The sequence below is a fragment of the Rutilus rutilus genome (assembly GCF_951802725.1).
Source record: "Rutilus rutilus genome assembly, chromosome: 21".
NCBI classification, from domain to species: domain Eukaryota; kingdom Metazoa; phylum Chordata; class Actinopteri; order Cypriniformes; family Leuciscidae; genus Rutilus; species Rutilus rutilus.
Window position 1 is genome coordinate 7,700,989 of NC_140226.1, and position 72,089 is coordinate 7,773,077.

Consider the following 72,089-nt stretch of genomic DNA (forward strand, 5'->3'; position numbering starts at 1 on the left):
CTAAAACAGCAAAGCACACTAACATCAAAATCTGTAAAGTATGGTGGAGGGATAGAAATGTGTTGAATGTCAAGAAAAATGACAGCTGGGGAAGATATGGGTAGAGAGATGACAGCTGGGGGGAAAAAACTGTTCCTGAGTTTGCTTATTGCTTGATCAGGCCTACTTGGGGCCATCATGAAAGGCTCAACACCACTGCTAATTTCCCATGTTATCATATCAGGCTACCAGCTAACATGACAATTTAAGACATATAAATAAATGTTCCGCTCAAAGATAACTTCTAATTGTGATCCGATTGGGATTCTGATCACTCAGGCAGATGCTTTATGCAATACTAAAAGCTACTTATGCAAACCATTGCCATAATAAATGCACATATGATTATGGAAAATACCAGAGACTACTTGGATAAATCATGTATGATTATAATCATGTATTTATTTGGTTTCATGTTTTATATGTCTCTTGTTGATAGTGGTCTTCTGCATCCACATGTCATAAATTTCATAATACTCCGGTTAACTCATAAAACTCATAACGTTGTTGTTTTCTTGTTTTCTGTCAGTTGCTCTGTTGATTTGGCTGAAAGGATAACAGTATGGTTTGCTCAAACCTCCTTAGATTGCATAATTTCTTGGGAAAATAAATAGAAATGCTCAATTTTTCCTAAGGAAACGTGTCATAAACATTATATTTTGTCAATATTTTTCTAAATGTGTAAGTGTGGTAGATTTTTCCCTAAAACCTGACAATCTAGCGTCTGCAAAACGACACTTAATAAATAAATCTGGCGTCTTCAAATTGACACCCATAGCGTCTTCCAATCAACACTTAATAACCTTTATACTCTAGCTCTCTGCGTCTTCGGTCGACAACTGGCCGAGTCTCTTATTCTAACTTACTTGCTTCCCTAAACTGACCTGCTGTGCAGCAGTAATAACAGACAGACTTTCAGCAAATGTCCTTTAAATGCTTTAATCACGGCCGGGAGAGTGTTCGAGCAGTTCTCAGAGAAACTCTCCCAAGAAGAATCAAGGCCGGAGGATCTCAGACAAATTCCATTGAGAAAATCCCACAGTGCACAAGAATACAACAGTTTTTATAGTATAGAGGTATGGCATAAATGTCAGGCTGCATTACATAATTTCCCCACTATTTGATTGGTTCTTCATATGCAAACCCCTCTGTTACTAGGTACAGCAAACTTTGTTTTAATGATGACTTCATTTGTTAATCACAAGATTCTAACAGACTGTCTAGTTTCATTTCCCAAACTATGTTATTTATACACACACACACTCAAAGTCACAAGTTTTCCATTGGTTTCGTACAGTACATCCTGTTCAAATGTTAGATGTTAAATAAGGTTAGATGTTAGAAACATGTTTAGTTTAATATACAGTTTAAAATTTCCACGACAGTAAGCACTGGGACTAAAAGCCTTAATGGAGTTGTTTTGTGCATTCCTGTGATCACAAATAAATAGAAGCCTGGCTGAAAGGATAACAGAAAGATAACAGAAAGAAATAACAATTTCAGAAAGGAGGTTAAGTGAAAACTCTTGAGTTAAGAATACCCGTTTATACTTAGATTTAAACTTAGTTTCTATAGGCTACTCCACATAAAAATGTGAAAAAATCTGAATGTGTAGATTGTTTGATGTGTAGACACATAATAATAACATTACTTCTGTAGGCCTCTCTGTGGCAGCAGAAACTCTTTAGCTGTGTCCCAATGTGAAGGCTGCATCCTCCGAAGGCCGTATTTGAAGGCCGATTGCGTCACAGCGGTGTGACGAAGGACGTCCCAATTCAAAGGCTGCATCCTTGGAAGGTCGCATTTGAAGGCCGATTGCGTCACCGCGGCGCGATGAAGGCTGTCCCAATTAGCCTTTCGCCGAGCCCTGCCCCCCTTAGTTACTGTTGCTACGTCCGACAAACAAATGGTCAAACACGACCAGCACGACAGATTGCCATGACGGGAAGAGGTATAGGCCTACTCGTGCGTGTCAGTGACCTTTTTTGGAGCAATACCTCCGCGATATCCTCCAGATCGAGGCAAAAGGGGTTACAGTATGCAGTGGAGGGATATATTCAAAATATAAAAATACGCAATGAAGGAGACACGACTACTATCGAGGCTAATGCTTACCGGTCTCAAGCGAAATCTGAGAAACCCCATGAACTGTACCTCAAATGCAGCCTTGTGGACCAGTCATGCTCTTGCACTGCCGGGTAAGTTTTCTTTCATATGTTATGGTCTATTATTGTCTATTGCGAGTAGCTATTTTGTTAAAATACAAGGGTATGTTAGCTAGCTAAACCTACATGTGCGTCAAAGCCATTCAAAGCTAACTTAACATTTCTCTGTTGTTTTGAGAATAGCCGTTTTCATAACTTTGGTCCAATTTGTGTTCTTGCCTCTAGTTAGTAGATCTAGACAACACGGTAACTAGTTAGCTGTTAGCCTTACCTTTGAGCAGACGTATTTATGCTTCGTAATGTTCGACACATTTAACTGGGAGTGGGGCCGTCCACACTGTTTTATCCATTGTAGGCACCGCTCACGTTGTGTTTTCGGCTTTGGGAATGGAAAGAACACAACTCCTCCAGACAGTCTCTTGGGGTATCTAGTGTCTGATTTACAAACGCCGTGGGCATCCACGGGCATCTTCCTTGGAGTCAATGTTTGTCGGAGCGTCGACAGGCCCGGGACCCGAGACCGCGCTCTCGCTCTGCTGGCCGCCGCCCCCCCACGCGTGGGCCCCGGCCGAAGATTGAGATAAAGCCCGAGGCCTCAAAGTCTTCCTAGCCCTCCTAGGAAAACGACGGTGTTCAAGTCCCGCTGCGGCCGGACTTCCACCAAAACTTTTCGCTCGTTCAGTTCCTTTACATGCGACTGTTCCAGTGTATTCTGCAGTAAACAAGTCGGCTACACTGCCCGCTTGCCTGCACACAAACGCCGTTTTTACGGCGACCCAGAGAAATCCCATAAAGAGCATATTTTCTGGTGTTCCGGCCATGGCCGATGGTGTTATGAGTGTAGTAAAAATGCCCACTGCCCAGTGCCCATTCCTACACACAGACACAGCCCGCTCCACAGGGCTCGCGCACATAAAATCGACTCACGTCGATTGCGCACTAAATGTAGTGAACGTGCCCACATCCCAGTGCTCACAAACACTACACACTGCATGTCTTTCGGTTTCTGTAAAAACGAAACCAACACATGTTCAGTCGGCTCAAACCGACGGTGTTCTCAGTGTAAATGTGCCCGCTGTTTCGCGCCCACATTCACCCACAGACATGACGAATCCTACGGGACTGCCCGCTGTTATCAGCGCACCCCCCTCCTCAAACGCTGCAAATGCGGTGTCTATATTACAGCATACCGAAGCTCTCCGACCGCCACAATGTCACGGTCAGAGCCCAGATTTCATTCAACCCCTAGCTATCCATGCAAATGCGTGGGCGAAGCTTCCCGGGGTATCAGAATGGGTGCTGAACATTATAGAAAGAGGCTATTCGCTACAGTTCGCTCGACGCCCCTGCCGTTGCGCGGCGCGAATCGAAACCACGGTAGACAAAGTAGCACATCTACTTCGTGCCGAAATTGCGAAACTGTTGAGCAAAGGGGCTAAAGAGCCTTTATCTCAAGCTCAGAGCGAAGGGGGGATGTACAGCAGATATTTTCTGGTTCCGAAAAAAAACGGGGGTCTCAGACCCATTCTAGATCTAAGACAGCTGAACAAAGTGCTTTCAAAACGCCGGTTCAGAATGCTTATGACCAAGAAAATCCTCTCGCATGTTCGCCAAGGGGACTGGTTTGTGTCAATAGATCTGAAAGACGCTTATTTCCAAATTCAAATAGTATCACGTCACAGGCGATTTTTGAGATTCGCTTTCGAGGGCCGGGCATATCAATACACAGTCCTACCATTTGGCCTTTCCCTAGCACCCCGTACATTCACGATGTGCATGGACGCAGCCCTCGCTCACCTGAAACTTCGGGGAATGCGAGTTTTGAACTACTTGGACGATTGGCTGGTTCTAGCTCAGTCACACTCAGAGCTCATAGAACACAGAACCATGTTACTCGAGCATCTCGAGAATCTGGGTCTCAAAGTCAATTGGGCGAAGAGTTCACTGTCTCCCAGTCAGAGAATATCTTTTCTGGGCTTGGAACTGGACTCGCTGTCCATGACAGCGCAGCTGTCGCCTCAGCGCAGACTGGTTATTCAGCGCATGACGGAAACCTTCCGCCGCGGCGCTATAGTCCCGCTCAAGAAGTTTCAAAGGATGCTGGGTCTTATGGCCGCAGCATCAGCAGTTCTTCAGCTGGGTCTGCTTCGCATGCGCCCGCTGCAGTTCTGGCTACAAGCGCGAGTTCCGCGCCGAATGTGGGCTTCCGGTCTTTTTCGCCTCGAGGTCGATCGAAAATGCATCTCAGCACTGATACCTTGGAAAGCGACCGACTGGTACCAGTCAGGTGTAAGCCTGGGGACTTCCTCGAGGGTGAAGGTGGTGTCTACGGATGCCTCCACCTCGGGATGGGGAGTGCTGCTCGAGGGCAGACTGTTCTGCGGCCAGTGGTCAGAACGAGAAAAGCTCCTGCACATAAACTGCCTGGAAATGATGGCAGTCGACAACGCGCTGAGGCGCTTTCATCCCCGAATAGCAGGACACCAAGTTTTGGTCCTCTCGGACAACATGTCGGTGGTAGCCTACATAAATCGCCAGGGAGGCATCACATCCCGAAACCTTTACAGGTTAACGGAACGCCTCCTGGTATGGGCTCAGCACAATCTGCGCTCGCTCAGAGCAGCGCATGTGCCTGGCCACCTGAATGTGGGACCAGACATACTGTCCAGGAACAATGTTCCAGCAGGGGAATGGTCTCTACATCCGCAGACAGTTCGGCTGCTGTGGGAGACATTTGGCAAAGCGAAAGTAGACCTGTTTGCGTCTCAAGAAAACGCTCACTGTCCGGAGTTTTTCTCCAAGAGCAAGGATGCGCTGGCCCACGTCTGGCCCCGCTGCCCGCTCTATGCTTTTCCCCCCGTCGCGCTCTTACCCCAGGTGTTAGAGCGGATCAGGGAAAACGGATGCTCAGTGCTATTAGTCGCTCCGCTCTGGAAGAACCAGGCTTGGTTCCCAGTTCTGATGCAGCTGACGAGCGCTGCCCCATGGCCAATACCAGTGAGGAGGGACCTCCTCTCTCAGGCCAAGGGCTCGATCTGGCATCCTCGCCCAGAGCTTTGGTCCCTACATGCGTGGGCCATCAACGGGTACCCACTGATCTCCCCTCTACAAGGCGGCTCTATTCCTCGAAATGGTCTGTGTTCTCTAGCTGGTGCACAGCACGCGGCTTTTCACCCCAAGACTGTGGAGTTTCGGAGGTTCTCTCCTTCCTACAAGAGCTACTGGATAAGGGCAGAGCCCCATCCACGCTCAAAATCTACATGGCGGCTATAGCAGCGTTTTCTAAACCAACACTTGGTCAGTCACTCGGAAGGAACGATCTGGTCATTCGCTTCCTTAGAGGAGCTAGGAGGTTACATCCTCCCAGACCTCCCTCAGTTCCCATTTGGGACCTTTCCACGGTCTTGGAGACCATGAAAAGTGCCCCATTTGAGCCTGTCCAATCAATAGATATCAAACACTTGTCTTTCAAAACAGTGTTTCTTCTGGCTCGAAAGTCATACTCAAACCAAGGCACGGGTACGTTCCTAAATCCCTCAACACACCGTTTAGGGCTCAGGTGATTTCCCTGTCTGCTCTGCCGGTCTCTAACAAGGAAAAGGACGCCAGCTTCCTTTGCCCCGTTAGGGCATTAAGGGCTTACGTGTCTCGCACGTCTGTCTTCAGATAGACGGAGCAGCTCTTTGTTTCACTCTACAGACGTTCCAAGGGACTTGCCGTGTCGAAACAGAGTCTATCCAGATGGATAGTCGATGCTATTGCGCTGGCTTACGCCTCTAAGGGCTTGCAGTGCCCATTAGGTGTCAGAGCGCACTCCACGAGAGGTGTGGCCTCGTCGTGGGCTTGGTCTAGTGGGATTGCCTTGCAAGATATCTGTATGGCGGCAGGCTGGGCCTCCCCGTCTACATTTATAAGGTTTTATAACCTAGAGGTTCCCGCCTTGCAGGCTAAGCTGCTTTCGGTCTGAAATCGGTACTATCTGCACCGATGTGTTCGGCCCAGAATACTGAAACTGTTCGAGCGAATGCTCGCTGTCTGATCGCGCAGCTCTGTGGGCAGTGTGTAAGACCCACTATATTTGTCAGCTCAGGCCGTGGGCCGCCCTGGCTGTACGATTCATCATCAGTATAATTGCTCCTTATAGGATGTTTATCATTACAGGAATGATGCTATTCTAGCCTCTCTTTCCTGGACTCTCTGTGAGTCCCTTATGATCATGTGCTATATGAACCCGGGCACATGCCCTTGGGTCTTTGGTGCTGGATCTTAGCATGCACGGCGTTTTACACTGTGTTCCCCTAGCGTAAGATTTACGCAGTACGAGAGAACCTCTCGTAAGAGAACGTACTCGGTTACTTACGTAACCTCGGTTCTCTCTAGAGAGGGAAGAGATTTTCCCCTAGCGTAAGATTTACGCAGTACTCTTTCCCTCTCTAGAGAGAACCGAGGTTACGTAAGTAACCGAGTACGTTTTTACCTCTTGTACACAACCACGTCCAAGTGATCTGAGCTTCCTGGTGTGTGACGTGTGCGTGCGTTCTGGCTTCAGATTTAATTTTGAAATGAAAAATTTCTTGCAGTGTCCATCATATTAAATTATCTATATTTATAAATCTAAAATGCTTCAGACATTTTTTATTTATTTTTAAATGTAAGATATATTTATTTTGTCTGCAAAAATGGTCAACTGTTATTGATTGTACATAACCCTGAAACTTTTTTTTTTTTCACACCATTCGACCAGCATGTAGATTATTGTAGATTGGTTATCTACAATAACCTATCATCAAGGAGTATATTGATTAGGTATGTTGTATTATTTATATATTTATATATATATTATTATATATATTTATATATATATTCAAATTTGTGGTTAACTGATCAAGAAAACCAGATGGTTGGCCATTCAATACCTTCCGTTGAAACATCAAAATGGTTAAATTGTCAACTATGTTACCCTGCTGAGCCAACTCTTGGATGACATAGTTGTCATGGCCATATACTGTGTAACTGTGTCCTCTGAGGATAATTAATTATTTGCAATAGATTTGTTTTTATTTTAACCTTCTGAGACTGTGTACTGTGTGTGGTTCAGTTATACCCTACGTTATGGGGACAAAATGTCCCCACAAAGATTGCAGTATGATAAATAAGATTGTGATAAGCTTATAAATCATACAAAATTGTGTTTTTTGAAATGTAAAAATGCAGATAGTTTTCTGTGATGGTAAGGTTTAGGGGAAAGAATGTACAGTTTGTACAGTATAACAGTCATGTCTATGGAATGTCCCCATAACCCAAAGTGTGTGTGTGTGTGTGTGTGTGTGTGTGTGTGTGTGTGTGTGTGTGTGTGTGTGTGTGTGTGTGTGTGTGCACCTACTTAACTATGTTTTAGGGACAAATTTGTACCCAGAAGTAACCAAAATCTCCCAAAACCTCCCTTCAGGGACGTCCTCATTTGTAAATATGGTAGAAAAATAAAGTCATTAAAGGTTTTTTAAAAATGTAAAAATGCATAGAGTTTTCTGTGATGGGCAGATTTAGGGGTAGGGTTAGTGTAAGGGGATAAAATATACAGTTTGTACAGTATAAAAACCATTACGTCTATAGAATGTCCATTTAGATAGCTGTGTGTGTGTGTGTGTATGTGTGTGCGCGTGCGCGTGCGCGTGCGCATATGAGTGTGAATCAAGATTAATCCAGTGGTTCCACTGCACATTTTAGATGTTGCCCTAATAATCAAACACGCCTGATACTATGGAAGCTTGTTATCGCCATGGATAAAGCCAAGATGAAACATAGTGCTCTTCACATGTAAGTAACTTAGCTGTCATTGTAATAATTTTTTTTTTTAAATCACATTCTTCAGTCAAGCTCACCAGGAAAACATCCTTACCCTTGTGATATCACAGTTGACAATTAGATATGTTACACTGATGAAATATGTACAAATCTATGTGCCAAAAATTATTCAATTGTTGCAATCAGTGCCAAAATATATTCTTTAAATAATTGAAATAGACTAATGCCATTCTTGAACACATTATTCATATGTCAGAAGAAGACATTATTGTAAATTGTGAAAATAATAATAATAAAATAATAAATAAATAAAATACTGATAAAATAAATTCATGAAGCATGTATCTATCTTTATTCAGATCACTCCTGAAACACCTAAGTATTTCAGTGTGATGCAATCTTGCAGAAATGATTAGATAGATCTGTTGCTTTGTAAATCAAATGTATTGTGAAGCCACCTTTAGCTGACAGTGTAGTTAATATTAAACAAGAACTTTGATCTTGTTGAAGCATTTCCATTTCTTCATTTCATCATCTTCAGAATCAGAGATCTGGAACACGACAGTTTTCTTTTTACGTTTCAGCACAATGAAAACTGTAGAAAACGAAAAGCTGACTCTAAGACGGGAGTTGGGGCTCACCAGTGCTGTATCTTTGGTTGCAGGCATCATGATAGGTTCAGGAATTTTTATGTCTCCACAGTTTGTACTGGTGTACGTTGGGAGTTCAGGGGCAAGCTTGATCGTCTGGGCAGTGTGTGGTATAGTATGTGTGTGTACTGCTTTGTCATATGCTGAGATGGGCACCATTATCAGAGAATCAGGGGGCGACTATATCTACATACTGCGAATTTATGGACCTTGTCCTGCATTTTTTGTGACCTTTGCAACCATGTTTCTGATTAAGCCATTTGGGATTATAGCTGGTTCTCTGAGCTTCGCTAAGTATGCTGTGGCACCATTTTACACAGGCTGTACACCACCCATGCTGGTGGTAAAGTGTATTGCAGCAGCATGTGTCTTGGTGGTTGCAACTATCAACATGCTAAATGTACGTTTTACTATGGCTACTCAGGTGGTCTTTATGGTGGCCAAATTTGTAGGTCTATTGATAATAGTTATTGGAGGAATAGCATCACTTGTACAGGGAAACTATGGAAGTCTCTGCAATCTAGAAAGTGCCTTTGCAGACACAAAGCTTGGCATTAGTACCGTTGGAATGGCACTATATCAGTGCCTGTGGTCATATTCCGGGTGGTACAACATAAACAATGTTACAGAGGAGGTGAAAAGACCGGAGGTGAGATTAACTGAGTGATTATTGATGTGATGTAACTGAGTGACTATAATTGAGTGATTTAGTCTTCTGCAATGTCATGATTTTGACAGTATTGACATACCAGAAGAAATGAAGTAATAAAGTCAAGTAAGATAATTTCATGATGTACATGATTACGGTGATAAATGCAGATTTGTCACATAAAACTGGATTTTATGATTTATCACTATAATAACCTCATTTATAAAGTGATTTTGTCTTTCAGGTGAACTTGCCAAGGGCACTGATGATTGCTGTTCCCATGGTAACGATTCTATACCTACTAGTCAATGTCAGTTATCTGGTTGTTATGACAACCACGGAGATGATATCATCCAGCGCAGTAGCTGTCACATGGGGGTAAGGTTCTGAGTGCTATACAATATATCTGTTATTATAACTGAGTGATTTAGTGTGATGTAGTCAGTCCTATAAAATGCTATAGTGTATTATTATTTTACATGATCTTGATATTCATGTTGGGACAAGTATTTTTGTTTTATGATGTGTACGCATTTATTTGTTTTTTGTGAAAGGAATAAAGTATTAGGAGGGTGGGGCTGGGTGATGTCCGTTGCTGCAGCACTCTCAGCCTTTGGTTCTCTGAATGGATCTTTTTTCAGTGGAGGACGAGTGTGTTACGTAGCAGCAAGAGAGGGACACATGGTAAGAAAAATTGCCTTTGAAATAACTGAAAACAAAATGGGAATCAAATCAGTAGTTTGAGTGTAATGCAGAACTTGTAAATCACACTTTATATTATATTTCAATAACCACAAATATTAGGGTGGTTTCAGGAAAAGTGGGACAAATAAGCTTTGATTATTGATAAATTGCCTTTTAATCAAGTCAAGTCAAGTCACCTTCATTTATTTAGCGCTTTTAACAATATAAATTGTTTCAAAGCAGCAACTCTAGAATAAAGTTATTGTCCAGCTAAAGTTAGTTTTGACTGATTCACTTCCATTGCAAAAATCATTAGTTATTAACTTAGGGGGTGCTAACACAACACCGTTCTAACAGAAAACCCTTAATGCGCTCCGGCCTGCTCATTTGCACAACAACAACAGTGCCTGGTGGCTTGAGAACGTAAACCTTGAAATAGGTTCCAAGATGCAAACATTGAACATTTTTGAAAAACGCTATCATCTCTGCGTAAACTTCAAAAATGCGAATCTGTGAAAACGCTGACGCCGTGCACACGCATATTACGTGTTTAGTCTATAGGTATGCGTTCAAACACGCATACCTATAGACTAAACACGTAATACACGTGTGCACGGCGTCAGCGTTTTCACAGATTCGTGTTTTTGAAGTGTGCACAGACATGTAGTTCCCTTTCGAAAGGGAACTCGCACTGCATCAATTGATGCTTTGGGGAACGTTTCAGGCATGATAGGTGTCTGAAATTACAAATCACGGTCGGCAATCCTATTGACCATCGACAGCCCATGAATCATTACCGTGCGACCTGGGAGTATATAAGGGCGCCTTGCAACATGACATTCACCTTTTTCGTCTTCAGGGACTGTTCTGTCTTAGCCTGGCTAACGTCAGACCTCTTTCTCATTGAGACGTGGTCTGGGAACCACATGTTCATTTTCTCGTATTTGAGGCGTGGTTTACGAATGCCCAGAGCCGTTTATTGGGTGCTACAAATGTCTATCAAATGCGCCTGTACGTAGCTCATAGCCAATCGTTTCAATTATACCAGATGACGTATGTAGAGCGACAGAAATTCGAAGAGGAAGAAGACGAAATAAACTTGCGTTCTAAACTACTTATCTAAGGCTGCATCGAAAGGTAACTTCGCGTCTGATGCCATGTTGGATCCATAGATATAAACAAACTGCTTTGGTGTGTCGCATAGATGTCGGCATCGTCTTGCTGCTCCCTCCCCGTTCTGTGATTGGTTCCCTTTTTGAGGGGAAAATCTGGTCCATGGTGTCCAGGCTGCCTAGCAGCGTGAATAAAATCGCGCTGCGCGCAAGGCAGCATGGAGAAACCCAGGCTAGTTCTGTCTGTAAGCACTTTGAAAATCAAAGGTAATTATGAAATGCACTGAGAACATTTACATTACATTTACATTTAATCATTAAGCAGACGCTTTTGTCCAAAGCAACTTACAATTTTGGAATAATTTAAGCGAGTCACCGTGAAGAAGCAAAAACAACGCAAGAAGTGCTCAAAATACGAAGTTCAAGCATTGGTCAGAGTAGCATAAGCCCGATAAGGGAGGATCAAAGGAAAAGGAAGTGCTCACAGAAGAGATGGGTTTTCAGCTGTCTTTTGAATGTTGTCAGGGATTCTGCATTCTGGATGAGGGTGGGGAGAGTATTCCACCAGCATGGAACCGTGAATGAGAATGTTCTGGATAGTGATTTTGTGGCTCTCTGTGATGGAACCACGAGCCGTCGCTCGTTGACCGGTCGTAGGCTTCTGGTAGGGACGTAGACTCGTAGGAGCGAGTGAAAGTAGGAGGGAGCTGAGCCTGTGGTAGATCTGTAAGCAAGCGTCAATGCCTTGAACTTGATGCGACTCCCGCAAGAAGAGGAATCTGAGGGAGGTGATCCAACACAAATGCAAACAGCGTCGGTGATGGATCACCTCCCCTGAGGGCTTAAAATATCTTAGCCCTCTCCTCTCATCCACAACTCCCCAGGCGCTTCAGGCCCTCACAGGAAGCTGCGCTTCTCGTCCGGTGTGCGACCCCCTTTAGCCCTCAGGCTATTAGCCACCTCAAGGTAGAGTAGTTTGTCTCCTCTCTAAAAAAATAATAATATTTTTTTACTGGAGAGTATATAGATTTTTTCTAGAGACTGACGCTGCAGCTTCAGATAGATCTTATGTCTGGCCCACGGGGCCGTCTAACATTTCTTGTCCTGAGTACATCGCTCCCTTTAGCTCTGTTTGATTTTTCATACAGGCTGAGCGGTTTTGCAGCCTCTCATAATAATTTTTTTATCTTGAAGCTGTTGCACTCAGGTATATCTATGCTTATAGGCTGGCCCTCAACAGGGCTGCCTCGGTAGCTGGCCAAGGCTATACTAGGGATAGTGAAGGTGTTCTGCTAAAGCATTTTCTGCCTCTGGCCTTTCACTATGTGAATGTAGGCTTTTTAGCATCCCTATATGACAGCCTCCTCCCATGGTAGGGAGTCGCTCGGCCAAGGCATTCGGGGGCAAGAAGAGTAATGCAGGCTGGTGGTGTGGCGCAATGGATAAGACACATGCCTTTGGTGTGAGAGACCCGGGTTCGAATCCACTGTGAGACACCAATGTGTCCCTGAGCAAGACACTTAACCCTAGTTGCTCCAGAGGCGTGCGACCTCTGACAAATATAGCAATTGTAAGTCGCTTTGGATAAAAGCGTCAGCTAAATGAATAAATGTAAATGTAAATGGTGCAGAGGCATGATTAATAAAGACCTATGGTTAGGCCTTCAATAAGGCCTCCCCAGTACAATGGGTCTTTTTGTGCAGGGTTAGGCCATCTTTCACTCTGCGATGAGATCGTTTATTGTTTGCCAGAACCCAGACCCATAAGTCTCCGCCATGGCCGCCTGAAGGTGCTTAGGTGTTTAACTAACGTATTGTGTTTAAACTGTAAGTGCAAACTTCGTGTTCCCCGCAGTTCTGGGGTAGCGACTGCAACATCGGGCCTTTTTCGCCACACAAACCTCTGACTCTGAATCATCATCGGACTGTGACACTGTAGACTCTGGAACTGGCACACTAGCCGCAGGTCGGAAAAACAAATCAATAGTTCGCTTGCTCATTGCTTAGATGCACATAGCAGGTTGTGATATTTGTCTCCGTCTCCTTCCCACAGACGTTTACACACGCTCGATTATCTCTAGGACCCTCCCCCTCCACACATTAGCCACTTACAGTGGCCATTCCCTATTCTTCTCACACTCATTGGCCAGCCACACATTGACGCGCCCCTTCCACGTTTAATGTGTAAAAAACAAATAAATTTGGTCGCAGTCTGGAGCCCTGGTCTCAAATGTATATACCAGTGATGATTCATATTATTATCATAGCCCATTAAACAATCTGATAGGAAGGATTTCCTGCTGCGCTCAGACTTGCACTTTGATGCGATCAGTCTGTGACTGAATATGCTGCTGTTAACCACCTTAAGGGCGTGGAGTGGATGTGAGGAATTGTTTATTTTTCGATCTCAGCTTAGAGAGTATTCTTCGCTCCGCCACCTACTGAACTGAGTCTAATTCAATCCCTACAACATAGCCAGCCTTCTTAATAAGTTTGTTGACTCGGTTTCTATCTCCCGTACGTACGGGTACCCTCACCCCAGCACACCACAGCAAAGAACAGTGCACTGGCTACCACTGTCTGGTAGACGTTGCACAGGGGACGGTAGATGTTGAATGACCTCAGACTCCTTAAGAAATAAAGTCGGTTTTGACCCTTCTTGTACACTGTCTCCATGTGGCTTTTCCAGTCCAGGTTGTTGTTGAGCTGCACACCAAGGTATCTGTGGCTGGAGACCATCTCCATCTCGATGCCCCGGATGGTGATCGGAATCGATTGTGTCCTCTTCCTCCTAAAATCCACAACCATCTTCTTGGTTTTGAGACGTTTAACGAATTCTTCCTCTTCTATAGCAATGAATGAATCAAATTTTTCCTTAGGGACACTACAATGCACTGCCTGATGCAATACTGTAGTAGACGGTTGCATAGTTATAATTTTCTCCCTGATGTTATTAATCTTATAAGTGAAGAAGTTCATAAAGTCATTACTGCTGTGCTGCTTGGAAACTTCTGGGCTTGAAGCTTTATTTTTGTTAGTTTAGCCACTGTTTCAAATAAATACCTAGGGTTTTGTTTATTTTCTTCTAATAGGGTTGAAAAATAAGCAGATCTAGCTGCTTTTAAGGCCTCTCTGTATGCAGTCGAACTCTCTTTCCATGAAATGCGAAATACCTCTAGTTTTGTTTTCTTCCAGTTGCGCTCCATTTTTCTGGCTGCACTCTTAAGGGCCCGAGTGTGCTCGTTGTACTACGGCGTTGGACTATTTTCTTTCATTTTCTTTAAGCGCAACGGAGCAACTGTGTCTAAAGTGCTGGAAAAGAGTTAAAAGTTTCTGTCGCAATATCGAGTCTAAGCTATCTGGGATGCTGAGATGACGAAATTGATCAGGAAGATTATTAATAAAGCCATCTTTAGAGGCAGAAGTGATAGGTCTAACATATTTGTAACACGGAGTCGGCTTTGCAGCCTTGGCTAAATGAAGTTTACATGAGACTAAAGGACTAGGACTCATAATGAAGATATAAAGTGGTTTACCTTCATCTGCTTTCAGTCCCTCAGCTCACCATCGGTGTTGCCAAACTGCTCCATCTCCAAAATGTTTGTACGCATGGGTCAGAGTTTGTGTGCAGGTGCGCTAATTTTCCCATCATCAGTTTGTTTTTATAAATCACAAATTATGTGGCGGAAGTATCCCCTTTTAGGGCCTGTTTTTTGCATACGCAACAGTTATAAATGAGGCCCCAGGGACCTTCTGTAAGCACAGGCTCAGATTAAACAGGTTTGTGAAAATACCACACAACTGTGTAGAGCAGGTCATCAGCAGTCTAGGCCTAATACCGTCCGGTCCCACTGCTTTCCCCTGCTTCAGTCCCCTCATAACCTGAGATGAATTGAGAATAATAGGCGGAGCTACTGGAGGAGGGAGGAGGGAGGAGGGAAGGAGAGAGGACTCTGGGGAGATGATGTCATGGATGTGATGGTGGTGAGATGATGTCAGTTAGTCAATAGTGAGAATTGGACCCTAATCTAAAGTGTGACCACAAATGAATTTAAACTCTTAAGGGTTAAAATGTACAATTTGTACAATATAGATCAATTTGTTAAAATGCATGACGGCAGACAGATTAATTCACTAATATCTTTGTATTTCACTTATCTTTGCATCGATTGGACACATCAAAATTCTTTTGATAACTTTTGATTTGTGCGAAGATGTCTTTTCTATGAAAAAGTATTTTTTCAGAAAACCTAAAATAGCTATACAAATTTATAGACAGAATAGATAGGGTTCCAGGGTTAGAATTAAAAAAAAAGTTTCTGTGTGACTGAGTAGTGATGCAGGGACCATCCTGCCAAGATTGGAGTGTCATCGATTTATGGTTTCTGACACCCTTTTAAAGGAGATAAACAAAGACGAAGAAAATCAGTGCAAACACAACTGGGCTCCAGGACCTTTTGAGCTTGGACCCATAAATATATAAATAAATCTTAAATGTATGCCTCTATTATTTTAAAATGATGATTGGTTTGAAAAATAAGTCACCCTTCTAAACTGGTTTTATATGGTTTCTAGCCAGACCAAGGATAGAATTTATGGTCCCACTTTTGCTGATGATCCAATTTTATCTGTTAAAAAAAAAAAAGTATTCATTTTGTATTCATCATATATAAATATAATAAATATTTGTACTGTATATTTACATTCATTTGGGTTATTGCATCTGAACAGCCTTGTATATGTGCACCACCACAAATATGCAAAAAAAAATTAAAGGGATAGTTCATACAAAAATCAAAATTCTGTCATAATTGACTTACCCTCTCAAGTTGTTCCAAATCTGTATGAATTTATTTCTTCTGCTGAACACAAAAGAAGATATTTTGAAGAATGTCAGTAACCAAACAGTTGATGGGCCTCATTGACTTCCATAGAATGGTGAAAAGTCAGTGGGGCCCATCAACTGTTTTGTTACTGAAATTCTTCGAAATATTTTCTTTTGTGTTCAGCAGAAGAAAGAAATTCACAGTTTTGGAAGAACATGAGGGTGAGTAAATGATGCCAGAATTGAAATCTTTGAGTGAACTATCCCTTTAAACTAACCACTGTTCTTGAACAGTATTATCAAAAGTGTTCCCTTTCTTTCAGCCTGACATCCTGGCCATGGCTCACATTCACAGGCGTACTCCCTCTCCAGCTCTCATTTTCAACACAATCATTTCTCTTATTGTTCTCATTCCGGGAGACTTCCAGGCCATAGTCAACTTCGTCAGGTATAGTGCCTGATTTTGCATAACACCATATTACCCATGGATAAAGATTATTTAACATAAGAATAGCAGTTGGTATGAATTAATTACTAAACCTCCTTGTCCTCCCCACAGTCGTTCTGTATCTGTGGCCTGATGGGAGAACAACAAACTCTTTGTGCATCAGTTTAATTTATATATCTATATTAATTAAATAATTATCTATATATAATTATATTAATTATATATGTTATGAGGTTGAAGGATGAACCCAATAGCAGACAGTTTGCAGGACACACAAGGTTTTTACAAGGAAAACAAAACCCACGAGGGGGCAAAACAAGACAGGAATGACTGTAAGACTAACAAGACTAGACTAAGACTTAGACAGATAACTAAACAATTAACTAACAGCTAAGACAGGAACAAAAACGCTTCTTTCAAGACAAGACTTTCAACAGGTACTCACAGTAGATTTAACATTGATTAACAATGAACCGGCACAGGACAGCAAACACAAAGGGATAAAATAGGGAGAAACTAATGAGGGAAACAGTTGACAAGGGTAAAGCAATGATGACTAAACAAGGATAACAAGGGGGGCGGGGCAGAGAACGAGACAACGCAAGCACACAGCCCAAACAAATGGCCATGTGCTTACACATAAAACATGGGTCTGCCATGATCCTGCCTCAAGACCAGGGAAAATTAAAGACTAGATGGCAGGATCATGACAGAACCCCCACCTTAAGGAACGGCTTCCAGACGCTCCCCAAGGGGACACTAAACACGGGACATGATGGACTGAGACAAGGACACAAACCAACAAAACATAACAAATAACAATAAAGGCATACATGAAAAAACAATAACAGGGTTGGGGTGAAAAATCTAAAACAATAAACAAGGCAGAGGAGGTGGAGGTGGAGGAAACATACAGTTCTTAGGGGGAAACAGTCCAGGATGAATAGGTGAGACAGGAGTACTAGGTTGACGGGGTGAGGGTTTAGGGCGAGGAGTCCGGGGAGACCGGGACGGGGACGAACGGGGAACAGTCTTGGGGGAAACTGTCTGGGGTGAGGTGGTGACAGGGCAAACACCGGGAGGAAAAACAGGAATCCGGGCGGGGGAAACAGTCGAAGACATAACAGGACTCATGACGGGGGACAAGGCAGGCGAAGGCGCAGGACACAAGGCAGGTGGTGAAACAGACAATGGTGGAGCTGGAACAGGGACAGAGATCTCGGAAGACGATCCGGAATCGATGCTTGTCACTTCAAATTCAGTTGAGGCGTCGAAGGCAGCAGACTGGGGATCGGCGCTTACGGCAGCTGACTGGGGTACGGCGCTCACGGCAGCTGACTGGGGTACGGCGCTCACGGCGGCAGATTCGGGTATGGTGCTCTCCGCAATTGGTTTCGAAACTGCGCTCACTGTGGCTGGCTTAGGAACAGCGCTCACAGTAGCTGGCTTCAGGTCAGCGCTCTCAGTGGCTGGCTTCAGATCAGCGCTCTCAGTGGCTGGCCTGGGGACAGGGTCTGGGGACAAGACAGGGACTTCTAGAATCTTGACAAGACGGGATAAGTACTCTGACAAGGTTCTTGCAGCAATGATGACTGGCATCTCCTGGTGAGCTGATACGGACTCTATCACAGCCTTAGCAGCAGAATCGGCCGCTGCCTTCTCTTCAGCACTCACGACAGCGGGCTCTGGAACAGCGCTTGCAGTAGCGGGCTCTGGAACAGCGCTTGCAGTAGCGGGCTCTGGAACAGCGCTTGCAGTAGCGGGCTCTGGAACAGCGCTTGCAGTAGCGGGCTCTGGAACAGCGCTTGCAGTAGCGGGCTCTGGAACAGCGCTTGCAGTAGCGGGCTCTGGAACAGCACCCGAGACAGCGCTTGTAGTAGCGGGCTCTGGAACAGCGCCTGAGACAGCGCTTGCAGTAGCGGGCTCTGGAACAGCGCCTGGGACAGCGCTTGCAGTAGCGGGCTCTGGAACAGCACCTGGGACAGCGCTTGCAGTAGCGGGCTCTGGAACAGCACCTGGGACAGCGCTTGCAGTAGCGGGCTCTGGAACAGCGCCTGCAGTAGCGGGCTCTGGGACAGCGCCTGGGACAACCAGAGACGAAGGACGGGAGGCTCCCTTCCTCCTCTTCTTTCTCCTGGGTCGCGGAGCGGAGGCCGAAGTCGGACTAGCGACTGGTTGGAGAATCTCTGCGAGGTCCGTAGCAGGCACTGGGAAGACAACCCCAGGAAGAGTAGACTCCGTCGAAGAGGACTCCGAGGCAGATTCCCACGATAAGCGTCTTCCTCGCTTTCCGCAGAGGCTGACAGACGCGGTAGGTGTCTCGGGTGTAGAAGAGGAGTGAGCTTGGTCCCCCAGCGAAGCAACAGCGAGAATGCGACCCTCCGGGATCACTGGAAGCATGGCAGATGAAAACCTTGTGGAACCCTTTGGCTCTCTCTGAGACAAGCAATCCACCATTGCTCGAAATGGGCGCAGAGTAAGCTCCTCTCGTTCAGACAGAGGAGGAGGAGAGTTGAGACCAGCGATGAAATAGCGAGAAACCAGGATCTCAGGCAGGATAGAATCTCTTCTCTTCAACAACTTGGGCACACCTCTTCAGGGACAACTCACCCTGCGGAGGGAATGGAAGTCTTCCATTTCTACTGTCAGCAATGGCCAACTGCCACCATCGTTCTTGGTCCGTCAGCTGTGGTTTAGTGGGAGAAGACATACAGTCTGCTGGGTTCTTCTTTGGCCGGTTCATTCTGTTATGAGGTTGAAGGATGAACCCAATAGCAGACAGTTTGCAGGACACACAAGGTTTATTATATACAAAAAGGGAAAACAAAACCCACGAGGGGGCAAAACAAGACAGGAATGACTGTATAAGACTAACAAGACTAGACTAAGGCTGAATCCCAATTCTCTGTCTTACCCCTTCCCCTTACCCCTTCCCCTTAGTTTTGCACATTCACGTGAGAGTAAGGGCTATCCCAATTCTCATTTTGATCAAGGGGTAGGGCTAAGGGGAAGGGGTAGATACCCCTTAAAACCAAGAATTTTCGCGAGCTTACTTGAAACCAAGGGGTACCCAGAATGCACTGCGCAACCGGCAACAAGGGCGGGCATACCATCAAGAAAGTCTCATTTTCGGCTTAAATGATTGATTGAAAAATTATGACAGTCGTGTTTTGTACTCTACACAGTCATGTACATATATATTTGCAACCATGTTGTTAACTGAAACGTTTTTAAACGTTTTTAAAAATCGCTGGTCTGCTACGCTAGGCTATGCTAACGATACATTGCTGGTTTGCACAATCAGTCCCGCATTTCTCTGACTTATGTCCGGGATTCGGCTTTTGTTTTCTACAGTCGCCATTCATTATGTGTAACGTTTCATTATTTGACACTGACACGTATGTGTCAGCTTTGCAGGTCATGTATTCAGCTTCAAACGGATCCCGACTGACACGAAAACACAGGAATTTAAGCAATGCTAAAACGCACATAAACCGATCACTTGTTTAGCGTTCATGTACGTTAAACACTACATTCAGATTCACCGATTTGAATGAATTCAGTCCGGTTGAAACAACACTCTCTGTGCATAATGAATAGCGACGGCAGAAAGCAAAAGCCGAATCCCGGACATTTTGGGTGATCCCGAAATCCAGGCGACATGTCCAGGAAAAAGATACGTGCTTTACATATTGTAACGCGTTGTGTTAGGAGGGAAACAAAATAAGGATAGCTCGCAGCTGAAGTATAAGGCCAGACAGACTCACGGAGGCGATTATTCACTCGCAATTTATTGACAAATCAAACTTGCAACTTTCTGCCACACGCTCCATCTTGACTTCCACAGCGTCACTCAATAAAACAAAGCAAGAATAATGAGCATCAACACAGAAATGACCCACATACATGGGGTTGTTCGAGTCGCACGGCACAATACCATTACAGCCCGTTCAACAGAGAGCGCGCAGCTCTTAAAGGGGCCATACTTATTTCCACTTGTTACAATATACTGTCCTGTATCACACAGGGACGCCGGAGTATGATGTATGATGACGTAACCAAGTGGCGTCTCATTTCATAGGGGTATGTTTTCAACCCTAGCGCTTACCACTCGGTTTCGAGGGACAAGGGCTAGGGGTAAGACGTAGGGGTATGGGTAGGGGAAGGGGTAAGACAGAGAATTGGGATTCAGCCAAAGACTTAGACAGATAACTAAACAATTAACTAACAGCTTAGACAGGAACAAAAACGCTTCTTTCAAGACAAGACTTTCAACAGGTACTCACAGTAGATTTAACATTGATTAACAATGAACCGGCACAGGACAGCAAACACAAAGGGATAAAATAGGGAGAAACTAATGAGGGAAACAGGTGACAAGGGTAAAGCAATGATGACTAAACAAGGATAACAAGGGGGGGCGGGGCAGAGAACGAGACAACCAAGCACACAGCCCAAACAAATGGCCATGTGCTTACACATAAAACATGGGTCTGCCATGATCCTGCCTCAAGACCAGGGAAAATTAAAGACTAGATGGCAGGATCATGACAATATACAGATATTAATATTAATCTACAAGCTCAGTGTCCTTTCCATGAATGACAGTAAGGGAGATAGAAATGGCAGACTTTCCAAAGTCTATAATCTTGCTGAGTGGTCTCACTTTAAAGGTCCTGTTCTTCGTGATCCCATTTTTCAAACTTTAGTTAGTGTGTAATGTTGCTGTTAGAGCATAAATAATACCTGTAAAATTATAAAGCTCAAAGTTCAATGCCAAGCGAGATATTTTATTTAACAGAAGTCCCCTTTCAAAGCCTACAGCGAACGGCCGGTTTGGACTACATCCCTCTACTTCCTGCTTTAATGACGTCACTAGAACAGTTTTTTGACTAACCTCCGCCCACAGGAATACACAAAAAAAGGGGGCGTGGTCTTGTTGCGCTCCCATGGAGAAGAGGAAGAGTTGCGTTTGTAGAGTGTGTTTGTCGCCATGTCATTGAGACGCTGTTATTTTCATCCCGGAGTCAAATGACCTTTGTTAGGCCTTCCCAGGGACGCTGTACTTAGAGATCAATGCGCATGCATCTCCACGTTATGGTAAGAGGCATGACCTTTCCGGGCAACGTCGAATCACAACACTAAGCTGCTGTCGAATCACAACACAGGAACCGCTGGCACAATCAGAACTCGTTACGAATTTCTGATGGAGGGACTTCGTAGAACAAGGAAGTCATCAGCCCGTTTTTAGGACAGTGAAAACAGCAGTATACAGATAAGTAAATTGTGTGAAAAATACTGTGTTTTTTTTACACGCGAAACATGAACACATGTTATATTGCACACTGTAAACACAATCAAAGCTTCAAAAACACAGGAAAAACGGGACCTTTAAATGAGACCACCCCGCAAGGTTACTGTTATAAACATGACCCTCGTCTGAAAGGCAAAGGGGGAGGTGTTGCTGTAATTTATTGTAATATTTTTAGAATTACTAAGAAGTTTAGTTTCAAATATAATCATTTTGAAGTGTTGGTGCTTAATATAGCAAAATATAGTGTAAATGATAAATCATGTTTGAGATTTGTGCTGGCTACTGTATACAGGCCACCAGGGCACCATACAGACTTTATCAAAGAATTTGCTGACTTTCTATCAGAGTTAGTACTGGCTGCAGATAAAGTCATAATTGTTGGTGATTTTAATATACATGTAGATAACGAAAAAGATGCATTGGGACTGGCATTTAAAGACATTCTTAACTCTATTGGAGTTAGAAAACATGTGTCAGGACCTACTCATTGTCGTAATCATACCCTAGGTCTAATATTATCACACGGAATCAATGTTGATGCCGTTGAAATTCTGCAGCAGAGCGATGACATCTCAGATTATTATCTAGGCTTGGGTAAACTTCATTTAGCCAAGGCTGCAAAGCCGACACCGTGTTACAAATATGTTAGACCTATCACTTCTGCCACTAAAGATTGCTTTGTTAATAATCTTCCTGATCAGTTTCATCATCTCAGCGTCCCAGATAGCTTAGAAGAATTCGATATTGCGACAGAAACTTTTAACTCTCTCTTTTCCAGCACTTTAGACACAGTTGCTCCGTTGCGCTTAAAGAAGATTAAAGAAAATAGTCCAACGCCATGGTACAACAAGCACACTCGGGCCCTTAAGAGAGCAGCCAGAAAAATGGAGCGCAACTGGAAGAAAACATAACTAGAGCTATTTCGCATTTCATGGAAAGAGAGCAAGATTTCATACAGAGAGGCCTTAAAAAATACTAGATCTGCTTATTTTTCAACCCTATTTGAAGAAAATAAACAAAACCCTAGGTATTTATTTGAAACAGTGGCTAAACTATCGAAAAATAAAGCTTCAAGCCCAGAAGTTTCCAAGCAGCACAGCAGTAATGACTTTATGAACTACTTCACTTATAAGATTGATAATATCAGGGAGATAATTATAACTATGCAACCATCTACTACAGTATCGCATCAGGCAGTGCATTGTAGTGTCCCTAAGGAAAAATTTGATTAGTTCATTGCTATAGAAGAGGTAGAATTCGTTAAATCATCTAAATCGACAACATGTATGTTAGACCCTATACCGACTAAGCTACTGAAAGAGATGTTTCCAGAGGTCATAGAGCCTTTTCTTAATATCATTAATTCATCTTTGTCATTAGGACAATATTAAACCACTTGTTAAAAAAACGCAACTTGATCGTACAGAATTAGTCAATTACAGGCCGATCGCGAATCTACCTTTTCTGTCAAAGATACTAGAAAAGGCGGTATCCTCACAACTATGTTCCTTTTTAGAAAGAAATGATATCTGTGAGGATTTTCAGTCAGGATTTAGACTGTACCATAGTACTGAGACTGCTCTCATCAGAGTCACAAATGATTTGCTCTTATCATCCGATCGTGGTTGTATCTCTCTATTAGTGTTACTTGATCTTAGTGCTGCATTTGATACTATTGACCACAACATTCTTTTAAATAGACTCGAAAATTATTGTTTGGCATTAGTGGAATTGCATTAACATGGTTTAAATCATACTTATCTTACCGTTATCAGTTTGTAGCAGTAAATGAAGAGATGTCTCATCGATCACAAGTTCAGTATGGCGTACCACAAGGCTCAGTACTAGGACCATTGCTTTTCACTCTGTACATGCTACCCTTGGGAGATATTATTAGGAAGCATGGAATTAGTTTTCACTGTTATGCTGATGATACTCAGCTCTATATTTCTTCACGCCCTGACGAAACTTACCAATTCACAAAATTATCGGAATGCATAGATGATATAAAAAATTGGATGACTAGTAATTTCCTACTACTTAATTCTGAAAAAACAGAGATTCTAATTATTGGACAAAAAACTTCCTCACGTAATAATCTAGAATACTGTCTAACACTTGATGGCTGCTCTATCAAGTCTTCGTCGTCGGTTAGGAACCTGGGTGTGCTCTTTGGTTCATTTGAAAGTCACGTGTCTAGTATCTGTAAAACCGCATTTTCCAACTTAAAAATATGTCTAAATTACGTCATATGTTCTCATTGACAAATGCGGAACAATTAGTCCATGCGTTCATGACATCAAGGCTAGATTATTGTAATGCTATTATGGGTGGTTGCCCTGCACGCTTAATAAACAAATTACAGCTGGTCCAAAATGCAGCAGCTAGAGTTCTTACCAGAACCAGGAAGTATGACCATATTAGCCCAGTTCTGTCAACACTGCACTGGCTCCCTATTAAACATCGTATACATTTTTAAATATTGCTGATTACTTACAAAGCACTAAATGGTTTAGCTCCACAGTACTTGAGCGAGCTCTTAATGCATTATAGTCCTTCATAGTGTTGCACGGTGTACCGATACTTCAAAAGTATCGCGATACTCGGAAATTAAAAACGTCACGATACCTAAATTTATCAGTATCGATACATAAAAAAAAACGCCTCCCTATGGACGTCTGTGTTTTTTTTCCTGACGCACGTAGCAAAGAACCTACCGCTGTCAGTGTCATGTGACAAAACTCTACAACGAGATGGCTGCATGTGCGAGCACAAGTGGTCCACGACTCGTAGAAAAAGATGACGCGAGGAGTGACATATGGAAGTACGTTGCCTACCTTGCTCTGTTGCACGGTGCACCGATACTTCAAAAGTAAATCGGAAATTAAAAACGTCACGATTCCTTAATTTATTAGTATCGATACTTCTAAGAATGACAGCGTTCCAGATTTGTAAGGCCGGTGACACACTTTCTGCGTGTCGTGTCCGTTTTTATTTCTGCTCCCATGTTAACTGCCTGCGTGACGCGTCTGGCACGCTCGAGACGCACGGAAAACGCGTGCATGCTAGAAATAGAACCGTCGCCTATTTTTCAAGCGTTCCCAGGCAAAATAGAATAGGAAAAGATGTTTCTATGTCATTTTGACACGAATACATATTAATAAATGACATTTTGATGTTTGAAAGTTTTGACATAAATACAATATAAATGTAATTTAAAAAAAAAATTCGATTTTCAAATATTGCACCTCTCAATACAGAACGAATTATTCTGTAGCCTATTTTGCCGTCAACACTGCCGACGTTGTCTTTGCTGCTATATATTTATGTTTAACATGAAGTATAGGCCTTCCACAACTCTCTCCCCACATGTCAAATATATCACCAATGAGGCTTATCATATGTTACCAATATTAAACATTGTTTAATATAATCGCTGTTCATATTTTTATTCAAAGTTCAGAATCAAGATAAAGCTCTTATGTTTCTTATGATAAATGAGATAATGCTGCTAAATTTATAAAAAAAATTACCTTGAATGTCATTGCTCTTATTTTTTATATTTTTATATTTCATATTTTGTTCAAATGTTTGATATATCTGCTGTTCATATGTTCATTTATTAGTGTGTTATATGATTAGAATGTTGTCCCGGTTTTAAAATAAAGCACAGCAATGATATTTGAGAGTGTTTCTCCCTTTTCAGGAAAAGTATCGAAAAAGTATCGAAATCGCAATACTTGACTTGGTATCGGTATCGAAACAATAATTTTGGTATCGTGACAAAACTAGTCCTTCACGTCTTTTGCGATCTCAAAATTCCGGCCAGTTGATAATACCTAGAAAATCTAAATTGACTGCTGGCGGTAGATACTTTTCCTATTTAGCACCAAAACTTTGGAACAGTCTTCCTAACATTGTCCGGGAAGCAGACACACTCTGTCAGTTCAAAGCTAGACTAAAAACACATCTCTTTGACCTAGCATACACATAACACATTATAGACTTTTATAATTCAATGTTAGGCTGCATAGATTAGGTCAGCCGGAACCGGGAACACTTCCCATAAATGCTGATGTACACGTTACATCATAAGAAGAATGGCATCTACGCTAATATTAGTCTCTCTGTTTATCCCAAGGTTTACCGCAGTCCGCCGGATCCAGGCTGTATCCAGATCTGATGAAGGACCTGTGCCTGGACGCGACGACAGCGCAGTCCTGAAATGTCAAGTAGGCTCTGCCCTGTGAAGGCCTCCCTCCGCTCCCTTTACCTATCTACAGATAAAGCATTGTCGGGATAATTCCAGTTCACGTGGCTACATGGAAGCGATAAAAATTCTGTATTATTAATTTTAAGGCCAGAGAAGTAGTATGTTGAGGGTTGATTTGTAGGGAATGACTACACGCCTGCGCAGGGGAGGGAGGCCTTCACAGGGAAGAGCCTACTTGACATTTCAGGACTGCACTGTCGTCGCGTCCAGGCAGAGGTCCTTCATCAGATCTGGATATAGCCTGGATCCGGCAGACTGCGGTAAACCTTGGGATAAACAGAGAGACTAATATTAGAGTAGACACCATTCTTCTTATGATGTAACGAGTACATCAGGATTTATGGGAAGTGTTCCTGGTTCCGGCTGACCTAATCTATTATCAACTGGCCAGAATTTTGAGATCGCAATAGACGTGAAGGACTATAATGCGTTAAGAGCTCGCTCAAGTACTGCGGAGCTAAACCATTTAGTGCTTTGTAAGTAATCAGCAATATTTTAAAATGTATACGATGTTTAATAGGGAGCCAGTGCAGTGTTGACAGTACTGGGCTAATATGGTCATACTTCCTGGTTCTGGTAAGAACTCTAGCTTCTTAGACCAGCTGTAATTTGTTTATTAAGCGTGCAGGGCAACCACCCATAATAGCAATACAATAATCTAGCCTTGATGTCATGAACACATGGACTAATTGTTCTGCATTTGTCAATGAGAGCATATGTAATACGTAATTTAGATATATTTTTAAGATGGAAAAATGCGGTTTTACAGTACTAGACACGTGACTTTCAAATGAAAGATTGGTATCAAAGAGCACACCCAGGTTCCTAACCGACGACGAAGACTTGACAAAGCAGCCATCAGGTGTTGTGAGGATACCGCCTTTTCTACAGGGTGGGCCATTTATATGGATACACCATAATAACATGGGAATGGTTGGTGATATTAAAGTCCTGTTTGTGGCACATTAGTATATGTGAGGGGGCAAACTCCTCAAGATGGGTGGTGATATATACATATACTAATGTGCCACAAACAGGACTTTAATATCACCAACCATTCCCATGTTATTACGGTGTATCCATATAAATGGCCCACCCTGTAGTATCTTTGACAGAAAAGGTAGATTCGAGATCGGCCTGTAATTGACTAATTCTGTACGATCAAGTTGCTTTTTTTTAACAAGCGGTTTAATCATAGTCAGCTTAAAAGTTTTTGGTATGTATCCTAATGACAAAGATGAATTAATGATATTTAAAGGGGTGGTATAATGCCCTTTTCACAAGATGTAAAATAAATCTCTGATGTCCCCAGAGTGGGTTTGTGAAGTTTTAGCTCAAAATACCCCACAGATAATTTTTATATAGCATGTTAAAGTTGTCACTTTTTGAGGGTTAGCAAAAACGCACCGTTTTGTGTCTTGCCCTTTAAATACAAATTAGCTGCTGCTCCCGACACAAAGTGCGGGGTTTCAAGAGCTCCAGTGTGTCACGCAGACACACACTAAAATGACAGAAACTTACTGTTCTGCCTTTTATGTTTAAACGGAGTCATGCAAAGATGGAGAGACTCAAGAAGTGACAACACGTAGAATGCAACAGGACGTCTCTGAATGGTTAGTTGATGAATTTATGTAGCTGATGTGGCGTTAACTATCTTCAATTAGCATATTCTGTAATGATAATCTATAAATAGCTTGTATTGGAACTGTGGTGAGATGCACACAGAGTGACTTTCTATTGCATGTGAAAAGACAGATGCTACAGTTTGAGCTGACTCACAAATGTGCTCGACTACAACAAACTCTTCCTCTTCTCAATCTGGACTGTGTGTTCCCGGGGGCGGGGTTTATGTAAATTTCAGGGTTGGTGATGTGACTAACCTGTGAGGAATGTTGTGTAGTCCATAAAAAACGATTTCTTTAAAAGCAAATATCTCCCTTTACTTTGAACTTTGAGCGTTGTAACTTTGCAGATGTTGTTTATGCTCAAACAGCAACATTACACACTAACTAAAGTTAAAAAAGTGAAATCATACTCAACCACCACTTTAAGAAGAGGATCTATGACCTCTGGAAGCATCTCTTTCAGTAGCTTAGGCGGTATAGGGTGTAACATACATGTTGTCTATTTAGATGATTTAACGAGTTTAACGAATTCTTCCTCTTCTACAGGTTGACGATTTGAATGAATCAAATTTTTCCTTAGGGACACTAGTATGCACTGCCTGTTGCGATACTGTAGTAGACGGTTGCATAGTTATAATTTTCTCCCTGATATTATCAATCTTATAAGTGAAGAAGTTCATAAAGTCATTACTGCTGTGCTGCTTGGAAACTTCTGGGCTTGAAGCTTTTTGTTTTGTTAGTTTAGTCACTGTTTCAAATAAATACCTAGGGTTTTGTTTATTATTTTCTAACAGAGTTGAAAAATAAGCAGATCTAGCAGCTTTTAAGTCCTCTCTGTATGCAGTCGAGCTCTCTTTCCATGAAATGCGATATACCTCTAGTTTTGTTTTCTTCCAGTTGCCCTCCATTTTTTTGGCTGCTCTCTTCAGGGCCCGAGTGTGCTCGTTGTACCACGACGTTGGACTATTTTCTTTAATCTTCTTTAAGCGCAACGGAGCAAGTGCAACTGTGTCTAAAGTGCTGGAAAAGAGAGAGTTAAAAGTTTGTCGCAATATTGAGTTCTTCTAAGCTATCTGGGATGCTGAGATGATGAAAGGAAGATCAGGAAGATTATTAATAAAGCAATCTTTAGTGGCAGTGATAGTCAAGTGATAGTCAAGTCAAGTCAAGGTTTATTTATATAGCACAAGTTTAACACAACCGTAGTTGATCCAAAGTGCTTTACAGTATAATACAAAAAATAGTGAGACAGTGTAGTTTGAGGTAGGCCAACGTACAGAGAATTGCAGTAGTCCAATCGAGAGGAAATTAGCGCATGAATCACAATTTCAAGGTCTTTACTAGATAAAAAGTTTTTCACTTTTGCTATAGATCGTAGTTGTAAAAAGCTACTCTTTACAACTGCATTTACATGCTTGTCAAATTGGAGAAGAGGGTCAATATAGATTCCAAGATTTTTTGCATGATTGTGTAAGTTGTTACTTAAGGGACCTAACTGTGTTTTAATGGAGTTGTTGGTAGCAGCAGGACCCAGTAGAAGCACTTCAGTTTTATTTTCATTCAGTTGCAGTAAGTTATTTGTCATCCAGGTCTTGACTTCGTTAAGGCATGTAAAGAGGTTGTCTAATGAAAAGTCATTTCCTGGTTTGATTGGGAGATATAATTGGAGGTCATCAGCGTAACAGTGATAATTTATGTTATATTTCTTGAATATTGAGCCTAAAGGCAACATGTAGAGGGAAAACAAAAGGGGGCCAAGAATGGATCCCTGTGGAACGCCACAATGGATCGACGCAGAGGGTGAAGTGAATGACCTGATATTTACAGAGAAGGTCCTCCCCTGCAAATATGAGGCAAACCACTGTAGAGCAAGGCCCTCTACTCCAACAATATACTCCAGTCGTCTCAGTAGAATATTATGATCAATGGTGTCAAATGCAGCACTCAGATCTAAAAGTATCAGGATAACGGAAGACCCAGAATCGAGAGACAATGGAATGTCATTTGTAACCTTCAGCAGTGCTGACTCAGTGCTATGCAGCACTCTAAAACCAGATTGAAATGGGTCTAAAATATTACAAGTATTCAGATACGAGGTAAACTGTAACAGTGCAGCTTTTTCCAAAATCTTTGAAATAAAAGGTAGTTTAGAGATAGGCCGGTAGTTGTTATGCACGGTGTGGTCAAGGTGATGTCCTTTCAATAGGGGCTGTACGATAGCATGTTTAAAACTTTCTGGGAAAACCCAGTTTATTAAAGAGCTATTTATTATAGCTAAGAGGATGGGGCAGATTGTGTCTAAAACTTCTCTAAACAGACGTCCAGGCAATACATCTGATTGACAGAATGTGAATTTCATCTGAGAGATAATGTTTAGTAATTGAGATGAAGACACTGGTTGAAAGTTTGTAAAACGACTGGATGTAAGGACCAGTTCAGAGTGATCTATGTAAAGAGGAGAGAGGCGTAATCTAATATCCTGTATTTTCTGAACAAAAAATTCAGAAAATTGTGTGCACATCTCAAGATTCACATCAGGAACTGAACAAACCACAGAATTAAGAACCGAATGTATGGTTTTGAACAGAACTTTTGGCCTATTGGCATTTTTTGCAATCAGGTTTGAGAAATATTTGGATTTTTCCTCACTAATAGAGTGTTGATAGACTGTTAAGCGATATTTCAAAATTTGGTAGGACACTTGAATAAAGTTTGTATTGACTTTGGGAGGTCTATACACTAAAACACAAAGTAGGGGGCCATTTAGCTCAATTTTTAGGAGCTGTGCCTCAAAACTAGAAGAGGCATCTATAGGCATAAGTCTGCATTTGAATGAGTTTCTAAAGATCGTGGCTAAGCCACCACCGTGACCACTTGGCCTAGGGGTGTTATACTGTAGAAAGAACAGTCAGATGGGGATAGCTCACTAAGAGACGACTGGTCACCATTTTTTAACCATGTTTCGGTCACAAATAAAACGTCAAGTGCATGAGAAATAAAAAAGTCATTTAAAATGAAGGTTTTATTTGACAATGACCTGGCATTGACTAGAGCCATTTTAAGTGTCGTTGATGATGTGGTAGTGTCCAGTGGAGCCCTTGATGAAACATATTCCAGACGACGGAGATGCGCAAAGTTCCCATTTCCATTCTCATGACATGTTTTAGTATGCAGTCGGCGAGAGGAAGACCAAACGACGGGAATAGTACATCCATCAGCCGAGATTGTAGAAGCGTTTATTGCACACTGTTTGCGACGGGAACCCCGGTGTATATAGCGAGGCCGGAGAGCAATTCCAAGAGCAACACAGTGATTGTAGAGTCTGGTAGACAGTTTTGGCCGGGCTTTTGGGTTTAAATGATACAAATCCAGAGACGAAAAAAAAAAAGCCATATTATAAATCCACAAGCCAGAAGGCAGCAAGGAGACCTGGGACACCGAGCAAAAATCAGTAAAAGCAGAAAAAAGACCCACGACAAGCATCAGAAGAAAAAGCATCCTACAGCGTATAACGTTACTCGCTGAAAAACTAGCCAGATTTTAAAAACCGCGTTAGCCAGCACACCGAGCAACTAAGCCACTTCACAGCGCAAGTATATGAAAAAGGCAACCCTTTCTAAGACCACCTCAGCCAAGACTTACGTATGAACCAGCCACCGATAAACCGAAAGAAAGTGTTAATTTACTCAAGGAAGACGGAAGGAGCCCGTTGCACGGTGGCGAAAGCTCGCGTTAGGCAGTTTATCCAGTTAATCCAGCTTGAAGGGATCATCCAAATCAATATATGGGTCGTCGTGTTGGAGCAATCAAAACATGAGACAAAGAAGAGAAAAGGTCCAAAGTCCAGATCTCAACAAACATGTACCGGAGAACAGCGGCAGTCAAGCACGCCAGCGTTCGCTCAACCGGAGATAGGTCTAACATATTTGTAACACGGAGTCGGCTTGGCAGCCTTGGCTAAATGAAGTTTACATGAGACTAGATAATGATCTGAGATGTCATTGCTATGCTGCATAATTTGAATGGCATCAACATTGATTCCGTGTGATAATATTAGATCTAGGGTATGATTACGACAATCAGTAGGTCCTGACACATGTTGTCTAACTCCAATAGAGTTAAGAGAATGCCTTTAAATGCCAGTCCCAATGCATCTTTTTCGCTATCTACATGTATATTAAAATCACCAACAATTATGACTTTATCTGCAACCAGTACTAACTCTGATAGAAAGTCAGCAATTTCTTTGATAAAGTCTGTATGGTGCCCTGGTGGCCTGTATACAGTAGCCAGCACAAATATCTAACGTGATTTATCATTTACACTATATATTGCTATATTAAGCACCAACACTTCAAAAGAATAATATTTGAAACTAGACTTCTTAGTAATTCCAAAAATATTACTATAAATTAAAGTAACACCTCCCCCTTTGCCTTTCAGACGAGGTTCATGTTATAACAGTAATCTTGCGGGGTGGTCTCATTTAAAGTAATGTAATCGTTTGGTTTTAGCCAGGTTTCTGTCAAACACAGCACATCTAGATTATAGTCTGTAATCATATCATTAACAATAAGTGCTTTTGAAGTAAGGGATCTAATATTCAGCAACCCAAGCTTTATCATTTGCTAATTTGTATTATATCTGTTTTTTGAACATCAATTAAATTTTTACTTTTCAATCAATCAATTTTTATTTTTAAAAGGCTTCCTTTTACAGTAAAGTTTCACTTTACTTACCGAGTAAATTGTAAAAACATCTGCAAGAACATACCCAGTATTTAAGATGTGCCATGACATTAGGGAAAACGGTTCTTGCGGGGTAGTTACCAGGTAAGTGTAAGGTAAATAATTTGATAAACCCTATATAAATGGGTGTAGCAATGAACAACAACTATGTAAGAAAAGGTAACACAGTACTTTGTTGAGTTGATATTTAACAGTGGTGTTTTTTTTCCCTAGTAGTTTCTCTGTAATTGCGTACTAATCACCTTAAAGGAGACATATCATGCTTTTAAATTGTTCCTTTTTACATATAAATCATACATTTGTAGTCTATATAAAGCGGAACTGCAATGCTTGGGTCTGAATTCTTCATTATTATAGCTCCACAGGCCCCTTTTCTACCCCTTTTCTGATCTGCGTCTGAGAGCAACTCGTTTTGGTGCGGTCTCTTTAAATACAATTGAGACACTTCATACCCCGCCCCCTCTCCAGATTCAACTCCACCCCGTTCGGCCATTTTTGTAGTTTGATAGCAGAGATACGATCATCTAGCGGCACAGAAACTTTTTATTCACACGTTATTAACAAAATGTCAACAATGGAAGACTTGTCCAGCCAGCCTTACATGTTCGAGCCAGAGTCGGAGCGGGAGCGAGATGAAAATGAAGACGACGAACCTGTAGAACAACGTCTTAATATGGATGTATCGCACTGGTGTGTACTGTATTTACACATGAAACTTTGGTCTTCCGACCTAAATTTACCACCGTGTCGATTTATTTTGATTAATATGTGCGAGAGAGAGAGAGCAAGACAGCGTCTAGTTTGGAGACGGTGATGTCTTGTTTACACTTTCGCCTGGCTCTGAAGAGAGAGAGTGAGCGCGCGCGCGACCGGGTCTCTCTCTCTGCTCGTTCTTTCAGTTAAACATGCGCCCTTGTCACAAGCGCGGCCGTTTATCTACATTAGACGGTGTAATGAAGCGTGTGGGTTACTACATCTAACAACCGAACATTTTAACTTACCCTCTCGTAACTTCTGCATCCTTTAGCTTGGACTACAAAATTGCAGCGAGAAATAAAAATGGTGGATTGCTCGAAGTGTTGGGCCGGAAGTCAATGTCCTTATTTGGCAGTTCCGCTGCAAATACTGTGACGTAATAGTTCAAAAAACGTCATAGATAACAGAAAAATCGGAACAGGTTGAAAAATATGACCAAAACAGAATATAAAGATATCAATGAAGCACCTGAAGAGAATAATTTCATATTTTCTGTACTTCTAAACACTCCAAATATACAACAAAATGCATTTAAGGGCTAAAAAAGTGCATTTGGCATGATATGTCCCCTTTAAGTAATTACACACTAAAATACTAATTTCTCTGCATTTACATACTTGTTACCTGTTGTAATTACCAATAACCAACTATAACTTACCATATATTTACCCGGTAAATACCTAGTAATTAGTTTGTAGTTTCTCTGCATTTACATACTTGTTACCTGTGGTAATTACCAATAACCAACTATAACTTACCATATATTTACCAGGTAAATACCTAGTAATTAGGGGACTATAAAAGGAAGGGTTACCCACTTATTCAACATTTGCACAGATACAGGTACAAAGGAATTATTGTATTTAATTTGCACATTGGGACTCTGTATCTTCTACCCGAGGGAAGCAGTACATACTGTGGATAAAAAAGTGAATTTTATCACACAAAAACTTCTGTACCTGATTAAGAATGCATTTCTCATATAAATCTTGAAGGTTAAGATGTTCTACCAATAATTTTCAATACGGTCAACACCAGGTGCATTTACGTTCCACGTGGTTGAGTGAGCAGTCTGATGGGAGTGACGTCTTCCACTGGCTGTGCTGGGTGAAAATGCAGTGGGGAAAGTAGTCAAAATCCGTTTCAACAGCCTTGAACATGAAGCTCTGTGCAATGCTGATCTCCTGGAGCACCAAAGTGTCCTAAGATCTGGAACACGCAGATGAGGCCCTGAAGTAGGTGCAGAAGGTCCTTTACAATCTGGATCATGCAGACAAAGGAACCTTGAAGTGAAGGTTCGCTCTCCTGAGCTTAACCTTGTTCAAATGTCTCTGTGTATCTTCTGCCTCTCTTGGCCAGAGACTTGGTCAATCTGGTTTTGTCTCTCTGGCATGGATACTTGGAACGTGCAGCATCGGTTATTGTTTTGCTCGAAGACTCTGAACGTTGTGTTTGTTAATATCTATTTCCTCACTGACTGGAGACTCAGCACTTGGTTGAACGTGAAATCTGTTGCTGCCTCACAAGCTCCCCTTTGCAGACTGGAGACCCAGGATGGTGTATCTGTTATGTCTCACCCGATGGGAGACTCCGAATTTTGTTGATCTGTTTCTGTCTATCCCCTTACAGGACAGACTAAGAACGGTATATCTGATATGTCTCACCTGAGGGGAGACCCAGAACTTAGTTGATCTGTTTCTGACTCATCTTCGCAGGCCCAAGACTCAGAACAAGGAGTGTCTGTTGAAAGGATACCTTTATCCCTTTCTGATGTGGAGGAGATTGCAATTTGGCACTTCTCCATTACATTGCGGCAATTGGCTGCTGGCATCAGAGGGGCACACACAGTATGGTTCACCCTTCTTTCCCCTGTGGAACTACTTTGCATAAACCACACAGTTAGGAGTCTTTAAAATGTCTTTAAAGTTTTACCAATGCATTTCTCACTTTCCAAACCACCACCAGAATACCTTTGGCAATATTCTAAACAAATAGAGTTCAAACAAGATCGGAAAAGATTGAACTGTCATGCATTTGTGGCAAGAGGAAACTGCCATTAGTGGTACTAGGGCCTAGCTATTTAGAATAGAATAACTGCAGCTTTAAGAAAACCAACTACACCACTCTGACATCACACAGAGAATGATTGATACACTTTATCTTAAGGCACGCAAGTTAGTTGCACTAGTAAGGAACAGATACATGAAGATCATACAAAAGCGTTCTTTATTACTAAAAATACACAAGAATAAACTGAGTGTACCAGGAAAGACTCGCCACAGCATCTGACCATAAAATACATATGTTATGCTATCAGAGGAGAAATACAGTCATTCAGAAGTCAGTCACTACAAAATGAACATACAATAAAACATTACATTCAAGAGCTTTTCGGCTGAGGGCTAAAGGACAAGGAATTCAACCACACACTTTAGAGTAAACTCTTATCACTCACACACAAAATTCGTGCGTCTCACTGCACACAGCACCCAGTGTTCAAACCACCACCAGCACGCGGAGGAAACAAAGGAGGATTCCTGGCTGAAGCCCCCAGCATCTAGCAGAAGAAGTTTACTGTTGCTCACGCACACACACAAACTCAAGAAAATCACAATTAGAATGAATCAAGACTGAATCAAGTCAATATAAACAACAGAAAAACAATAATAATAATAAACCAAAAAAACACTTGACTGAAAACACAATGGTTAAACTCCCACACGAATGCCCAATGTTCTCAACCCAATCAGAAAAAGCCAACGATAGAATCAAGTCAATCACTCAGAACAAACCACTTTAGTTTGTTGATTCGTTTTGATCCTGCAGCGCCACATTAACTGGTTTGCGTATGCCTGAAACAAGCTAAAATCATACCCACTTTCCCAATCAATGCCTAAACACACAGTACCCGTAACTTCTTATGATAAAAAACTTACCCGACGCATATTTTAAAATTAAGGATTTAAAGTTTTTAAAGTTTTTTAAGTTTTTAAAGTTTTTCGCTCGCGTCTCCTGTGAAGCTGATCTTCTGTTCACATTCACTCACTTCGCACGGACCGACCGTCACTCGCAGACAGTAATGCACACTTCACAAGATATCACAGCTGGATTCAATTAAATCTGCAAGGTTTGTGAAATTAAATGTTTATTAGATATTCAGAGATTTGTTTAAATGACGTAGATGCGCATTTGCTGAATGTTGACGGCAAATGAGAAAGTATTTTAGCCTGATTGTTTGCCTTTTCTGTTACAAATAATATAAAAGCAAACGCTTTACTTCACTTACTTCGCATAAGTTACCATTTACTTTCTTTGTTTACCAGTTCTGTCTAACAAAGTATTAGATATGACTGGCAGAGATCGTAAATGAATGAAGACGGAGAATGTGAGTGACCGCTGTTTGATCTGAGGAGCTGCCGTTGCCGTTCTCATCTGGCGCTGGTGTTCTCAGCGCCGCCCGTCAAAATAAAAGTCTGGAGTGCCGTCAAAATAAAAGTCCCGCTTCCAACACATCGGCCAATCAGAAAAACGTATCGGCCAATGCCGATATAATCTATAATAATAATAATTTTGGCAAAAATGCCAAATATCCACTACCTATCTCACAAGAAGCATCCGCACAAAGAATTCCCAATAATTAGGAAAATAATGGCCAATCCATTACTAAAAATCAGCTGATGCCTAAGGTGGGGATTAACCGCCACCTTTACTCTATGCGTTTTCCCCCTGAATTGGATATTAGCAGGAATTAGAGGGTATTCCACCACATTCCTGTGCACACACCTCACCTTAACCTTGTGGCTCATATCCAATGCCCTGTTTTGCACCAGGTATTGATGAATGTAGGTTTGGTTACAGCCTGAATCCACCAAAGCCTGATATGTATCCCCCTTAATACTAAGAGGTATTAGGTACTGCCCGGCTTGATCGGGGCCAGCCCATGGGGATTCTGAGACCCAGATCAATGTGCTCACCTCCATAACTGGACACTGTCCTGAAAATGACCTGCATCCTCTCATCTCCAGCAGACCGGCCCAGGCCTTCCCATCACTCCAGTTGTAGAAAGTTGGCCAAGCGACTGGCAGAGGGAGGGGAGGGATGAAGGAAACATGGATGCGCTGGCACTCTCCAACATGCCCCCTCGTGTTCCAGTTCTGGAACCCGGGGAATATTCTGAGGCTGCCTCTTTTTCCCACTGTGGCTGTCAAGGGGGCGCGTTGCACCTGGGAATGGGGACAGGATGAGACACAGGGGAAGAGAAAGAAAAAGAGGAAGAAAGGCTGGAGAGAGAAACAGCTGGAAGGGGCTAATCGACCCCTGGGCGTGTGGTAGTCTGCCAGCTGGATGGGCAGATTTAGTGACGCCGGGCGATGGCACTGGACCCACTCAGCAGTCCTGCGTGGCAGCAGAGCAATGAACTGCTCCAGCACCACTGCGCCAGATCGATTATTTCCTCGGCATCGTGAGTCTGTGTCAGCAGCCACTTGCGGCAAGTGTCCCGGAGCTGTTGGGCCATCACGAAAAGCCGACCGTCATCCTTCAGCTCCAATTACCTGTTGATATTGTTCAGAGGAGCGGCCGACCTGTTGCAGAATGGCCTGCTTGAGGTCGTCATATGCCAGAAGGTTCTCCACAGACAACTGTTGGGCTGCTACCTGTGCCTCCACCGGGCAGCAGCGGGATCAGGAGCACCGGCCATTGGACACGAGCCTGCTGTCTTCTCTTTGTCCTCGTATTTTTATCTGATGGCATTGGACAGTTTCTTTCTGTTAGTCCAGCAAGATCCAATCAAAATGTTGCAAACGTTTGTCCACTGTTATGGACAGAGAGGGGCCTGGCCATAAACTGTGCCCTGGAATGTGCTGTTCACCACACCAGTGATCACACGTTCCTGATCACATGCACTTAAGCATTTTCTGAAGTTTATTGGAGAATTTTTATTTTGGGCCATGGTAATCAGAATTTATTTTTAGCAAAATTTGGCCCAAAATGTTTCTCTGACATTTTTCCTTTTTTTTAGCTTTACTGCCTGGATCTTCTATGGGATGACAGTATCAGGTCTGCTGTATTTAAAAATCAAGAAACCTGACCTTCCCCGGAAAATTACGGTAAGAACACACTGTCATGATCCATTCATAACCCATTCATTCATTCATTGCAAATGTTGGTATTGCGTTTACCCTTGTGGGAAATTAAACTATCTCTCATAGAGCCTACTCTTTTAAGTGAACGGTGAGAGTCGGATTCCATTTGAGAGCTGATTTCCTTTTTTGTATATTAACACTAGACAGAATATTATGATTATCCTTCGCTACACTGCTCGTCCATACACAGCAAAACTCCAGTGTTAAATGAACTTTCCTGGGAGTTTATTTGACTCCACACTCAAGAGTGTTAAAGTGTTAAAATATGAGTGTTAAATGAACACTGAAGCAGTGTTGAAGTTAATGAGATAATTAAGTGATTAATTGAGTGATGATTGACCATTATTGAAGACACCTGATGTTAACAAGCAGAATCACTGAAGGAGAAAATCGACATTTTTAAGTCACCATTATGGTGGTCAGTATTTGTGCTCTTGACCCTTAAACTATTAACATTAGATTTTGTTTGGCTGCTGTAGTTGATTTATAACTGCCAGATAAACAAAGAGAAAGGGTGATCAGCTGGTGTTATATTTTGACATAATCATCATTTAACCTGTATCACTGAACTTAAATTTATATTGTTGATTACAGCATTGATTACTGTGGTTAAACAGCATAAGATACAGAATTTTCTATATATTCCAAAGGATTTAAAAAAAAGGCACACACACAGACATCAAGAATCAGTGTATGCATCTCAACAATGGTGACAAACAGGATATTCAATTAGGAAAAAGAAATTACTAAGACAATTCAGATCATAATTTATTCATCCCCCGCAATGCATGATGGGAGCCATTAATGAGTTTTGATTGGTGCCACCCAGAATGTACTGCAACATGCTTTATTATTGTCACCATTGGTAAGATTCACAGGCTGATTCTTGAAGTGTCTGTGTGTCTAAATAATAGAAGGCTTTGGCTTTTTTTGTTAAAGTTTTCTATCAGAACAATTTATAAGAAATCCTTTAGATTACATTGAAAATGTTGATAATCTTATGCTTTACAAACACAGTGCTGCTTTAATCAATAAAGTAAATTTAACTCGGATATTAGGCTCTAAATGAGTCATTCAGGCCAAATAATGATTATGTCATAACATAACCAACACCACCTGATAATCTTTTCTTTTTGATCATCTGGCATCATAGCTCTATAATCTAAAGTTATAAATGCAAGGGTCAAGAGCCCAACTAAAGCAAACACCGTTCACCACAATGGTGACTTAAAAATAGTAATTTTCTCCTTCAGAAATTCTGCTTGTTAACATAAGGTGTCTTCAATAATGGTCAATCATCACTTAATTAATCACTTAATGAATCACTTAATTATCCATTATAATTAATGGAGTTTGTGTGGTCGAAAGATCATCCTAAATATCGGGTCAGAAAACAAGATGTGTTACACGCAAACGAAGTAGCATTTGGATTCATTTTAATAACATAGACAACATAAAGGCAGAATGTCAAATGTGTAAGGTAAAAATATCATATTGAGCAGGGTCTACTAACAACATTTAACAACCTTATTTGTTATATGTTCTGTTTTAAGTGTGATTTGCTTAGAATGGTTTAATTTTGGATTGTTCAATATAAATTAAATGTTCAATAACCTACACGTGTAATAGTTTTTAAGGTTTTACATCCTACGTTTTTTTTTTTTTTTTACCAAACATAATGTAAAATTTAAGGTTTAATATAATTACATTGAATAATTTAAGTGTAATATATGCATATATTTATCAATCACAGGCCAAAAATGACTAAATGTGTCTGAATTTAAAAAGCCAGAAGTGGAACTAAATGAGGAGGCGTTTGGGAGCTGAAAGAGTCATCTCTTATAACTGAGCTGAGCCAAATAATCTGGTTCCCTATAAAGAGCCAGAATTCCCATGATTCACAATGGCCGTTAAAGCGGATGTTTTAGAAAGTGCTGCGGCAAGTTTTGTGTCATCTAGTTGTTTAGAGGAGAAAAAAATCATAGGAACCTTTTACCCTGTGGAGATAGATAGATAGATAGATAGATAGATAGATAGATAGATAGATAGATAGATAGATAGATAGATAGATAGATAGGTCATATGTAGTCGAAATGTAACATACATTTTGAATTTGGTGCCTCTTGACCAAGGAAAGACAGAAAGTAACTTTAGGGCGCATTTGTATGGAAGACAACAACTCCCACAATGCACCACATTGCACAGCTCCGCAAGCCACTCCCATTAATCCAGAAACTAGGATGGTTCACAACACAAACGTCTGTGTCCGCTTCTGATTCAGAGATTTCGTCCAGGAGAAATTGGCATCGTTGAAATTCTTTGCAGCAGATGGACTCTATCTCTGTGTCCATAGGCGCACAGTGAGAGCACAGGCATCACCAGTCCGCCCCAGCTCGAGCCAGTCCGGGCTCCTCGTCCGCGACAGGCAGGTCTTCTGCCTCGGCTGCAGAAGCCGCAGCAGCCGCCTCCTGTTCCTCTATCAGCTTCAGCTGCTCTTCGCTATAGTAGGCTCGTAGGCTCGTAAAGGTAGCCACAAACATCTGACTTTTGAAATCCTCTTCTTCCATATCATATAGAGTACCTTCCGCCATTGTCGTAACTTCAAATCTGGCTCCACAGCGCCTGTTAGTTTAGCTTCCAAACAAGATTGCAGATATTGCTTTTAGTTTCTGCAAGTGAAGTCCCACCCACTTATCTGTAATAGGTCTGTAGCGTGAGTGGGTCCCACCCCCTGGAAAAATGAGGAACGAGTGTTTGTAGTCTCAACCCCTCTACAAAGATATGGGACTTCCTGCTTAGAATAACGCAAAATGACGATTTTTACATCATTATAAGCAGGAACTGCAACACTGAAATCCGGATTTCTCCCATCTCATGGGAAAATGAGGGAATAATGCACGAACATTCAAAAATATGACTGTGTTTCTAACAATACAAAGCATAATGCAAATGTGTGAAGTGTTCCTTTAAATGTAATGTTTTCGACAAACTTAATGCATACTAAATGTAATCGATTTCAAATGTATCACAGATTAAGATTATTTTTTGGAACAACTTAAGTGGGACTTAATGTGTACTTTCATAATTGCTTCTAGTGTCTTTAAAATATAGTAAATGTGCAAGGCTTCTAGGTTCCTTCTCATTAATCACTCTCTGTAAGAGAAAAGGGTAAACAGACGTTAGTGAATGTCTGGGAGATCAAAAACTCCACTGGCCTTTCTTCACTGGTGTTTATATGGCCCCAGTGATGAGTTGGTCGATGGCCGTCAGGTGTGTGCATTGATTGCTGGTCAGCTGCTCTGTATGTGTTGCCTGGGGCAACTGATGTCGGGATGAAGGGAGATAGCTGTCAGGTGTGTGTGTTGATTGCTGGTCAGCTGCTCTGTGTGTGTTGCCAGGGGCGACTGATGTCGGAACGATAGTAGTCCACCACATCCACCCACCCCCCCCACAAGTTAGTGAGGGGGGGGGGGGATGACCCTTGACAGACCTGACCAGCCCGAGAACATCCTGGACAGACCATCAGCATTCCCGCGAGACATTCCGGCCCGGTGTTTTACATTAAAGTGGAAGTCCTGGAGCGCAAGGAACCATTTGGTAACTCTTGTGTTGGTATCCTTCGCTTTGGAGGGACCCCAGGTAACGTGCTTCAGAGAGGCCCAGGTGACATTTTCGGGAGTCCAGCCTGACGCAGTGCCGATAGCATCTTCCTCAACCGAGTGAGATGGACCTCCCAGCTCTCCGAGTGGACGACCATGTTAGGGGTTAACAGTTTAGGACCCATGGACCAGATGTTTGAAAAGAAGACCCGGAGTCAGAATTATAAAAAATTTAAGAAAAGTTTTACTGAAGATAGTTTGCAGTTTCATCAGCAGAAGTCAGCTTCAAGACTCACACAGGAGTTCGTAGGCCGCTCCGCTTACAGTTACAAAGATCACAGCAGTTATACCATTTCCAAGGTCTAAGCTACGTCATTGCTTACAGGCTGAATGATTCTTATTGGACAAGAAATTGATAAACATAGTCATTTTCCACACATATACAGATAGACAGAAGCATATCTCCATAGATTATCCCGCTGACACTCGGACCCTGAAGTTAGGCACGTCATGACCTTCCAGGTCGCAAATTTGGGTTGCTGGGTGCCAGCATGTCTCGAACAACAACTCAGTCAATCTCCAACAATGCCAGTGGTTCCTTAACCTGTAAGCAAGAAGACTAACACACACACCCAACACACATCTTTTCCAAGGTTGAATATGGCCAGGCTCTAACTTTAAACAGGAGTCTCGTCTCAAAACATCAAGATAACAAGTTCTTTCTCTCAGGACAGGACACTTTATTCTAAATGGAAAGTATAGGCTTTAAATGACAAATGGTCCCTTAAACTATAGACTTTAATGACCCCTATGTGTTTTAACATGTTGAAGACCTTTCTCAAACACAAAACAGTCCCTATTTCATTTCTGGAAGCAATGGACAAGCAATGTAAATAGTAAATAGGCAAGCAATGTAACTACATTCAAATATCAAATACTGACATTAAAGAATACATGAAAATAACATTTCAGTAGTCACACTGGTAACTTCTATAACAAAGTAAAATCTCCAGAGAAGTCATCCAACTCATGTGATATTTAGAAGGAAAAATATTGATTAATACCTTGATGATAATCACTCATTACATATACATTGAAGCAGCAGTGGATTCCAATCCACCCCCTTCAACCACATCATCCAAATAGGTGGCGGCATACTGCTGGTGGGGACTCAGAACCACATCCAGCAACCTCTGGAACGTAGCGGGAGCCCCGTGCAGGCTGAAAGGAAGGGTCCGATATTGACAGTGCCCTGAGGAGGTGTTGAAAGCAGTCTTCTCCTTGGAATCTGAGCTTAGGGGTACCTGCCAATATCCCTTTGTGAGATCCAGAGTGGAGATGTATCGGGCCCTCGCTAGCCACTCAACCAATTTCGACTCAGGGCATGGGGTAGCTGTCAACAAGGAGGCATAATTCAGCTTCCTGAAATCATTACAGAAGCAGAAGGTGCCATCAGGTTTCGGGACTAAGACATTCGGGCTGGGCTACGGGCTGTTACAAAGTTCTATGATCCCCAGCTGGAGCATCTTCTGGACCTCGACCTCAATGGCTTGTCGACAGGCTGCTGGAACTCTATAGGGCTGCTGCCGGACAATGACACCAGGTGGGGTCCGAATCTCATGGGAGACAACTGTGGTGTGACCTGGAAGATTTGAGAAGATATCTCTGAAGCTGTGAACCAGGGACTCAAGCTCCTTTTGCTGAATGGCCGAAAGCGGGTTTCCGAGCAACACCACAGGTTCGTCCTTCTCGGGCCATGGCGGTGGGGGCTGCGACCCATTGCTTCAAGAGGTTAACATGATAGATCTGCTCTGGCCTTCGTCTCCCATGTTGTCACAGACGATAGTTCACAGGGCTGACCCGCTCTATGACAGTGTAGGGACCTTTCCAGGAGGCAAAGAACTTGCAGGCAGTGTCAGGGATCAAGACAAGGACCTTGTCCCCAGGTTGAAACTCACGGGGTTGCACAGGCCGGTCATACAGGCGTTGTTGGGCATGCTTGGACTCGAGCAGATGTTCCTTCACCAGAGGCATTACTTTGTCGATTCTCTCCCTCATGTTGTGGACATGCTCAATGACGAAGCGATGAGGAGAGGGCTGTTGCTCCCAGGCTTCTTTGGTGATGTCCAGTAGTCCTCTGGGTTGGCGTCCAAAGAGCAATTCAAAGGGGGTGAAACCAGTGGAAGCCTGGGGTGCTTCCCTTATTCCAAAAAGCACATACGGCAGCATCCGGTCCCAGCCGCGCCCATCCTCAGAAACCACCCTCTTCAGCATCTGCTTCAACGTCCTATTAAACCGCTCCACTTGACCATCAGTCTGTGGGTGGTAGACTGAGGTTCGAGGATGTTTCACCTTTAGCAATCTGCAGAGGTCGGCCATTATCCGGGAGACGAAGGGAGTCCCTTGGTCAGTCAGGATCTCTGTAGGAATCCCCAGCCGGCTACACAACAAGAAAGAGGCTGATGATTGCTGCAGTTGCTCGTCTGAGGGGGGTGGCCTCTGGATAGCGGGTGGCATAGTCAACAATTACTAGAAAATGCTTGTGACCCCAAGCTGACTTGGGCAGCGGCCCCACGATATCCATCCCAATACATGTGAACGGTACGTCAATAACAGGAAGCGGCTCCAGGGGGGCCGGCGCTGGCTTCTGAGGGGCAGTTCTTTGGCAGACAGTACAGGCTTGGCAATACTGTCGCACCTCCGCATTGATTCCTGGCCAATGGAAACGGTCCCTGAGCCTTTGAAGAGTGTTGTCCGCTGTGAGATGGCCAGCCATTGGGTGTGTGTGAGCCAAAGAAATCACCATATCAGTTTTCCCTCTTGGCAAGACGAGGAGCTCCTTCTCTTCTCCCCACCTGGTGGCCACGCAATATAACAAGCCGTTCTTTACCACAAAGTGCGGAGAGGGATGGGGAGGTGGCATATGGTCTTTTCCCTCTGCAACTCTGATCTGTTTCCATCAGTGCCTGAGTCTGTCATCCTCGCGCTGCTCGTGGGCCAGGGAGCCCCCAGTTGAAACCTGCTAGAATAGATCAGAAAAGATATCCAGGTGGTTATTAGTTGACTCACCCGCTCTCTCACTCTCTGAGGGTAGGTAAGCTGGGTGACCGCGTGACTTCCTGGAGCCCGGGGGTCCTTTCCGGTGAACAGGCTTCTCTGGTCGTCTCAGTAACTGGTCAAGCCCTTGCCAGTCTCTCCCCAACAGCAGAGGAACAGGAAGATCTTTGATGACACCCACTTCAATCGACCAGTTACCTGGGGCAGCTGAAACAGAGACAGTGCATGCAGGGACATACTTAGTGTCCCCGTAGACACAGGTGATGGGAAGGAGTGCTCGGCCTGGCCTTTCTGGTCCGAGGATATGGGGCTGGACCAAGCTCACATTGGGCATACTCCCCCAGGGAGTCGCCAGGCTCACCGGCTTGGGATTGCCATCCACAACACGTCGCTCCCCAGCACCCTTTCGGACAAACGGAACAGCTCTCTCCCTGGAATCTCTGACAGCTCTACAGCCTCCACTAATCATTCAAGGTCCGTGGGTTGGTGAGACCGACGGTGCGGCGATGAGGGCGAGGCAAAGCACATAACAGCCGGTCCACAGTGACTCTCTCTACCACTTCCTCAGTGGAGGCTTGGCCGGGCAAAAGCCAAAGTTAGCAATTTCGACCTGCTTCATACCAGAGTCATGTCAAAAAACATAATTTTTTTCACTCATCCATAAACATTATTAGATCCATCAGCATGACGGCAAGTTCCATGATTCCGGTCATCAATCTACGCCTTTGTTATTTTAAGAGGTTAGCGACCCCTAGTGGTGAATTTTTTTTTTACATATTGTGGCTTTAACTAATATGAGCTGTGCAACTGATTGCATTGTTCTTCTGGGGTAAATTCAAGGTTTATTTCTAACACACACATGTTTAGTATAAAGTACAAAAAATATATATAACCTGATGAAGCTTGATTCTTTGTTTATCGAGGTGATGGGGGTGTTAGCCATCACTGCATGTGGATCATTTTTTATTTTACAATAATGATAATGATCAATAATGATCTCTAACACAGTCTCACCCCCAAACGTCACATACTGACGCGTCTTGACCAAACGGCAATATACGACGAAAAGGGTACCCCTAAAACGTCCGTATGTGACTATTCGGGTTATGGGTAGGTTTAGGTATGCGTTAGGGTACCGCTAAGAGGCGCTGCTGGTGCGCTTATGTCTTCGTCTCATATGGACGTTTTAGGGGTACCCTTTTCGTCGTATATTGCCGTTTGGTCAAGACGCGTCAGTATGTGACGTTTTGGGGTGAGACCGGGCTGTGATCTCAGACGGGAAAGACTGTACCTCTTGTTGGTTTCATATGGATTACATAGTCAGGGAATATTGTTTTCGATTTGATTTCATTTGAAAGTAGACATTTCAAGCTGTCTATAAAACATACAGTAGGCCTATCTCTGATGTCTGTGTGGCAAGTACACGCTGAGTTTCAGTTCATTCGAGTTTTTTTGTTATTGTAAGCTTACACAAATAAAAGTTTACAGTTTTGAATGATGAATCCCTTTTATCTGTATGACCAAATCTGACAGAGTACTTAAAGTTCGGCTGCATTCTCTCCGCTGTTATCATGAAAAAAATTATACAGCAGAAACCAGTCAGTTGTGCCCTAATAGAGAATGATGTGATTGCAGGCAGGTTGAGTTAAGGACCTATTAGCCTGCACCATATAGAGTCTCATGACAGAGCTTTGTATTTATTTTGTAGAAATGGACAATCCAAGAAGCAAACTTGAAAGTACCAGTAAAAAACTCTTTCCTCATGTTAAGTTTTTCTTTTTTCTTTTTGGTTGTTTGGACTGGATTTCAAACTAACATAGTTTATTTTCCAGTGGGCATTATGACATGATAAACATTGACAGAAAAGCAAGCTAACATTCAACAAATGTCTTTCTGTATACCCTTCCAAGGTACCCATAATTATTCCAATCTTGGTGTTGCTGGCTGCTGTGTTCCTGGTGCTGGCTCCCATCATTGATGACCCTCAGATTGAGTACCTCTATGTGATCCTCTTCATAATGAGCAGCTCTATGATTTACATCCCTTTCATTCACTTCAAGCTGTTCCCAGGATTGTTAAATAAACTCACAGTCTTCCTTCAACTTTTCCTAGAGGTGGCACCAACTGCCAAAAACCTGTAATGCTAAGGGAACAGAACTGTTAATTGAGTGCATTTTAAATGCATATGTTATAGGCTCTCACAATTCTAAATGTAATATGTGTGATATATAAAAGAGAAAAAATAATTAAATCAATTCATTTTATTCTTCTAATCATATGATTCTCAATGTAATGATGATTGTTTTTACAGGGTGCATGAAAGTCAAAATCTAAATCTGAATAATTGTTATTTTTAAAGAAACTTTTTAAGGTTTAATGCAAAAAAAGAAAATTAAACTATTCTTAATTTATCTTTTGGTAACACTACAATAAGGTTAAATTTTTAACATAATGTTACCGTTTTTCTCAATCGATTTGACACATTTCTCTAAATGAATGTAGTTGCTCTCAAAACAATTAACACGGCAAACTAAACACTCTTATGTTGGCAAAACATTTCAGTATTCACTGCATAATGAAGCACTGCATTTTATTCAAGTAATGCATTTATCAATAATAAATAGTAACATCAAAACTACAAGTGTGTTCTTTGTTGATTTGATTATATTTTCAGCTGTAGATACACAAATTGCATGAATTAAAATAGATGCTTTTCGTGTTCTTTAATCATGACCTTCAAAGTTCTTTAATGATGAGTTTAGTTGTATAACAATTGAGTTTTTGCCCCAAAAAATAAAATAAGTACATAAATAAATAAACAAACAAACAAACAGGGGGGGGGGGGGGGGGGGGAGTGAATGCTGGATCCATATTTTCTTCAACTTCTCCACAGGCATCCTCCATCACTTGAAGAAGACTTACTTGGTTGTAAGGGTAATACTTTTCATCTCCAAGAGGAGAATATGCTGGAAGGAACACCATACTGAAAAGTGGGTGATGCTTAAACCACTCTTGTCCGTGGGACATTTGGTACCGGGCCGCACAGAAAGAATAAATAACTTACCGTGTTTTCCGAAATATAAGTCGCTCTAGGGTATAAGTCGCATCAGTCAAAAAATGTGCCATGAAGAAGAAAAAACATATATAGCCTAAGTCGCAATGTTACAGACGCATTTATTTAGAAATGTATTTCACACAAAAAAACAATGTTACAGACGGGACAGTTCTCCATTACGGACGTGAGCGCTCTGAAAGCGGCACTAAAACAGTGCTTTAAAACTTTCACAGAGACCTCAAACAGAAAGCACAAAGCCTGTCTTTAAATTTAATTTAGTTTTGTATTAATTGTATCTTAATAATTTTAATCAATGTTTCATCAACCAATTGTCTGTATTTAATAAATAAGAAGTAAATATATTAGAAAAAAGAATAATCAGGACATGGAGGCGCGTGAACCTGGGGCTCGTCTCATTAATGAACCGAAACTCAGTGTATAAGGTAGCCTACTTGCCTCACAGACCAGAGACATATATAGAAAGCTTGAAATGTCTACTTTTAAACAGAACAATTCAAAACGAAAGAAAACAGACTGCTCTCTGCTTATGTAATCTGTATGAAATGTGCATTTCTCTCTGGCGCGTTCACTACTGCGAAGATCGCGAGTCAGCATCGTCAACTTCATCTTTCCAGCCGACACTGACATAAAAAAAAAACTGGTTTATAAGTAAACAATTAAAATGTCTCCTGCTATATTTTACATATTCATAATCATTCATTTTGCCGGTTCGTTGTGACAGCTTTTGGGTGCTTTATTGGCAGCGCCACCCTTACATGTTACATGAACGCATCAGCACGAAAACATGGAGATTTTTTTCTTTTGGGGGGCATTTTGTTTGTGTTCAGGCTTTCTCAGTTGTCTTTAGACGCGATGTTACGAGGACGCTGCTAATAAAGTTACGAGTAGGCCTACAGATTGGATTCATGTTTATTATTATATTTAAAAAATACCCCAGTTTTTATGCCGGTCGTATCATTTTATTAAGAACTCTTCTGATTATTCTTTTCACTCCTCTATCAGAAATCTTGCGAGGAGCACTGGTCGAGGCAAATTTATGGTGAAATTATTGTCTTTCCACTTCCGTATTATGGCCACAAAAGTGCTCACTGGACCATTCAGAAGCTTAGAATGGCGCCTATAACCAATGCCATCATTATGTTTTGCAACAATTAGGTTGCGAAAGGTCTTGAGACAGCTCTTTGCTTTTACCCATCATGAGATGTGTCTTGCGTGACACCTTGGCAATGAGACCTTTTTGTAGGCCATCATTTGAGACTGAACCAGCTGTTATTAATTTCCACTGACAGGGGGCTAGATTGCTTTTTAATTACTGTAAGTTTTCAGCAGTTGTCTTGGCTTTCCATGCCTTTTTGCGCCTCCCTTTCTTCATGTGTTCAATACTTTTTCCCTGTGTCATAACTTAATTTCTGAACTTATTTTTGTTTGTTTCTTTCATGTCAATAGCACCTTTGGAAATATTTTTACTGAGAAAAATGATGACTTGTTCAATACTTATTTCCCCCGCTGTAATTATTACATCGACGCATTTGGGTATAAAATCAATAAATATTATTCCTGTCTATAGAAATCTGATGTAAACCTATGAGAATCTATCAATATTTCTCCAAATCTGCACATTTTTGAGATAAAAGCCCTGAGGGACGTTGTTTTGTGAAGCGCTTTCATGAGGACAGCACAGGATTTTTTTTTTCTGAATGGGAGCGGCTGACACTCATAATTCATATTAAAGGTATCGACAATTTTTTTCATTACATAACTCCTGACACAAATTAAGACATAACTGTCACTATAAGTTTATCAGAATACAATAGTGGTCAAAACTTGAGTCTTATATCTTTTTAATGATGTATAGTTTGTCACGGTAATACAGTATCTGTACTGTAGCCTACTACAGTACAAAAAGTACTGTATCAGTCAATGACCGATGCCATAGGACATAACATTAAATCTGATAGTAACTTTGAACTATTTAAACAAAAAAATGCTTCAGTGCGCCTGCGCACTGGCAAAGGTAAATTAATGAATGAATGATGAATGAATGAATGAATGATGAATGAATCATTTAAAATAATAAAAATTTGATTTCATGATTAATATACCTGCCTACAACTGCTGTGTCTGCCAGCGTTTGAGTCAAGTCACCAGACACCTCGCGCGCATAAACTAGACACCTCGCGTGCATAGATAATTTGTGCGCATAGTCACGGTAATGTTAAGCCATGTCACAAAAAAGGACGTAATCCCTAGATCTGGTGCCGAAAAGAGAAAGAAGAAAATGACAGAGGAGGAGAAAAAAAGAGCACGATAAGTATGGAATTACTTTTGTTCCAATAATAATGAACGTAACTTTTCAAGAAACTAATAAAAATATAAATTGAAACTGAATAAAATATCTTTAAACCTGAAAAAGAATAAATCGCAGACAATTTTTTTTACTTCGTTTTAAATACACTATGTTTTGCTAACTATTTCTCATATTTCTTTCGCTAATCTGAACTTACAAATGCACTTCCAGAGTTTTCATTTACACTTCTGAAGTTTTCGTTTGCTGTTCTGACACATTTCTCTCGTGGGGGCGGGGCTAGTAGCAGTGTGTTCTCATTGGCTACTGAGTTTTTGATTGACTGCGTCAGTGGTGTGTGGATGTGAGCGTCTGTAATCGCAGCTTTCTATTTCATTTTAGTGATGTTAAGTTTATGTCTGTATTTATTTGCTGCTACACTATATTGTTGAGATGATTTCTTATAGAAGGAATTGTAGGGGAGAGCCGGGACGATTGAAACGCGGGACGGATTAAGCCTGTTTTATGCTTCTGCGTACCCTACGGCGTACCCTGACGTGCACCTCTCCAAAAATGTAACAACGCGTCAATTCTACGCGGACACAAGCGCTGTGATTGGTCTGCCAGAACCCCTCCCTCGGGGTTTCACACGCTCCCTAGGTGCGCGTCAACGCGGACAACGACACAGAAGTATAAATTAAAACCAACACGTTGCCTACGGCGTATAGGCTCCGGCGTAGGTCCGACGCAGAAGTATAATGAGGCCTTAAGATTTCCTTGAAAACCACTCACGTCGTGTACGTCAAATTTCGTTAGCACCTACCAGAGCCATAGAGAGAAAGAGTTGCGACACTCTCTGATGTCGCCGCTATGGCTGTCACGTGGTTCATGTAAGCCCCAATAGTTCCAAAACATACGCTGGCTGTCATGTTCTTCTGGGACAGACAGCAGCAATTGCATTATTGAACGGTAAATATAAAATAAAACACACACCCAAGTACTTTTTCAGCTGTTATTGCATTATTGCATTTTGTTAATGTCAATTTTGCATTTGGAGATAAGTTTTAGGCTATATTTTTGGAGGGAAAAGCTTAGTGTTCATGTTCGCATGGGTAGTAGCACTGGCTTTAGCGGCTCTAACTTAACTTTTCCATATCATTCATCTGATGATAGACGTCTCATGATATTTATTTTAGCACAACTGGGCTGTATTAGGCTATTGATTCCCGTGATTTTGTTTATAAATTTTGATTCAGCCATTAACCTACCTTCGTGATCACGCAAAGAGGTCTGCCGTGGCGGTCCGTTCAGAAATCGCTTAGAAGCTAGCTCACTTCTTCTGATGAAAGTGGCCACCCCCAGGACCACAACGTGAAACATTATCATGTTAAGAGAATATTATTTTAAAGGAGTCATAATGTAGAAATTTCACTTTTCCACGAGAATCAATGTATGTTATGATTGCATAATGATTATACACTGGCCGGGAAGCCGATATTTAAAAGTGAAGCGTTTGTTTACCTCGGGGTTTGTAAAATAGGCCACGTGCACGCGCACGAAAAAACGAGATTTTGATTTCTTCCCCTTCTTGACGTCAAGACGGGGGAGGATATACCAAATATGGACACCGCAAACCTATGCCGCGGGAAGCCCGCCCCTCTCCCCCTCAGATTCAGTTTAGTTGACTCGAGAAAGATGGAGAAATCGAGTGCACACCTGAGATGCTCTGTGGGTGACTGCCACAAACAACATGCAAATGTGTTTTATCTACCAAAAACGGACGAAACTATCAGGGAACAGTGGAGGAAATTCATTTTTAATGACGCTGTCCCAACAACTCTTTCAAGTGGCGTATCGTTAGGTGTGTGTGCTAAACATTTTACACCGGAATCTTTTACAAATTTGGGGCAGTATCAGGCGAACTTGGCCTCGAAGCTCCGTTTGGGAAAAGGTGCCATTCCAACCATCAGGGACTTGCCAGAAATTGAAAAGGTAAGACTGTGTTTTTATTGCTCTACTGTGGTTAACAAATAGCAGCTAACAGCTAATGCGGCTATTGTATGTAACGTTACCTTCGAGGTAAACACGGGGAATGGACTCTACGAATGCTAGCCACATCTTTCGACGTTGATTACACTAGCAGCTACAGTAGTGACGGTACAGGAGTCCATGCTCAGTGGCTAAAACTGTTTAAATGCAAGTATGAAAACAATATACCACTAGGGATGCACCGAATATTCGGCCACCGAAAATTTTCGGCCGAAAATGGCCCAAAAGTGCATTTTCGGTTTTCGGCCTTTATCACCGAAACAATACGGCCGAAATGTTGTGATGACGCAAACAGCAGACACCGCGACCTGCACGTGCTTGTCTGAAGCAACATTACATATCTGCGGTGTGGACGTATTTAAATATATCTAAGTGACCCACGGACAGCGATTTTCAAAACACAGACATCCCAAGTCTTCCGGAAGTTCCGGGAGTCTCCCGCGTATTGATACCGGCTCCCTAATGCCCGCAAATTAGTTTAAATCTCCCGGAATCGCGAGCGAGCATGAGCGCGCATACGTAGCGCGCGCGGCAGAGAGAGGGAGCGAGAGACCTTTGCGTGTGTGTGCAGAGCAGCCGTCATTTCTCAGAGGTTTACCTGAGCTGTTTATGGTTTTTGCAACTCACGTCCATGAGCATATAACTGCAGATATTATTTTGGGCTATGGCAGTATTGACCTAAAATATCGAAAATAGCTTTCAGTTAGTGGGGCTTCTGTAAGAATGTATATGGCAATGGTGTATTTTTTCTTTTTTCTTTGGTTGTGATTACAATTTCACTAACAATAAGTACCGTCACATTTATTGAGCTATTGCAGTATTTTGTCTATGTTTTTGTACCGCTTGGAAGTAGTAAAATACATTCCTGCAACCAATCAACGCGCCCCTCATTTGCATTATTATAATGACCGTCCACGACAGCCAAAACATCGCATCAGATCTCGCGAGACAATAATGCCTTTAGAAATAAGGGTCTGAGGGGCTCTGTGGTGATTTTTTTTTCCACTTTTCTTTTTTAGAAGTGCCTAAAATACTATAATAGAGCATTTGGGTATCCAAGGTAACACAACATTATGACTCCTTTAAGATTAAGCCATACACATTATCAAAACTATAACAGATTAAAAACGAATGTAAGCATGGCTGATACAAATGAAGGTTTTCAAATAAAATATTTTTTATTAAACAATGACAGACAACAAAAATGTGTGCTTGTGTGAGTGTGTGTGAACAAGAAAAACAAAAACCAGGGGCAGGTGATCCATGAAACAGACAGGACTGGTGATGGCCATAACAATCCTAGAGGTCCAGCATTGTTCTCACAAGCCGCTTCACTCAAGACAATAAAACATAATGAAAAGTTAGTATATCCCAAAAAAAATTAATTAAATAAAAGTTGCTATAAAGGTGGCAGCGATTCATTACCGAACTCTTAGCTGACGAAGTCGCGCTAGCTAACTAGCTAGCAGGCAGTGCTTGAAAATTGGTTGAAACAACCAACATAAAATATAAATAATTACGCTTTGCATGTACAAATGAAGACCAGTATAAGCATCGCAAAGGGCCTCTGAAACAATATAGACAGTTGACAATTCAAAAGAGGTCGATATTTCAGCAACTTAACTCTGGAACAACTCGACGCACAGCAATGTAAGTGAATGGTGTCCAACGCCCAAATGACAGTGTTTGGAACTATTCCGATCTTCATCCCGGAAGTATTATACTCCCATTTTTTACAACGGAGGTCTATGGGAGTGTCGCAACTTTTTCTCTCTATCGCTCTGGCACCTACCATACCCGCGAAAACATTTCTTCTTTACGTCGTAGTGTGGGGAATTGTGTTATTTTAGGAACGGTTCATATAGATTTTTGCAACTGGTGTTTTTTTACTTGCTAGGACCCCACTGAATACAAAACAACCTGTTTCCAATTTTTTTCTTCATTTTTAGTGCCAAAATTCAAGATGGCAGACAATATATGCAGGAAAATCACATAAAATAAAATATATAATCTTTTCACTTCTATGAAGGCTTTAAAATGGTAAACTTTTTGATGAATGTATTCCTAATAAGGCAGACAAGTGAGACACAGACTATTTAAAAAATATTTATTGGATCATTTGCCAAAAAAATAAAAATAAAAATATTTTTTTTTGGAAAAAACAAAAAAAAAATCTGAAAAAAAAAATCTGCATTTTGTTTCATTATTGAAGAGTTCAACAAAACAGTCAGTCATTGTCACTTATCCTCATCATTGTCACTGTCTGACTTTTCAATATTGGTGCATGTCTCCTCAGTATGGCAAGCCCTTTTAACTTTTATTCATTTCCAGGATATGAATTCTTGATATCAACAATTCAATTTTCACTAGTTAAAACGATAGTTATTGATATCAGAAATTAGATTTCTACTAGTAACAATGGCAATTTTTGATATCAGGTATTACATTTCCACTAGTAACAATGCTAATTCTTGATATCAGCATTTACATTTTCACTAGTTAAAACTATAATTCTTGATATCAACAATTTTATTTTCACTAGTAAAATGTCACCATAGGCTGTCATTCAAAATCAATTGTTGATATCAAGAATTGATTTCTTACTTGTTGAAATTCCAGTTTCACATATCAGAAATACAATTCTTACTAGTAACAATGTTCATTTTTGATATCAAGAATTCCATTTTCACTAGTGACAATGTTAATTTCTGATATCATGAATGTGATTGTTACTAGTAAGAAAAACATTTTAGATATCTGAAATTATATTGATATCAGAAATACATTTTCAGATATCAAAAATGAAAAATTTGACTAGTAGTAATTTAATTCTTGATATCAGGAATTTGCATTTTTACTAGTAACAATGTAATTAATGATATCAAAAATTATATTTCTACTAGTGAGAAATACAAAGCTGATATGTATATTCAGAATTTTAACTAGTAAGAAATCAATTTTTGATATCTGTAATAGTTTTGTCGCTCTTTTAACATTTAAAACACATGTAGGATATGAATTGTTGATATCAACAATTTAATTCTTGATATCAAAAATTTTTGATAATTTAATTGTTTATCTGTAATTATATTTTCACTAGTGAAATGTCACCATAGTTGATTTCTTACTAGTAGAAATATAATTTTTGATATCAATAATTACATTGTTACTAGTAAAAATGGCAATTACTGATATCAATAATTCAATTGTCACTAGTTGAAATGTCTATTCTTGATATCAACAATTGATTTTGAATGGCAGCCTATGGTGACATTTCACTAGTGAAAATACAATTACAGATATCAAGAATTATAGTTTTTACTAGTTGAAATTCAATAGTTGATATCAAGAATTATCATTTTAACTAGTGCAAATGTAATTCCTGATATCAAAAATTGCCATTGTTACTATATAAATCTAATTCCTGATATCAATAACTATCATTTTAACTAGTGAAAATGTAAATGCTGATATCAAGAATTAGCGTTGTTACTAGTGGAAATGTAATACCTGATATCAAAAATAGCCATTGTTACTAGTAGAAATCTAATTCCTGATATCAATAACTATAATTTTAACTAGTGAAAATGTAGTTGTTGATATCAAGAATTCATATCCTGCGAATGATTAAAAGTCAAAATGGCTTGCCTATTGCCATTCCCAGGATATAAATTGTTAATATCAAGAATGATAGTTTTTACTAGTTAAAATTCAATTGTTGATATCAAGAAGAAACATTTTTACTAGTTGAAATGTAATTCCTGATATCAAAAATTGTCATTGTTACTAGTAGATACATTATTCCTGATATCAAGAATTATAATTTTAACTAGTGAAAATTTAATTGTTGATTTCAATAGGGCTGGACTAGGACAGAAAATCGGCCCTGGCATTTTGGCCCAGACTGGCCCACTACATATGACCATAAACACCAACAATCTTTGCACGCCCTTGAATATGTTTTTGTTCAACTCCTATTCATTAAAACGTACTCGGTTACTAACGTAACCTCGGTTCTCTCTAGTAGAGGGAACGAGTACTGCGTCTTAGCTAAGACGCTGCGGGAAAAGTCTCTTTTCACGAATATTGAAGCAAAAAATTATCCTTAATTTTAATATTTGTAAAACGCATTTGCAGCAGTATGCAGCCATAGGCAAGACGGCTCGTTTGCTCATTGGCTGTTCTACTAGCAAATGCATAAGCCTATCGAGCGCAGGCTGATGCAACATCAGACCAATGAGGCCACTTCCCGCCGACGCGGGCGTGGCCTAGCCCTATAAAGGTAGCTCGAAAAGGCTGACTCACTTGATTTATTTCATCGAAGAAGCGAACCAAAGTGAATCGTACGCACGGCAAGGAACGCAGTACTCGTTCCCTCTACTAGAGAGAACCGAGGTTACGTTAGTAACCGAGTACGTTCTCTTACGAGAGTTCTCTCGTACTGCGTCTTAGCTAAGACGCTGCGGGAACCCAATGTAAGACGCCGTGCGTGCAGGGATTAACAACCATAAACCTGGAGGCGAACCCAGGATTTACAGTGCACAATCACCAGAGGGACTCACAGAGAGTCCTAGAACAGGAGGAGGAACTCTCCGTTCTGATATGTGGCTGCGTCCGCAGACGCAATATATGACATCACTTAGACAAGACACCCTTGACTAAAGTGGGAATATGGGTCTTACGTAATACTGCCCGTAAGATAGTAGTAACGCACTGCGCTTGTATTCTCAGTGTTCAATTACACCGATAACAGCTTAGCCTGCAAAGCGGGAACCTCAAGGTTATAAAACCTGATAAATGTAGACGGCGAGGCCCAGCCTGCCGCCATACAAATATCCTGTAAAGATATCCCACTAGACCAGGCCCACGAAGAGGCAACGCCTTTCGTGGAGTGCGCTCTGACACCCAATGGGCACTGAAGACCTCTGGAGGTGTACGCTAACGCTATGGCGTCAACTATCCATCTGGATAGGTTTTGTTTCGAAACAGCCATTCCCTTGGAACGTCCACTGAACGAGACAAATAGTTGCTCAGTCTGTCTAAAGACAGCAGAGCGAGACACATAGGCTCTTAAAGCCCTGACAGGGCAGAGAGAGCTCAAGTCTCCTTCCTCTTCTAACACCGGCAGGGCGGACAGGGATATAACCTGAGCCCGAAACGGCGTGTTGAGGGACTTCGGCACATAGCCGTGCCTAGGTTTGAGTATGACTCTCGAGTCACTAGGCCCAAACTCCAGACACGACGGGCTCACCGAGAGCGCGTGCAGGTCCCTTATGCGCTTCACTGAAGCAAGGGCCAGCAAAAACACTGTCTTAAATGACAGATGTTTGAGACTAATCGTCTGGATGGGCTCAAAAGGGGAACCTTTCATGGTCTCCAGAACCGTAGAGAGGTCCCAAACAGGAACCGACGGGGGTCTGGGAGGGTTCAGTCTCCTAGCTCCCCTGAGGAAGCGGATGACCAAATCGTTCCTTCCTATCGACTGACCGAGCGTTGTCTCAGCGAACGCTGCGATAGCCGCCACATATACTTTGAGCGTGGATGGGGCTCTGCCCTTATCCAACAGCTCTTGAAGGAAGGAGAGAACCTCCGTTACCTCACAGTCGAGGGGTGAGCATCCCCGAGCCACACACCAACTGGAGAATACCGACCACTTTGAGGCATAGAGCCGTCGAGTCGACAGTGCTCTAGCCTGAGTGATAGTATTTAGCACTCCTACTGAGAAATCAGCGGGTAACCGTTGAGAGCCCACACGTTAAGGGCCCACAACTTTGGTTGAGGGTGCCAAATCGAGCCCCTGGCCTGCGAGAGAAGGACCCTTCTCAATGGCACCGGCCATGGGGCAGTGTCTGCTAACTGCATCAGCTCTGGAAACCAAGGTTGGTTCCTCCAGAGTGGTGCTACAAGCAGCACTGAGCATTTCGTTTCCCTCACTCGTTCTATCACCTCTGGAAGGAGGGAGACGGGGGGAAAAGCATAGAGCGGGCAGCGCGGCCACCTCTGGGACAGCGCGCTTTCGCTCTTGGAAAAGAACGCGGGGATGTGAGCGTTTTCGCTGGACGCGAAGAGGTCCACTTCCGCTCTGCCAAATCTCTCCCACAGCAGCTGGACTGTTTGTGGGTGTAGAGACCATTCGCCCGCGGGAATGTTGTTCCTGGACAGCCTGTCTGGACCCACATTCTGTATCCCAGGCACATGAGCTGCTTCAGCGAGCGCAAGTTGTGCTGAGCCCATACCAGGAGGCGTTCCGCCAACCTGTACAGATCTCGGGATCTGAGACCGCCCTGGCGATTTACGTAGGACACCACAGACATGTTGTCCGAACGGACTAAGACGTGATGGCCCTTGATATGGGGACGAAAACGTATCAGCGCGTTTTCTACTGCCAGCATTTCCAGACAGTTGATGTGTCGGAGCTTCTCCCGTTCTGACCACAGGCCATATAACGGTCTGCCCTCGAGCAGCGCTCCCCATCCCGAGGTGGAGGCGTCCGTAGACACCACTCTCACTCTCAAGGAAGTCCCCAGGCTTGCACCTGTTTGGTACCAGCCGTTCACTGTCCAAGGTTCTAGAGCTGTAACACAGCTCTGGTTGACCTTGAGGCGCAGTCGACCAGAAGTCCACGCTCTGCGTGGTACCCGCGCTTTCAGCCAGAACTGTAGGGGGCGCATGCGGAGCAGGCCCAGCTGAAGAACTGGCGATGCTGAGGCCATGAGACCTAGCATCTTCTGAAACGTCTTGAGCGGGAAGGACGCGTCGCAGCGGAGAGATCTCGCTGCGCGCTGAATGCCGAGCGCGCGCTGTGATGACAGCCGCGCCGTCATAGACTGTGAGTCCAGAACTATGCCCAAAAACGAAATCGTTTGACTGGGGTTCAGTGAACTCTTCGTCCAATTGACTCTGAGACCGAGATTCTCGAGGTGATCGAGTAACATGGTCCTGTGCTCCACGAGCTCTGATCGTGAATGAGCCACAATCAGCCAGTCGTCCAAATAGTTCAGCACTCGCATGCCTCTGAGTCTGAGAGGGGCGAGCGCTGCGTCCATGCACTTCGTAAATGTGCGAGGTGCCAGGGACAGACCGAATGGCAGGACTGTATACTGGTATGTCTGACCGTCGAAGGCGAATCTCAAGTATTGCCTGTGACATGACGCTATCTGTATTTGCTGTACAGCCCCCGTTCGCTTTGAGCATGAGATACAGGCTCTAAGCCCCTTTGCTCATCAGTTTTGAAATTTCGGCTCGGAGTAGGTGTGCTACTTCCGAATTCACCGTAGTTTCGACACGCGCCGTAAAGCGGGGAGGGCGTCGATAAAACTGTAGCGAGTAGCCTCTCTTTATAATGCTTAGCACCCATTCCGAAACCCCTGGAAGCGCTGCCCATGCATCTGCATGGATGGCCAAGGGTTGGATGCGAAGCGCACTCTGTTGGCTGAGCAACGGAGGCGCTTCGATGTGCTGTAACACAGGCGTTATGTCTGTGGCATTCGAGGCGTGGGGCGTGCTGATGACAGCGGGCAGAGCGCTCGTCCTCGACCCCGCTATGGCGCTTAGCCGAGTGAGGGAGGGCTGAGCGAGTCCCGTGGGACTCGTATCGTCTGTGAGTAAATGTGGGCTGGAAGCGCGCACCTTTACTACTTTTGGCGCGTTGTCTGTCTGAGCAGAACGAACGTGCACGGGTTTCGTTTTTACAGAAACCGTCAGACGTGCGTGACATAGTGTTCGTGTGCACTGAGGAGTGGGCACGTCTACTATGCAGTGCGCGCGATCGACTTGAGTCGATTTTATGGGCGCGAGCCCTGTGTGAAGGGCTGTGCTTGTGTGTACGGATGGGCACTGAATAGTGGGCATCAGCACTACATTTATAGCACCATCGGCCGTGGCCGGGTGTAGCCGTGAAACGGCTTTTGTGTGCAGGCAAACAGGCACGGGTTGTACCACGTGGTTGCCTGCTGCAAAATACATGTCTGCAGTCGCCTCTCAGGGAACTGGCAGAGCGATTTGTATTTGGCGGCATAAAAACTTTTTGCCATCTGAGCGGGGATCGAACACAAGTCACCCGCACGAAAGCCTTAGAATCTACCACTGGACCACAGTGGAAGACACATTGACTTTCTGTTAACGCGAGTGTTTGTTTGCAAGCATGCGGGTAGCATGACATGCAATATCAACATTCTCAGACGCACTCGACCTCGCCGCGGTGTTTAACCGAGTGAGGGAGGGCTGGGCGAATCCCGTAGGACATGCAATGTCTGTGAGTGAATGTGGGCTCGGGCACATTTACTGCATTGAGCGCGCTGTCTGCCTGAGCAGAGCGAGTGCGGAAAGGCCTCTTAGCAGTAGAACGGTTTTTGTGTGCAGGCGAACGAGCACGGGTTATACCACGTGCTCGTCGGCTGCAAAAATTCACATCTGCAGTCGCCTTCCAGGGGACTGACAGAGCAAATTGTATGCGACGGCATAAATTTTTCAGCCGGCGGACCCGGGAACCGAACCCGGGTCGACTGCGCGATAGGCTATGAATCTACCACTGGACCACAGGGGAAGATACATAGACTTACAGTTATCGCGAGTATTAAACACACTAGCGTTCATTTGCAGGTATGCGTGTAGCATAACATGCAATACTGACATTTTCAGACGCCTGAAAAGTGCCAGAATGTGAGAAGAGAGGATAACGCCCGGTCTCAGCGGGGCTAAAGCACTCCATTCTCTTTTCGCCAGTGACGCACGGGAACCGTAGAAACGGTGTTCGGTTGCAGGCAAGCGGGTACCACGCGCTTGCTGGCTGCAAAAATGCACCTCTGCAGTCGCCCTCAGGGGAGTGACAGAGCGAAGCATTAGCGGCATAATTATATGCGGTCAGACCGGGAATCGAACCACAGTCGTCCGTGCGAAAAACCTAACACTCCACCACTGAGCCACAGGGGAATACAGATTTTAGATGCGTTGAGCGTCAACATTCTTCAGCGTTTGCTAGCAGGCGTACGCTTGCTGCAAATGACATTTCCAGTCGCCGACAGGGAACTGGGAAATGTAAGAGAAAAGAGGCCAGTACACAACGAACACACTTTTCTCCTTTCGCCGGTGAATGACGCGCAGAGGCAGGGTAGTTTTTCTTGTGACGTAAAGAAAAACTAACCCAGAACCGTCCGCATTCAGGAGGAGCAGCCTCGGAGAAGGATGCCAGGTGAGTCCTCAGAGTCACCATAGACAATTGGCTCGGAGTGGGGGCAGTCGCCGCCAGCGAGCGCGAGAGCTGCGAGATCCTCTAGGAAAGGGAGGGCGTCTTGAAAAAGACGCGAGCTCTTTTACGAGTGTGTGTCGCGGGGCGAACACACACACACACACAGAGGAACAGAAAAGGATATGAGCGCCGGAAAGCGCAGCAGGTACGGCAGTGGAAGGCGGCGAAGGCCAGCGACTTCAGATGGCTCGTCCCGCTGATGTGCTTGCACTCAGACGACGCTTGCTTCTATCCGAGATCCAGCGATGTGAGAGGTTCGCTGAAGAGATGAAAAATCAAGTGAGTCAGCCTTTTCGAGCTACCTTTATAGGGCTAGGCCACGCCCGCGTCGGCTGGAAGTGGCCTCATTGGTCTGATGTTGCATCAGCCTGCGCTCGATAGGCTTATGCATTTGCTAGTAGAACAGCCAATGAGCAAACGAGCCGTCTTGCCTATGGCTGCATACTGCTGCAAATGCGTTTTACAAATATTAAAATTAAGGATAATTTTTTGCTTCAATATTCGTGAAAAGAGACTTTTCCCGCAGCGTCTTAGCTAAGACGCAGTACGAGAGAACTCTCGTAAGAGAACCACTAATGCCATGTAATGAGTGAGTAGGAACGAGTTAACAGATGAAATAAGTACAAAATTGTAATTTATTAATACAATTGAACTATACTCCACAGTGATGTATCCAAAAAAACAAGCTATAAACTGCATTGGCAAAGCAAGTGTTTCCCGCAGGATCTTGGTAAAACTGTGGTAGGTGGACCTCTGTCCCTCTAGGGGGGTTCGGGGGCATGCCTCCCCTAAGAAAATTTTGTGCATTTTAATGTTAAATTCATTAATCTGGTGCAGTTTGAGAGTTCAAAATTAAAAAGCTCCAACCCATATTAAGTGTGCAAATTAAACAAAGAAAAAAACATACCTCTTTTAGTAACAGTGTCTGTCTATATTACACAACTACATAATAATAGTTATAATATTAATCTCATGACAGTAGCCTTATATTGCAAAACAAATGCACTGAAAAATAAAGAAAACTTTCATAATTAGTTTTGTACTAATTTCTAAACTTGAAAGAGATAAGCACATGATCTTTTATTTTGACGGAAACTGCATCGAGCTTTTATTTTGGCGGAAAACATGGATAAAAACGTGTCTCATTTAAGTTCTAGTAAATTTCTGTAATCGTCAACAATGCAGATGTGGAAATAATGCGTAACTGGGTAATGGGTTCCTACACTCATAGCCAAAGTGTTTTGAAAGTAGTTCTGCTTACCGCGGACTCTACACTTTCTCATCTCTCTCCTGATCCTCCTCATCAGCCACTGGAGCTGATGAAGGTCCTGCTGCTGCAGAAAACATATATATTTTGACACATTTTACAGCGTCTGCTTGAAGGGCCTGTATCTATTTTTGACGCTATTTCTCTGTACATTCCTTGCGTTTCTTCTCCATCTCTGAGACTATTTTGACAGATACACACTTGACACTGCACGCTCACTCAAAGTCCAAAGGGGGAGGTGTTTAAAGATGTGATTGGGCCAGCCCAGTGTCAAGAAATCAATCAAGAAAACAACCAATGGGCCGCTGATCTACGGGTTTCATGGGCCGGTCTGTCAGTGGGACAAAAAACTAACGCTTACTTTTTTTTGACCAATGCATTACACCAGCACTAACCCAGCGCCGTCAATTAAACTAAACAAAACGAATGGGCCGCCGATGTACGAGTTTTATGGGCTGTAAAAAAAAAAAGAAAAAAAGCATGAGATGTATCGGCCCAAAAAGCACGTCGGCCCACCGGGCATTTGTATGCCAGATTACCAGTCCAGCCCTGGATATCAAGGATTCATATCCTGGAAATGAATAAAAGTTCAAACGGCTTGCCATACCTCAGAGCCCTCACACCTGAAAAGTTGCGTGCATGGTAAGTTGTTGCTCTAGCAAGAACACCTTCTACTGCATTGACTGGCAAGACAAGAGTACTTCACAAGCTGTTTCATAACCAGGTTTGAAGAGCTGACACATGAATTGCTCACATCCAGTTAACACGTCTGGAGATGGATGAGGACCTACACCAAGCCTACAAAGTGCATTAATGACATCATCATCTGTCTCCGTGAATGACTTGAAACAAGAAACCTTTCCTTACCCACGGATATGGCCTGTGGTATCGCAACCTGTGAGTGCATGGAACCCTGGTAATGCTACTGCATGCTCTGGGCCAAGAGCCACGTAAATAGGTTGGAGTTGTATCTTTTGTCGACGATCTCCAGTGCCCATGATAATGAGACTGTCTTTGTTGAGGTCTGGTACCCTGCGTAGGGCAAGACATCTGTGTCACATGTGTAGATATGTGGGGTTTTGCCAAAATGACTTACTGCTACTGCCTACATGATCAGTAGAGTTGTCCGCCTCTTCTTGTGAGCTTCTCATGCAGAAAAAAGCATGGCAGAAAAAGCCAACCTCGTTCTCTACCTTGCTCATAAAGCTGTTGAACTATGTAAACTGTCAATTACAGTTCACACACACAAAGGTGTTATGGCGTCAAAAGTTAACATGGTGAGCATGAGGAGCTCACAAGAAGAGGCGGACACTCTACTGATCATGTACGCAGCAGCATTACCAGGGTTCCATGCACTCACAGGTTGCGATACCACAGGCCATATCCGTGGGAAAGGAAAGATTTCTTGTTTCAAGTCATTCACGGAGACAGATGATGATGTCATTAATGCACTTTGTAGGCTTGGTGTAGGTCCTCATCCATCTCCAGATGTGTTAGCTGGATGTGAGAAATTCATGTGTCAGCTCTTCAAACCTGGTTATGAAACAGCTAAAGCCCTTCGGTGGAACATGTTTAAAACTCTAAAACCCAACCAGGGAGTGGAAAAATTATGCCCCACTTCAGGAGCAGTTTGTCACTTCAAGAGCACATTCTGAGAGCACACTGGCAAGCAAATGTTTGGGCACAAGATACAGTGCCTGCTCCAAATATTCTTGATGCACTATCACTGGGATGGAGGCAAATGAATGATGGGCAATGGGCTCCTGTCCTGTCAAAACTTCCACCAGCACCAGAGGCTGTTGTGGAGCTTGTGAAGTGCTCTTGTCTTGCCAGCCAATGCAGTAGAAGGTGTTCTTGCAAGAGCAACAACTTACCATGCACACAACTTTGCAGGTGTGAGGGCTCTGAGGAGACATGCACCAATATTGAAAAGACAGTGACAGTGAGAGTGATGAGGATAAATACTTGAGTGACAATGACTGACTGTTTTGTTGAACTCTTCAATAATGAAACAAAATGCAGATTTTTTTTCTTCTTTTTTTTCAATTTTTCAAATTTTTTTACTAATTTTTTGGCAAATGATCCAATAAATATTTTGAAAATAGTCTGTCTCACTTGTCTGCCTAATTAGGAATACATTCATCAAAAAGTTTACCATTTTAAAGCCTTTATAGAAGTGAAAAGATTATATATTTTATTTTATGTGATTTTTCTGCATATTGTCTGCCATCTTGAGTTTTGGCACTAAAAATTAAGAAAAAAATTGGAAACAGGTTGTTTTGTATTCAGTGGGGTCCTAGCAAGTAAAAAAACACCAGTTGCCCAGGCTGGAAAAATAATTTCCCTCTTCCTGCAAAAGCTCAAAAGTTTAATTCTGTTTATCGTTTCCTAGTAACAAAGGCTGGCTATCTTTCCCATCTTTCCCATTGGCTTCATGCAATCCATTCTCCCCAATAATTTTCCATGTCATCTGATTGTTAACAGAATTATTGTGGTGAGCGCAGAACATTATTTTAATTAAAATGATTATTAGGTTATATGAAGGAAACTTTTAATTAGTCAATGCGTTTTTCCGGGTATGCCAATAAATAGCATAATGGTGGTTACACCCATCATTGGTTGATAATCATGAAAATTCATGTTGCCCATGGTCATATTTATTACCCAAGTCAATCAGTTAATTAGAAAATGTATGTATATAATGATAACATATATCCATTTGAAATGTTTAAAAAGGCGATTATTTGCAATTTTTGGTGATATATCTGCCATCTTGGATTTTGGGCCTGTGCAGCCCGGGAAAAAATCGGAAACAGGTAGTTTTGCAAACTATAGGGTCTGAAGAAGTCAAAAAACATAATTTGCAAAAATCTATATGAAATGTTCCAAACACTTTATTTAGCTACATATGGCCCTGCACTATCGTGCCGTTTTAAAAAGTTAAAGCCGCAAAGCTGTTTTTCAGTGCGGTAAGTGAATTCTTTCGTGCGGTACTTTTTTTTGACTGACAAGTTGTATTTATTGTTTCATGTGCCATTGTAATGATAATACGGCAGGTGTATTAGTACTGCAACACACCCTTAAGTGTGCATTATCAGAGTTTTTTAGTTTAAGGGCAAAATAAGTTTAAATGACAGGAGGCGCTTGTTTCAACCGTCCCGACCGCGCCTCCTGCCCATTAAACCTGGTCATAGCATTTTGTTCATAGATTCATATACTGTTCCTAGACTTGTGTTTCTTTTAATGCAAATTCATTTTCAATTACGCAACACATGTTATCTCTTTAATAATCATCAATTGTCCAATCTTTAATCTTCAATAAATTTCATTTATCGTCTTCTGGTTGACCTTGTTTTCTTCATAATAACAGGCTATTCAACTAGCAAACACTCATATGACTCAAGGAAGAAATGTAAGAAAATTAATTGTAAACGGATTTGTCTGTCTTCGTCAAAATAGTATATTAGAAAGATTACAAAATGCGCATAGGCTTATCGCCTATTGTTTATTGGGCGACTGAACATAAATGGTTAATATGAACCTTTAAAAATAAATTACAAAATATGTTTGTAACAATATGTACATAAGTTACTTGTCAGGTATTGTTCACAAAAATAAGCATTAGATGAATAGTTGCCGTTTAAACTGTTATGTTTCATTGAAACAATTAAAGCACAACTACCGTTCAAAGTCAAATTTTACTTAAATCATTCTATATTTGTACCGAATAACACATGATACTAAGAGAACACATATGTGAGTTGTTAATCACACACACACAAAAAAAAAAATCTATCTGTAACCTTATCTTAGAAAATGACATTTATCTGAAAAGTGTTTCAACTGTCCCGGCTCTCCCCTACAGGCAAATGATATCATTATCATTAGTCATCGTCGCTATCAGGATACTGGATAGCCTACTGGCTTTTTTCAGGTGGAGAGGCATTTTAGAGCTCAGTGAGACTGTGAGAGCCCATAACATTATACAGCTGTGTTGTCTTGATTTAACTTAGCCCAATCATTACGTGACTTGTTTATCTGCATTCGGTTACAGTCTTCGATTAGATCATATTTCCCTCCAGCCACCCCAAATAACATTGGGCTAGAGTACTGTACAGTATCTGTACTGTAGCCTACTACAGTACAAAAAGACTGTATCAGTCAATGACCGATGCCATAGGACCAGAGCGCTGTCAATCACTGCCTGATTCAACTTTGGCAACGTAAAGCTTTTTTTTTTACCATGCCAATAAAACAATTTAAACCTTCATTTCTCAATTGCTGATTAATTTGCGATGCAGAGTTTTTGGAAGAGGAGAGACACGACTTGACCACAGAACACGTCTCTGTTCATAATATGTAAACACTCAATTATTTTGAAGTATCGCCCTGGTCGCAGTATTTATTCTGATTACTTCTGTGTGATAAAGATGACTGATAAAGCTATTATATGTAGCTAGTATGAGTAACAGAATGCTTTTTCTGAGAAAAATGTCTAATCTTTAATAGTCTTTAATAATAAATATATGTCCAAATTAAAAACTTAATACATGCAAGTAATTGTGACTGAAAACATCCAGCAACTAGGGAATACACAGCCATGGATATATGTTTATATATAGGGCTATACAGCCATCTACTGGTTACACAACAGTATTACAGATGATAAATGCTGCATGACTCCGAGGTAAATATTTAGTACTGTAAAATCCCCTAAAACATTTATATAATTTGTTTGGAATAAATATTTGAAGTCTGCAACTTGTTATTGTATGTGGGAGTTCAAAGCAGTTTGTATTGTTAGATTATAATACATTTCCTCTCTCATCTTCCAGGGAGTGGAGCAACTTTTCCATAAACAAAATTCTGATGCTGACACAAAGGATGGAGTGATAGTACCAGAGATCCACTGTCCCTGTCAGACAATAATCTTACTTTGTTCAGACACATCACCTTTGAATGACTGGGATCTTGATCTTCAGACTCCTGATTTATTTTATTTTAATATAAACTAGCAAATATTTTAATTTCCTCTAGATTAAAACAAACAGTTCACAAGTACACAAGAGGTTGCACTTTATTCTTATTAGTCTATGCTGATCTTGGATTAGCATACCAACAGCATATAAATGTTAAGGGGATAGTTCACCCAAAAATAAAATTCTCACTTATTTTACTCACCCTCATGCTGTCCCAGATGCATTTTACTTTTTCTACAGTACAGATAAAATTAAGATTGTAAGGAAAGTAATCCATCTCTGCGAGTCCTAAAGATGCTTTAAAAACCACACACAGTGACCGTGACGGTAATCCATGCGACCTCAGTGGATGAATCAGTGCCTTCTGAAGTGAAACAATAGGCTAGATAAAATAAATACTAATAATGCGAACTGTTTTAACTATTAAAAATCACTTCCGACCAATTGTCTTACGTACATGGGTTACAATCCACTTGTATTACATGGACTCACAGAGATGGATTATTTCCTTAAAAATCTTTGTCTATGTTGATGTGAAGAAGAAAGTCATATACATCTGGGATGGCATGAAGGTGAGTAAATGATGAGAGAATTCTCATTTTTTGGGTGGACTATCCTTGTACTGCTTGTATCCAGTCACTGCTTTGTTAATTGTACTGCAACAGGAACTGTTCAAAGAATCATTGCAACATTTAAAATGTATATGAATTTTTAAAATGTATTCTGTATTTGTAATTTTTCATTTTGTATTGTAATATATATCATGAGAATACTGTCCATTACATGTATATTATGCAGTTAATGTTTTGTGGATTCTGGTCTTTCCTGACAAATATTTTCACGAGTCATGCATCGTGGGAAAAAACGCCTTGAATGCTGTATCCATCCTTGACATGCTTGTGCCCCAATATCTCCACAGGCCTCTTCCATTGCTAAAAGAAGACTTACTTGGTTGTAAGGGTTGCGATCATGTACTTTCCATCTCCAAGAGAAGAATTCCTCAAGTGGATTCAGGAAAGGAGAATATGGTGGAAGGAACACCATCCTGAAATCTCGCACTAGTGCTGAATGGTGGAATTGGACATTGTCCCAAACAACTACAAAATTCAGCACCATTTGCTCCTGATCACCCTGCGGAAAGAGGATTTCATTGAGGTTTAAAAAAATGTAGGAGCCTTGCTGTGTTGTATGGTCCCAAGACAGCATTGTGTGCCACAACACCAGTTGTAGAAATTGTGGCACAGAGAGTGATGTTGCCTCCTCGTTGTCCAGGGACATTGACTGTAGTACGATGGCCAATCACATTTCTCCCTCTTCTCCTTTTTTTGTGAAGGTTGAAGCCTGCTTCATCAATATACAGGTACTCATAATGAGTTGCATTGCTATCCAACTCCAAGATTCTCTAGAGTAAAAAGAACACAAGGTACAATACAGTAAGTTAGTATTTTACAGTAATGGCATTGATTGCAGTCAATACTACTGTGAAACTTGCTGAAGTTTGAGTTCACACTTTGAAGCAGCAGTATACATATATGCCTAAATCTTTTCACTTACAGTAGCATGGAATAGTTTATGGACACATACTTAAAATTCAGGAAAAATATATCTGTGTTGACAAAAAGTGCAGTAATTGGGTTGCACATACTTGAACAAACTGGAATTGCAACTCCTTCACTCTAACGGAGTTCCTCTCAAAGGGCACTTTGTATACTTGCTTCATTCGGATTGCATTTCTCCTTAGAACACGATCAATTGTGGAGAGACTGCATTGGTGGATATTGTGGAACAGTTGATTGTCCTTTGTTATTCTTTGCTGAATTTCTTTGAGATGGAGGGTGTTGTTCTGGGTGTTGTTTATGGCATGCTCTTGTTCAATTGAAAGAAGTCTTGTTCGTCCACCTGAATGTTCTCTAACTTCAATTCTGAAAAATGTTTGGACAAGCAGGAACATTTACTGTATAAATCTAGACCTATGTCAAACAAGACTACATGGACTCTCATTGTAGAAGTAGAATGATATAGTTACTTACCGGTTTTCCCTCTGAAATGTGCGGATAATTGAAGCCACTGTGGATCTTGTGATAGAAATTTAACATTTAGATGTGTTCTTTTACTTTTAGAAGTGTACAACTTGTATTAACATCTTTCACTTTATTTGTACTCATAAGCATTTGAAGAAATATATTCATATAAGCTAAAGCACGTTATTAAAGATATGTAATCAAGTGTTTAGAAAAGCATAAGTTAAGACAAGCTTGCAGGGACAAAAATGTCCTGGGTGATAGACGACTTAGTAGCAAAGAGACTAAGAGTACTCAAGTGACCTATTGTTGGACTTCAAGTGTGAAAATATGTGCGCAGCTCAGATCAAAATAAAGATAGACAAAAGGTGTGAATTTTGAGCAGCAGCTAAAAACAGGAACTTGTATGTAGGCATGATATTGTTCTGTCTAGATATAAGTTATGTTAGACCAGAGATCTCGAACGAAAGATATTGCCTTTTAAGGTAACGAAGGCGATCTTTTGAGAAAACCAGGATGTGTTTTGTGTATATAAGCTGGGCAAAAAGCAGAAGTCGGGGCCTTCTCATACCAGATGCGTTCTGTATGTGAACAGCCTTTCTTGCAAGAAATAAAGATCTTTATAACTTTTGAAATCTCCAGCTGTCTTCCAATTATTATTTAAAGTTGAGAAAGAATTTCCACGACAATCTGTTTATATTGGGCTGAACTCTCTGCCCAACTTCTCTCAGTGAGAGACCATGATTTATGACATGGTCACTAGTGTGGCTCTGATTTCATTTGAAACACGTGTGTACCCTACACTGTTAACCCTTGCTGTAAAAAAAGGCCAAATTCTGACAATATTATACCATTTTCCATTAAAACAGTAATATACCATGGAAAACAAAACTAGCCTACAGGAATATACTGTGAATTAATAGTGCTCAAAGTCGACACTCAGAGGCTGTTTTCCCAATCATACCCTATACCCTCATTCACTATTCCCTAGTTCACTAATAAAGTCAACTTGAATGAAAAGAAGTGAGTGAATTGAGACACTGATGAACACCTGATAAGCAGAATCACTGAAGGAGAGAGACAAACAAGAACAGAAAAAAGAGAAACACAAAAACTACAACTGACTTCCAGCAACACTGAGTGTGAAACCAGTTTACAAACCAGTTTACGATTATTTCTTTCATACATGTACAAAAGTTCTTGTTGAGAATTAACAGAGATTTAGTTAATAATAAAGTTTGCTGTCACCATAATGGAGATCAGTATTTGCTTTAGTTGGTCTCTTGTCCCTGGTCTTCTTACCATTCATCTCTCTCTGGCTGCTGTAACAGTGAGTTTATAAAGCACATTATGTTATGGCAAGAAAAAGTCAAGAGGTGTTTTTATTCTTTTGTGATGATGTCACAATCATCCTGGACATGTCTGATTTTCAGATTTTCCCTGTATATATTAATTGAAATTATGGGTATTTCATATTTAGCATATATCTGTGAATCTACAAAATGAAATCAATATTTCTGTAATCAGGTCTTCTGAAGAATATCGTAATCATATAGTGCATTCAATTTTATTTTACTCCTGCTTGACTCAGACACACACATATATCAACAATCAGCATATGAATCTCAACAATGGTGAAAAGTTTCATGTCGCAATGCATGCTGGGTTCCAGGATAATATAAAAATCCCAGCATGCACTACTGCATGAATAATAAATTAAAAAAAAAGAAATATTGCCACCATTGTTGAGATTCATGTGCTAAATTGTGATATCTCTGTGTTTCTAAAAGACAATGTAGCTCTGTTTTTTTTGGTTTATGCATGATGTGTTAAAAAAAAAGAGTTATAGTAATTTATTGCTGTGGTTTCACAGTAGTGCTAATGTAACACTTTTGATTAAGGATTAAACTCTGAATGAGTAAGAATTAATTCCGTAGTGAATGAACAGGCAATATGATGATTTTGTCATCATACGCATTATAACCGCAATCATTCATAAACTGTGTGTGTGCACAAGTGTGACCTGCAAAAACACAGCTCAAGCAGCAAAAGAAAAACTAATGTTTTAGCATCAGCATCCCAACTAAAGCAAGCACTGATATCTATAATGGTAACTTCAAACAAACATTTTCAATTAAACATCTCAATAACAGAAGTTGTATGACAGAAATAAAGTCATACTGGTTAATAATAAGTGTAATAATGTGTAATGACTGGAAGTCAGTCGTAGTTATTGTGTTTCTCTATTTTGTGTTCTTGTGTTTCTCTTTTCTT

At 41.8% G+C, this 72,089-nt stretch overlaps 1 protein-coding gene across 1 annotated transcript; it reads left to right on the plus strand.

Annotated features, from left to right (window-relative positions):
• Nucleotides 1–8,597: 8,597 nt before the first annotated feature.
• LOC311281163 (b(0,+)-type amino acid transporter 1) lies at nt 8,598–47,132 on the plus strand (the record flags this gene model as incomplete). Its single annotated transcript, XM_084393908.1, has 6 exons — nt 8,598–9,308; nt 9,553–9,686; nt 9,863–9,992; nt 16,252–16,376; nt 38,113–38,200; nt 46,803–47,132. The coding sequence occupies 6 exons, from the start codon at nt 8,598–8,600 to the stop codon at nt 47,031–47,033; spliced, it is 1,419 nt and encodes a 472-aa protein (XP_084250034.1). The 3' UTR covers nt 47,034–47,132.
• Nucleotides 47,133–72,089: the final 24,957 nt, after the last annotated feature.